Source organism: Cupressus sempervirens, chromosome 8 (genome assembly GCF_028749045.1).
Source record: "Cupressus sempervirens isolate cs-2001-9-10 chromosome 8, ASM2874904v1, whole genome shotgun sequence".
In the NCBI taxonomy this organism is placed as follows: domain Eukaryota; kingdom Viridiplantae; phylum Streptophyta; class Pinopsida; order Cupressales; family Cupressaceae; genus Cupressus; species Cupressus sempervirens.
In genome coordinates, this window is record NC_143125.1 from 627,954,377 (window position 1) to 628,026,465 (window position 72,089).

Here is a 72,089-nt window from a genome sequence, read left to right on the forward strand (position 1 = left end):
TTTTGTAGAGAAACTAGAGGTTTTTGTTAAGGATATTCTTAACCTTGTTGATGTTGGGATGGACATTGGTTTTCATGATTAGTTGGTTGGGTTTGTCATGGAAATTACAAAGCACATGGTCATGGATGTTCTAGTTGTTATTGGTGACGAGTTGCATGTTGCAAAGCATCTTTTTATGAACAATGAGATGGGTGGTATTGAGAGTTTCACATGTGTTGATGGAGATCTACATGTTGCTACTGATGTGAAGTTTGTTGTTGCTAGTGTGGATTCCCTAATTGCTGATATAGATGAGGATTTGTTGATGAAGCATTATGTTTAGTTTGTTCCTAGGTGTGAGCATGTTGATTAGGTTGCTCATATGCATTTTATTTTGATGTTTCAATGGATGAAGCATAGATGATTGATTTTCAAATTTTTTCTATTGATTTTGATGAAGTGGAAGCCTTTGGTAAAGATGAAGTTGATTGAAAATCTTTCTTTGGGTATAAAAGTATGAGACATACTTTACTATTTACCTGGGGAGTCTGATGTAGGAGAATCAAGCTTAGATTTTGGTGGAGTTGTGATTTTCATGGTTAGGGATGTGTTGGAGACACACTGGATAACCTTTCCTCATGATTGCATAGAGATTTGATGGATTGAGTTGAAGTTTGAGTTGTTTGTACTTTGCTATTATTATTGAGTTTTTTGGTTTCTAGGTGCCTATTGTAGGCTATGTAAATAAATTTTCACAATGATTGAGAGGATGAAAAAATTTAGGATTGAAGATGGCCTAGAATATTTCCTTTTAGCAAAGGTTCAAGTCCTAATTTGTAATAATTTGAGAGATATGGAAATTCTCTTGGAGTATCAATTTTTGGCAATTTGAGTGATAGGTTTCTGTGCATGACTTTTGTGATGGATACATAGATATCCTTAATGAATCAGCCTTTTCACATTTTATGGGTTGTAGAGGGCCTAAATTAATACCTTTAGTTTTAAGTACAAGTTCTAATTCATTTAGGGCTAAGATATATCATGATTTTTCTTGGGTATCAATTTTTAGACATTTAATTACTGTTGGAGGTTGACTTGTGGAGGAGTGTTGAATGTAAACTGGGGAGGTCTATCCCATTCACAAGTTAGCCTACCTCAAATTAATTTAGAGGAGGAGGAGTGAGTGTGGGAGTAGGTAAAGGGTGATTTTTCCTGATTTCGTGCATAGAGTGTTGAATGTGAGGTAGCTTACAATAGGATTTTGATGAAGCTGTGAGTGTGTGGGTAGAACACAAAATGTGAGGCAGTTTACACTTAGATCATTGATAAAGTTGGAGTAGAGCTAGGGCTAGGGCTTGGAAAACAAGGAGATTTCTTGGTTGGTTTGTAAGAAAAAGTTTAGATCTTCCTTGGAGGTTTTTACTAGAGTGTGGATCTGGACTAGCTAGGGTTTGGATTGGATCTTGAGGGATCTTGTAGAACTATTACTTGCTTTGTATTTGGCCACAACCGAGAAGGCCTTATAGCCTAGCACATTATATGTAACAATTATTTTATGAATAAATTATTGTAATTTGGTATCAGATCTTGCATTATTATTGTGTTTCTGATGTGTGGTTGTTTGCTAGGAGCTAGGACATCTCCTTTGGGGATACTCCTGCCTTGCACTACATCAATTGCCTATCTTCATCCTGATATTTGTATCAATTTCAAAAAGATAATTTTGAATTAGAAATAGATGATCTCTTAATAAGAGTGAAAAATATCCATAATTCATGTGAGGCTAACAAGTTATTAATGGATATGTGTGAAAGAGGGGAGCTAAACAAATAATGACGGCATTGGTGTCCTTCTTGGAGGATTAAAAAATTTAATGTACCAAAAGCTTAGAACCATAGGCCTCTCATTAGTGTTTAAAATAATGACACATTATGGGTGCTTTATTCAAAAGGGGGATCCATGAATGGCTCAATCAAATCATAAATTAGGAAAAAAGGGAACTTGGGTGATGTAACATTGTGATAAATCTAAGGGGATTTAAATGTCATCTATACCATTTTTAGCAAGAGAATATGTTAGGATGTTACCTTCTTTCTCTATATATATGAGTAATTTTATATAGTAACAAATGATTAATAAGATAAATGACTCTATCCAATATAGGATTTAAAATTCAATTTGGGGAGAATTTGTTTCTAAGGGCATTTAAAATAATATGGAAATCCCCCTTAACAATAAGATTATCAATATTAAGCTTTCTTGCCTAGTAATAATTATTCTACTAATACCTCCATTTATGTTATGTTTTTACAATTCAAACCAATAGGATTATCTATCTACCCAAAAACATTCACATTTTTGTCATTCCAACTTGACCCAAAATTTCTCTTGATGGTCTCATCAAAGATACACTTGTGCCATGAGGGTGGAGGTGGAGAGGTTGGTTATAGGTCCATACACAATCTTATGAATTTTTTTAGATTTATCTCCTCCATGCCCTACAAATTGAGGATTAATTAGGATAAACCATTCCTTCTTCATAGAGGAATCCCAATCAGTAAAGAAGCCTTCAAGATGGGTGTTAGAGTGCAACTTACTATTTATGTTCTCCATAATGCTAGCTTCTATTTTTTTGCATAAAGAGTCATGAGGTATTTCCAAATTCCATAAGATTCTATGGTTGTGTTCCTTCCATAATTCCCATATGAGGATATTCTTGGGTGGAGTCCAAAGGGATTTGAATGTGCTCTTAGGGCCTTTGGATGGCGATGCTTGAAGATTGCCAAGGAGAGAGTTTAGAAAGGCCAAAAAAAGTGAAGATTCTTGTAGAGCCAAGACAAACAATGATGGTCATAGGGAAAATAAAGGAGAAGGTGATCCATGGTTTCCTATTTCTCTTTACATAGATAGCACCAATATGGGCTTGAGAACCCAATCTTCTTAAGCCATTTTGTTGTAAAGATTATCTTCTGGGTGGCTACCCAAAGGAACATTTCTACTTTAGGTAGGTCAATTTTATTCCAACAAAGATTAAGGGGGAAAGAGGAGAAGATCCAATTACTTTGTAGCACTAGATAGTTATATCCTTATTTGACACTAAATTGTTCTAATTGAGCCTTTGTCCAAACTAAGGAATCTTCTTTAAGCTTTGGAAATAGTTTTCAATCTTTCAAAATATTTCTTAGTTCAAATTTTGCATATGTGGATAAGGGGAAATCTTATAAGGATCTCCACTCCCATCCTAAATGGGGAGATTTTTTAGTAAAAGAGATATAATTGATAAGGGAGTCACCCTAGTGGGCCTTCAAAGTATTAAAAATATTAGGAGAGAAATTTTTTATTGAAGGGGGGTAGTGTGTTAGAAAGTAAAGTCCACCAAGATGATTGAGAGGGAGGAGGGTGAATCAGTTATGCAATTAAAAAACCTCTTACTAACCTTATTAACTAATTAGAAAATACAACAACATTAACAAGATAATCATGCATAATAATACCAAATTTCTTAACTAGGTAAATGCTTGATTAGAGGCAAAACCCCAATGGGGATGGTACCCAAAAAGTGATTTACTAATATATAAATTCCTTCCAAGAGGATGAAACTTGTTAGGAGTTAATGAAATACATTCAATACATATCAGTCCCTATTAGGACACTTTGAATCTTTGTGAGGAGATTCCAACCCTATTAAGAGTTGTGTCAACTCTATTAGAAGTTATGGAAAGGAGAAGTACCCACTATCCAAGTAGCTTTAGTAGATTGAACACCAAACTTACCATCCAACTATCCTTAGAAGCATTCCTTTCAAAATAATACCAAATGATAAACTATCGACTAGCACTCTCTACCAAATACAATCACTTCTCTCTCACTATGCCTCTACTACACCAATAACTTCTATGATCTCACTATCAAATTCACATAATTACATCATACAAAAATCCCTTAGATCAATTACTCACTTATAATTCACAATTGACAATTGTGATTCATAATTACTTTCCAAATGTTCATGTTTAACCACAAGGAAAAAAACTTTCATATATACCAAGTCCTTAGATTAATTATTCAATTTTTCTTGAGGCTTTCTCAATTTACAATTACAATAATACCTCAAGATAATACAATACACACTACATTACTTCTTTTCATAATTGCATAACACTATCAGCTCATAATCTTCACAAATCTTCACATGTACAACCCTAGACTTTGAGTGATAAACCATGCCATCATCATCATGTCTTCTTCATTTGTCTAAATTTGCTTCACCAAATTTTATCTCTATTAGGAGATATAATCCAATTACTATAAACTAATTCTTAGGAACTTTGTGTGTATACTTTTTTCAATAAATCTCAAATAACTATCACCAATATTTGACTTTTTGCATGGGCACCTAACCACATCAACTATGCATAATCTCATTTGCAATCATCAAACTTCATGACCTCAATCTTTATTTTATGCTTTGTTATTCTTCACATAATAACTAATATGCTACCATTAATGCAAAATATAATCATACTAACAACCTCCCAAGTGATCTAGCAATGCTAGGATACTCCCACATAGGAATATCATCAACATTCATTCTAACAATCTCCCCTTTTGGTATTGATGGAAACATAGATGAAAAAATCTAATTTCCATGAATACTAAATGTATATCTCTACTATTGTACTCTTTATTTTCAAATCATCATCATCAACCAAATCTAAATCTCATGAACAACTCTCCATTGGTGTTTCTTCCGCATAGATATACTTCTCACATTGACATCAATTTTCTCCATTTAATGTTTTTCATGAATCTTAGAAACAACTCTCCATTAGTGCTACTCTCCATTGATGTACTTCTCCCATTGACATCAACTTTCTCCATTAGATTTTTTTGATGTAAAACTCTCCCCCATTGACATAAATGACAAAGGCATCATTAAGTCAAGTATGCTACAAATGAATCTTTAACAAGATCAAGTGTCCAAAGACATTGTTAAATATCACCTACTAAGAGTCCTTCATGACTCATCTTAAACAAAAATACTCCCTCATAGAGGAAGCATCCAACATCTAGTCTAGATAAATAATAGTGCTTTGTACTACCAGACTAATGCAATATCTACATCAACTACTTAGAATTAGGTAAAGTCATTACCCAAAAAATATCTATCAAATACTCAAACGTTTCCTTCAAAAAAAGTTTTGTAAATATGTCTTCTATATGCTCCTTTGCACTAATGTACACTAATCTATTCTCTTTCTCTAAAACTTTCTCTCTCAAAATGTAATACTTGATAGATATGTGCTTTGTCTTATAATGTAACATAGGATTCTAAGACATACTCACTATACTATTGTTATCACAATGTATGATAATATGTTGTATAAACCTAGCCCCAATTTCCTTAAACATCTTCTTCATGTGCATGATCTGATTGCAATTATTGATGTTGCTACATACTCTTTTTTTGTTGTGCTCTATGATATGCTTATCCAAAATACCTATCTAAACCTCCTGAGAAAAATGTTCTACCACTTGTACTCTTTATTTCATCCATACTTCCTACCCAATCCATATTGGTATATGTGCATAAGGTAAATTCATTTAACCTATCATACCATAGCCAAAAATCAAGTATACCCTTCAAATATCTGAAAATCTTTTTTACTATTGCATAATGTGATCCCTTGGGATGACCTTAAAATCTCACAATATTAGTAACTGTATTAGTTTTTGATAGAAAACTACCATCACTATTATGCACAATCTGCAAACCCAAGAAATACTTCATCTCACATATCATGCTCATCTCAAATTCCTTCTTCATTTCACTAGAAAATTCCTCACCTTCTTCATCATCACCTTCAAATATTATGTCATCCACAAATACTTCAACAATCAATGGATAATTCTCAATTTTCTTTAGATACAAGTTACTATCTATAGTACCCTTAGTAAATCCCATTTTTTCCAAATATTTATCCAACCTCACATACTAGGCTCTAGGTGCTTGTTGTAATCGATACAGTGTTTTCTTCAACTTACAAACCATGTCTTTTTCTTTTGTCAAAAGAAATCTTTTAGGCTTCTCAATGTAAACTTCTTCAATTTCACCATTCAGAAATGTTGAGTTTACATCCATCTGATGCATTTTGAATTTCTTGTTAGCCGCATATACTAGAAACATTCTAACTAATTCTATTCTAGCAAATGGTGCAAAAGTTTCCTCATAATTACTATATTTTTTCTATGAATATCCTTTACATAATAGTCTTGCTTGATTTCTCACTACCTCACCTTGTTTGTACATCTTATTTCTGAAAACCCACTTAGTTCCTATAACATTCTTGTCCTTAGGTCTAGGAACCAACTCCCATGTCTCATTCTTCTCAATCTGATCTAATTCTTCTCTAATAGCTTGAATCTAAAATTCATCTTTACTAGCTTCATCTACACTTTTATGACCTACTTGAGAAATCAAATATATTTCATATCTTTGTACCATATTCCTTGTCATCACTCTTTTTTCTTCACAACCAATAATTTGATCAATGAGATGATTCTTTATCAAGTTCTTATCAGGTGTCACTATCTCAAATCTTACTTCTGCTCTAGATTCACTACTTGGTTTTGTTGGTATTTTTTCAACTACTAAACAACAAAAGCTCAATACCAAGATAATAAGACTCACAAATCTAGGGACTAGCTACTTCCAATTAACAATTATGTATGCATATTATTTGGATCCAACTTCAACAAACCAAAATTGGTTTTCTACTCTTTAGGCTCTGTAGAACCAAGATGGGTATACCTAAGGGATGATTCAAATGAATACTATTGTATGAGAATCCTTTTAGTTTCATTATGATTCTCATCTCCTATCTTTGACATATACATAGTTTATCCATTCATTGGTAGTTTAAGATGATATACATCCCTTATAAGTAGATTTGGTCACAATTTTCCTTAGGTTTACTAATATTTCTAAAAATAGTAGCTATCTAAGATTTAGAAATTAGATGTAAATGAGGGTTGACCCTCCTTGAAACTCTTTAGATGCTAAAATAAAATTGAATTGGATTTCAAAATTGGTGCTTATTCATGATCTCTCTATATACAAATTGGATTAACTAGATTAGTGCTTTATCCATTGGGATTCAAAGTCTACTTCAATTTATAGATCTAAATGATTGCATTGCAACCAATATTATCAGCAATTCTTATTGGAATTCATTCTTATATACATCCATCCTATTACCTTAGCAACCCTATCAAATTCACTAGAGCATTTACTTAATTCATTAAATCAATAGCAATAATGAATTGACATACAATCTAAGTTAATTGCATTCAATTGGACAAGCTTTGCTCACACAACATCAGAATGACTAGGTAATAACAATGGAGATAAAATCTAGTAAGAACAGATACAGGGGCAACCCAACTTTGTATTAATCTTCTTTGAAAATTGTATACAATTGTAGTAAAACTCAGAATGACTCTAGAAAAAACATTAGACCCCTATAACATCAATATATTCCCAAGTATTTGCAAAGAAGATACATCATAAGTTTTGCACTAATAAACTGGACCAAACCATATTAAGTATAGAAAAAAATTACCAATGAAATTAGACCCTTCTCTAGGCTTGGAATCTCACTTAAATAAAGTGAGATGAAACAAGCTTTAGGCATAGAGAAATAATAGATTTCAACTAGGAAAAAGATATTTAGATTTAGCTATCACAAAAAGACAAAAAGTTGTGTAACAGAAAAACTTATATATCATATTATTCCTTTGGTATGCCCTTCCTCTGTTACATTTTCAAATACTAAAAATCCCATAATTGGCTTTTAGTTATTCTAAGTCCTCGGCATATGTAGCTATCAAGTTTGCCAATGATGTGTCAACATCTGATTCCTACAAATTCACCTCTACTCTGACATTTCCACTTGCATCATCATGTATGACCAAGGTGATAGTTATATTTGGTTTCATTTCTACCACATCATCCATCTGGCCGAAGGTACTTTCCACATGAGATGATTGCCCTTATTTGTGTTCTTCTCTCCTCTAATCCTCTAAAGGTGTATCAATGATCTATTCTTCATTTGGATTCATCTCATCATCATCACTCTCAACCTCTTCTAACTACTCATCAAAAGCAACATTAGCCATCCACTTGTCAAAGAGGGTGTCATTTGGCTAGTTAAATTGTAGAATATCACTTTGCTTTTTGATCACGTATTATGCCTCTTTATCAATACTAAAAAAATCTTGCTTTAAAGAATCAAAGAATAATTGGGCCTTCACTATTTCTTTTATTTTGGCTGCCCACCATGCATGTTCTTTTTCATTTATGACTTCATTCATTCTTAAACAAAATAGATCATCTAATTCTTTAGCTCATTCATCTTTATTTTTCAATTTATTTTTCTTATCCAAAGTAAGTGGGAATAAATCAAATTTCTTACTCTTTTACTTATCCAAATAGGTAAAAATTCTTCTTTGTAGCTCAACTCTCTTATCATCAAATTCTAGGAGGTCATGAGCAAGATCATGAGTTATTTCAATGTGATCATGTGAAGACCTTATGATAGAGTAGCACAAGAACATGATTTCCTTTCTCCTCTTACTCCACTTATTAACAATAGGTTTCAAGGCCTCATCACTTTCTTTTATTTCATCCCACATGTTTATTACTTTTGCTAATTGATCATAAACAATGGTCAATCAATATTATCAACCAGACACATGAGAGCCTTTCTTAGTTTGTCTTCATATTGCACATTCAACTCTACATGTAGTGCTTCTTCTTCAAAATCTTCAGCTATGTAATATTGTGGCTTTTGTGGAGTATTTGGAATTTCTATGAGAGGAGTGGATTTAAAAGGTTTCATTGGTGGGTGAAGGTATGTGATCCTAGGCCTAGTAGACTGTCCAATACCTTAGTCTCAAGTTCAATTCTCTTTTGAACTTCTTTATTATAGGCTTCAAAAACCTTTTCATATTTACTCTGTAGTTCAGACATTGCCTTCTCTTCTTTCTTTGTAGTAGCCAAAACTAAGCGAGATGTTCCAACATTCATATGTGTAGCCTCTACATGGGTGGTATTTGCTACTCTTTTTACAATTATATTCCCTAGTAATCCAAAGTCATTTGGTTGTGATGAAATAGCCCTTGATCCTTTCCTTAATGACCAAATAACTAAGGTAGCCTGGTCCTCACTGAATGTAGTACCTTTAAATTGTTTATTTTTTTGATCCTATAGGTCTAATTTATTTGAAACAAAATTAAAAACTAGAGCATCTGTTGTATCCCAATTGGGTAGCACTAAAATATTTGATGCTTTCACCATCTGCCTCCCCTCTTCAGGGGTTATACTTTTGAATTCCTACATCATCTCTTCTTTTACTTGATTCTGCAAGGTTGTCTCCTCTAGTTCTAGATGCTCTGTTCTTAACTTATTACATTTTTCCTCATATTTTTCTATGTTTGTTCTCCATACAAACTGGTGGAAGGCTCTAGACTTAACAAAACTATCATCTAACAAAAATTGATAATTAGCTTGCTCTATCATAGTGTCTAGTTCCTTTCCTTTATAAATTGTTAGTGTCAAATATAGGCTTGGCATAGGAGGCTCCTAGGAGTTTCCATTATCTAATTTTGCCTAGGTAATAAAAACTCCTCCTTGGGACCCCAACTATTCAATTTTCTCTCTAGTAAGTTGTTCCTCTTCAATCCAAAAGGAGGATTGTGAAGGTGAATATTCCTCAATGTGAGGACCTTGATCTTTTATTATTTTTTGCCTCTTAGGGGAGGGCTCATCAGGTGTCTCTTCCAAGATAACACTAGTAGATCCTATTATTTATTTACCCTTATCCAAAGTGGCCTTCTCATTTTGTATCAGAGTATAACCTGACCTATTTTGGATAATCAAATGTCCTGCCCCTACATTGGGAGTAAATGCCAATCTCCTCATTGTATATGAGCAATGTTAGTATGCTAATAGAAACCAAATTTAAATAAAGCTTCTACAAACTAAAAAAAATTCATAAACTTCAAGATAGACTAAGATGAGCTCTCAATTGAGAATATGAGCCATTAATGGGCTCTCTCAATAAGAAGCTCTCTTGTTGAGTAGCTTTGTCTAAATAGATAGGATGTGTGCTCAAGCTTATGCTTCAAAAAGGGCTTCAAATGGAGTTGGAATTTGGGTGTGAGTGTATGGTTTTGATGTAAAATGGCTTCTCAAAATGGCATTATGACTTTACTTCATGGATTGTGTTATTTTGCAAAGGGGAAGGATCCAATTTATAGGCAAGAGGCTTGAGGGATTGAGGGCTAAGATGCAAGGATGGGAAAAAGCTCATGGAGGGCTTAGATTGCATGAGAGGAGAGCACATGGATTGTGCTTCCTTACAACCAATCAAGGAGTGACACATGTCACATGGTGAGAGGATGGAAGAAAGGGGAAGGATGAGTCAACAAAGGAGGCTCAAAGGATAAAATCTTCATAAAGACCCTTCATAAGTGCTTTGTAAGAACATTTACAACTTTGTGGGCTTTATAAAGTTTTGTGGTTGAAGATATTTGTGAGAGATACCATGAAATTCGAATTTGAGGGTTTAGGGAGGTTTTAAGCTTGCTTAGGGTTGTAAAAATGATTAGAGGAAGGGTTAGAGATGGCTTAGGACTAGACAAGTGGATGGCAAGTGGATTGCAATTAATGAGGGTGGGTGAAGGAGGAGATATTTGTTAACTTTGGCTTGAGTTAGCAAGTCTTAACCCATGTTTAGGGAATGTGACAAGGTTAGGAGGGGATTAGGATTAGGGTTAAAGACATCTTCTAGAAGAGTCTAGGCTTTGGATGAGGATGAAGACTTTCTAGAAGAGTCTAGAACTTCCTAGGATAAGATTTTATGAAATAAATAAAGTTTTATTTATTTCAAAGGTTTGGGTTGAGGAGATATTTATTAAAATATTTTTAATAAACATGAGGATTAATATTTAATCTTGATTAAATATTTTGAGTTGGGATTAGGGGTAGGAAATGATGAGATTAGCCTTTAATCAAAATTAAAGAAGGATTAGAAGATTTTGGAAGAGGTTATTGGTCTTAAGGAAATTGGCCAACTTTTGGGAAAAAAATAAATTTTTTATTTATTTTGGGATTTTTGGTCAATTTATTAATTAAATAATTAATAAATAAGGAAATAATGTTTAAATAAGATTTAAACATTTTTGGGAGGGATTTCTTAATTAAATATTTTTAATTAAGATAAAGGGATTTAATGGCATAAAAATTAATTAATTAATTAATTAATAATTAATTAATAAATGATGATGTCATCAGGACTTTTTTCAAAAAATAAAAATACTTTATTTTCTAAAGGATTTTTAGGTGTCTACACTCATAACCTCTTTGGCCTTATCTAGATAAACATTGATAAAAATTTGATTTTTTCTCATTCATAGTTTCCATTATTTCAAGAAAAGTAATCATGAGTTTTTTTATTCTATTTGCCTCTATGCTGACATTATCCAAAGGACTATAATCTCTATAAAAATAATGAATAAACTCCAAAACCATTGAAAAAACCCTCCATTTTTCTTTCTTGGTTTCTTGCTCCTACAAGAAGAACTCATTTCTTATTATATCCTTAGGGTAATATGACTCATATTTTATTTTACCAAACTTAGCTCTATGCCTAAAAGCCAAGTCATAGAAATTCCCAGTGTTACAAAAATGGGAATTTGACACAACCATCTTATATTGGTCTAGTATTTTATAGAGGGATAGCCAACCACCTTTTATAATCACAAATTGGTGAGCTTTAGTGCAAGTTGGGAAAATTGACCCTCTTCCCCTTTTCACCAAATAATTTTCCTCCAATCCTCCTAGCTTCCACAAAAACTCAGCTACCCCTACCTTTAATGACACCTAGTAGGGTAATACATGAGGAGTTCCTTTGAAACTATAAATCCTAAAAAAGAGTTGAAATAGAGTATGGGATAATGTCTCCCCAATTATGTGATACTTTCAAATTAGTACGATTATCCCGAGGGTTAATAAGATTTACCAGTGCCTTAGGCACTCTAGGATTGTTACTTAATAAAAGACAACTCAATTTTGAAGCAAAGTACCTATCAAATCTAACAAAACTAGCTTTTTTCACATCCCATGTCATATCTGCACTCCATAACTAGACTAGTAGTGTTTCTCCATCCCATTATCTATTCAACTCCATTTCCTTACCAAAATATGCTACTCCTTTGAACAAAAACATATGCATCAGCAAAGAATAGTGACCAAAAGTTTTATCTACCTTGCCTTTTGCAATCCCCACCAGGCCTGTGTAAATTTCTTCTGCTAAATAGGATTACATTGTTTTGCATCTAGCTATTGCAAATCTATGTTATTGTATGAGTCTTTAGGAGAAATAAGGGTTAAATCTACTATAATAGATTCAAGAATATGTTTAGCACTAGTACCATATAAATTGAATTTGAGGTCCACACACCTAGGTTTTGCAGAGCCTAAAGTAGAAGAAGGATCTAGCCTTATAGTTGGCCTAATGTCTGAAAAGATATGTTAAGGATGGGAGTTAGATACCCCTAGATGTGTCTTGTTCTCATTGGGGTGATTTGGAAATGATAGCATTTCAAAACACCAATAGGTTATTCTCTCTATTCCATGATTTGTATGTCATTATACAAATTTGTGCCAGTCTCATGAAACAACTCAACATTTTCTTGGTTAGTCTTTGGATTAGTCTCTTCATTAGAATCGTAATCAATTATCCTTTCCTAAATGCCAAACCTCTCATCAACTCTAAAATTTTCACTTTCAACAATAGTCTTAGATCTTTGATTAAAATATATGTATTTTTTACTTTTTAATGAATAAATAAGAAAATACCTTCATCACTTCTCGCGTCAAACTTACCAATGTCATATTATCTCTTAATATAACATCTACTTCCAAAAATTATGAAATACTTTACTAAGGGTGCGTGTCCCAACTAGAGCTCATAAGGGGTCTTACCAGTACTTTGTCTGATATGTATTATTTTCATTATCTATACTATTGTGTTAATTGCTTCTCTCCAAAATATCTTTGAGACATTATTCTAAAACATCATAGCTCTTGATACCTTGTTAGAGACATGTCTCTCCTTTCTCCTATGCCATTATGCTAAGGTATCTTAAGGGTTTAAAGCTATCTCTTAATTCCATTTACTTCACAAAAATTATTAAACTCATTTGAAGTAAACTCTCCACCTCTATTAGATCTTAAACACTTAATCTTTAATCTAGATTCATTTTCAACTCTATCCTTAAACACATTAAACTTTTCAAATACTTCAAACTTCTCTCTAAGAATTTCTACCCACATTACGCTATTAAATTATCAATAATAATCATGAAGTACCTTTCACCATAGAATGTTCTTGTCTTTGTAGGACCACTCAAGTCTGTGTGTACTATCTCCAAATTGATTGATGTAGTAATATTCTTCCTTGTAAAAGAATTTTTCTTCTTCTTTTCCATAACACATTCCTTATATATTGTGTTAGTAGGCTTTATAATTTTAGGGAAATCCCTAACAATAAGTATAGTGATCACTTTCATAATGTTATCAAAATTTATATGAAAAAACCTCTTTTGTCATAACCAACCACTACCAACTTTAGAAACCAAGCATATCATCTTTATATGATTCAACTAAAAAATATTATCTCTTGATATTGTGCTAGTACCAATCATCTTACCTTCTTTATCCTCGATAATATGTGTCTTCTCCATGAAATACAACTGATATCCCTTGTCAACTAACTATCCAACACTCAAAAGATTATGTTTCAGACCATCAACAAAATAAAAATCACCACTATTAGTTTTACCATCAAGATTAATAGATTCTATTCACTTTATATTACAAGCTACATTGTTTCCAACTCTGACAATTCCTCCATCACAATTGTCAAGACTTAGCAAGTTTATTCACATCACAACTCATATGATGTGAATAACCATTGTCTACAATCTAGTTAATTTCTTCTCTTCAACTTGAGACACTAATTCCTTTTCTTCTCTAATTTCTTCTCTTTCAAAGCTTTCTTCTTTAATTGGAACAAATCCTATTTCATCACTCTTGATGGCTAAATAATTCACCCAACAAAAAAATTTGTGATATCCTATGAAAATCAAGAAGAAAGTTTTTTTTAGTTGCTTAAGGTTTTTGAAAGCATGTTTTTCCTCATAAAAAAACCATAGGGAAATAGTCATGTCTCATCTTTTGTTGAATTGTTTGTAAATTGACATGCAAGTATAAATAGGGATATGTAAAAAATTTGGTTATACATTGATTCTTTATATCCATAGGTTTGTTGAATTATTTTCATCTAATTAAGTCATGTCTCTAAAGTGATTTTACCTTGAGATGTTGTGATATCTCTTTGGTTGCAATATCGCTCCTTTATGATCACTAACTATTTTGAAGGATGTGAAGATGTGAAGTAGTCAAGATAAAGGCCATCGTAGTGTCACAACAATTAAAGTTAACTTTCATGTTTGCATTGAGAAGAGGTGATAAAATGTCAATTGCAAGGTCTTTATTTGAGTTAAGCCTTAGACATTTCATGTTGCGATGATGTAGAGGATAACCACTACAGTTTAAGTAAAGGCTATCGTAGCTTTGCAAGAAGTTAAGGTTACTCCATGGTTGAGGTAGTGAAGTAGAGAAAGCATGTAAGTGCAACTTCGTAGGGTTAAATGATGAGTTAGAGCTTTAAGTTTTGAAGAGGAAACAAAAAAACATACAGTTAAAATTTAAACCATCACATTGTCACAAGAAGTTAAATTTGACTCAAGGTCAAAGTGGCAAAAGGTAACAACAACAATTAAATTTAGGGTTATCGCTTCATCACATTTAGTTAAAAATGATCTAGAGTTAAGGATGCCAAGTAGTGATATATGGTCATTTCACCATCACGAGGTTTGATTATGAGTTAGAATCTTAAGTTGTGAGGTTGCAAGAAAGGTAACGGTTAACTTCAAAGTGATTACCATAACATCACAGGTGATAAAGAAGATAAGATTTTTTAAGATGTGAGGGTGTAGAAATTAATTACAATAGTTAAAGTTAAAGACTATTGCATCATCACAAGGTTTTAGTGGCAATTAAGTTCTTTGGTTGTGAAGCTGCAAAACAAGGTAGTAGTTAATTCAGACAATGATCACAACATTGCATGATTAAAACAAACTTTGTGTCTAGAACAGAGTAAACTTTAAGAAACCCCCCTCTAGAAAAAGATATAAATTACTGGTGAATCTTTCATTATTTTGAAAAACCAAATTATTTTTATTGGTGAATCTCTCAATTTTTTATTTTAAATATTATTTGCATTGTGATTATTTTGGAACCATAATTTTTGAGTAGAAAGTATTGGCAAATCTCAATAATAATAGCAAGTTCACTAATTGTGATGGAATATTACAAATTGAAATTGAACATGTTTTATCTCATGGAAATTATGAGGATAATTACATTATATTTTAAATCAAAAGTGAAAACTAAATATTGGTAATATATCCCTAAAATAACTAATAATTATGATAATTATTGGCGAATTAATTTGAATTTCTTCAATAATATGTAATATTTAGGTGTATCAAATCTAATCATGTATCAAATATTACGGAGAATCTTTGAGTTTAATTTTTTGAATAAAATAAATTATTGAGAGATTTTAAATATTTTAGAATTAAATTTAATAAAAATGTGGCAATTTAGGTTGCACTAAATCTTAAATTATTAGCCAAATTTCTAGGAAAAAATTTCTAAAATTCACAAAATTATGAATATTCACCACCAAAAAACACCCTAATCTAGAAGTTTTGAAGAGGGAACAAGGTCAATGTTTGAGTCATCGCAACATCACAAGTGAAATAGATGTTAAGTCCTAGACCGTGGAGAAGTTGTAAAAAGCTTAGTCTAAAGATTTTCACTAGTTCTCAAGGGTTGAGTCACAGTTTGATTTTGAAGTAGCGATGATGCAAAGAGATATTAAGTAACAATTTTGCTTGATTGCCAGAGCTAATGAAGTAAGGAATTAAAGGGTGGCAAAGATGCAAGATAGTTAGTTTGTGTTGAGATAATGGGTGTTGCACACATTGCATAATATTATTATATTATATTATTTTATTTTATTATGTAATATTGCACCTAGATGGGCATGCAACATGTAAAGATTCCCATGGGATATACTTGATGATTTTTACTGTAACATCGTGATAATATTTCATATAATTTTAATATTGGGGAAAATAATTAAATGTCCAATATTAAATGTGGGGTCAAAGGGTTAGGTAGCACATGGTTTGTGTAATACCACTTAGTGGTTTTGTGGAACTTGCTACTATATAAGCAACCACAAGGGTAGTTGTTGGTATGAGAAGATAGAAGGAAAAAAGGCAAGAGTCGAGTGGGACAACGCTTGACAGGTTAGCCAAGGGAACATTTGTAAAGGTTGGAAGCATGGCATGGGATGTGTGGATTCGTGTTGGTTCACATGGATTGCTTGGTAGTTGCTATGTCTTTGAAGGCTTCCATGGTTGTATTGCAATGATATTTTTGTTGAATAATACATCCAATGATGTATGCTTTTGGAGGCTAGGTTTTTTTCCCTCAATGAGGGTTTCCCAGGGTATGTCTTGTGTCACAATGTTTGTGGGTATGTTGTCTATTCTCTTACATGTGGATTTCAATTGCATACTTATTTTAGATCTATTAATGGGTTATGTGGAAATGGTTATATTCTTTATTGCAAGTTTCCTTATAGTTTCATGGTCATTGCTACTTCACAGTGGTTAATAAATTGAAGTAATGAATAGTAGTGAAGAAGTGATAAAGGTCAAAATGAAGAGATAGATGTTTCACATGCCTATGTAGTCAACAATGAAATAGAGTTGTGAATTGGTGAATAAAAGAAACTATAGCATCACAAGCTTAACATGACTATTTAAAGAAAAAAAAGGTAACAAAGTTGCAAAATAGAGAATAGTAGTGAAGAAGTGATAAAGGTCAAAATGAAGAGATCGATGTTTCACATGCCTATGTAGTCAACAGTGAAATAGAGTTGTGAATTGGTGAATAAAATAAATTATAGCGTCACAATCTTAACATGACTATTTAAAAAAAAAAAAGGTAACAAAGTTGCAAAATAGTTAAGATAGCCTTCTTCACATGGTTGCAACTAGAGATAAAGAAAGATATAAAGCAGTGGAAAAGTGGCAAATAAAGAAGAAATTGTAGCTTTGCAACCTCCAATGTTAAAAGCATAAAAAAAAATTAAATATCCATGTCCGAGATGGAAAAAAAAGATATGAGCTAGAAGTACGAATAATGAAAAAGTGAAGATATTGCCATCTTTTTGAGGATTGATAGGATTTAGAGCATGTTGGTTTTAAATTCCGTTAATGCCATGCTCCCTTTGCAAAAATAGATAAATTCCAAAAGAACAATGATTTAATTACTAGTTGCATAAGTGTTTGATATTTTAGAATAGAGTTTGAGTTGCAAAGTGAATTTGAGCAAGATTTTGGCATACAAGAGTTAGAATTGTTGAGATCATTTTGTAGAAATGACATAGAAAGAAGGTGAATCGAATGCAAGGGTACAGATTGAAGAGTCTACTTTGAAAACAAAGATCCCTAGCTCATTTTTTGAGGAATAGATGTAGATTCTACCTAGTTCTTCTAATGCATAGTCTGCAAATGATCATGCTTTCAAGGATCCTTACATATTTTGTAGAGATGTAGAGGTCCTTGATAGGAACGAAAGTGAATTATTTTGGTTTTTTTACAAGAAAAGAATAAAGAAGGTTCCAATTTCAAACCCTTGGACTAGAAACCTAGGAAAATTGATTATGCCTAAGGTCTTTGTAAATGTTGACCTAGTCAAGGTGTTGATAAAGTTCTACAATTCAGTTATCAATACCTTTCATAGGAAATATGGAAGCATCTTCTTGGCATTGGATAAAGAGATATTTATAGAAGCATTTGATTGGGAGGTCCAATGTTGTTTCCTATTGATATGGACAAATTAAATGAAAAATTTAAGAATTAGAAGAGATTCTACATGCATATAACAATGTCAAGGCACATCCCTATGTCTAGGGAAGAAAAAGGGGAAATTCCAAAGAAGAAGGAGATGGAAGACCTCATGCCCCTATAATTCTTCTAAAGATACATGCAGAACAATATTTTTGGTCTGAACAAAGCCCTAGGTTAATATGGAACCATGAATGCTCTTGGTGGACACTGTGTCATGGCTTTAAATATCTAGGACCCAAAGACAAATTTTGGGTATGATTTTGTGACTTATATCATCAACAAGATTCATGATGAAATTTTTATTTCATAGGACGGAAGAATGGGGAACTTTAGGTTCCATCATTACTACCTGATTATGCATTTGATCCTATTTAGAAATGTAGAATTCTCTGATCAGAGCTTCTTTGAGTGTACAAAGGAATGGGGAGAGAGACTACATGTGCAAAGAAGGTCAAGGGTATGACAAAGATTCTACCCATACTCTAATGTTATTTCTCTTTATAATTACTTTGTGTACCCTATATTAAAAATAATAGGAATAAATGAGAGGATACCTAGAAGTGTTAGGAAGGTGGTTAAGCCAAATATGTTTTTTGATGCGGGGAAACTATTAGGACATGATTGGGATTTATTTTTTCTATTTGAGGAGTATACTATTATTAAAATTTATGGGTTCCCTCATCCAACTCACATTCTTCCAAAGTATGTCCCAGAGAGTCTAGGGTTTGTAGAAGTTTTTTGGAAATTAATATCATTAAATAGAGAATATCTAGGCAAAACTATAAAAAAGGGAACATTTTTGTGTAGATTTACTAAGGTAGGAGATTTTGATATAGGGAATAATGCTATAGAAAAAAATGATTCTTTATTAAGGAGTTATAAATTTCCAACTAGGCCTACAAGAACATATGACCCCAATAATGTAGTTAGGAATGCTTTAAAGCAAATGAGGGGATATACTTTACCTCTAACAAAATGTTTATGGGAGGAGGATTTCATTGCTAATTGTCTAGATGAGAATGTGTGTAGGGAAAGAATGATCAAATACAAAGATGTTCTAAGTTTTGAGCAAGAGATGAAAAAAGAAGATCCATCCTTTAAGGGAATCTATCTTGAGGTAGACTACTAGTCTAGGTTTGACAATTGCATTCAAAACTTTGATGAGATATCAGCACATGTACTAGAAGAGATAAGAAGGAAGGTTGATCCTAAGTCTTTTGATGAAGACATTGCTGTAGAGGTCAATGATGATGAAGAGGATCAAGTGGAAAGTTTAGAGTGGGATTAGCAGAGAAGCAAGAAGTAGAAAATGGTGGAAATTCCACAAAAGGCCCACCAAAAATCCTTACACATATTACCAAGGAATAGCCAATATTTTAATAATGTGAGAAGAAATTATTTGATAGCTCAAGCCACTGAGGATGAGAAAAAGGCTAAAAAATTATAGTTGTAGGCTCAAATGATTAATGACAGAATCATTAAGGTCAATGAGTTTATAAGTGATGAAAACTTCATCAAAATTGAATAATTCAAAAGCTTCTTGTTTGAGCTAAAAAAAATTAGTTATCTCTATAGATGAAACTAGGTGACTCTGATGAGGTAGTTTCTCAATTGGTAAAAAAGATACAAGAGTATGATCCTGCTAGTGAAACCCTCACTATGGAAGAAGCTAGGGAGCTAATACAGAGAAGTGGAATGGTTGTTTTCCTAGGATGAGATATCAATTCCTTATTTTCATAGGATCAAATAAGGAGGTAGGACAAGACAATCTCATTTGAAGGTGAGAATTAGCAAGGGGAGTTACAAGGGTCTAGGTATAACATTGATGCCCAAACTATGGCAATATCAATTTTAGGTCTAGAACAACAAAAGCCCACTCTCATGGAGATAAAAGAGTCCCCTAAGGGGAATTTCATATTTTGGAATGTGCACTCTACTTCTAGTAGCCAAGTTTATGGATTGCAAACTTGAGCAGTGTTATTGGGAAAGAACAAGATTGATGTCCTAAAGGAACAGCTAGAAAAGGCCTATGTGAGGTATATCCAAGCTAGGAAGCACTATGATGAAGAAATGAAGATATATGTCTTGGAGTAGAAAAATCTCAAATTAGAAAATGAGATAGTAGCATTGAAAAATATTGTAAGATATACTACAAAGATTGAAGACAAGGGTATACAAATAGAAGGATATGCACCTAAAACAGAGGATGTCACAAGAAAAGATATGGGTGTTGATGAAGAAGAATTGGAGTTTGGAAAAGAGATAGAAATCAAGGCTATCAAGAATTTTCCAATTCACAAGATAAATTCATTGAAACTTGTTTCACAAAATGTGCATAGTAATTAGCTTGTTTTCCAAGGGGTAGAATACAAATATTTTGAGGCAATTGATTTATTGTCTCCTTTATTCACTACATGGGGCCATTACACCCAATTCTTTGATAATATAGTAACTATGCTAACATAGAAGAAGGACTTTCCAAAGGTAATGATCATCCCTGTCAGAAAAATGATTAATAGGGTAAAAGATTTAAATGGTTTCTTTGTGGGCAAGATGTAGTTGATTCAAAATAAGATGAAATTAATAGCCATTGGAACACCAAAATTTATGCCCACCATTTTGGGTAATAATGGAGTTAAGGAATGGATAGAGTGGTCATCCTCTTTTGATGATATTCTAAATCACTCTAGGTTTATGGCTTACTGCAATGGTAAAGAAGATGTTTTAGTATTTTATGATTTGATAAATGTATTGAATAACCTAGAGTTAGAGATGACAAAGATAACCACAGAGGTTAAGGCTATAATAGATGCAAAGTGGAACAAATTCCTTGAAGAATTAAATGGAATTAGGGATGCCACTTGCCTTGATGTGGACACAAATTTAGCTATTTGGGAAGTTATAGAAAAAATAAAGGCCCTACCATCTGGGGACAATAACTAGGTATTTAAAGTTATAATTAAATTTAGAAGGGACAAAGAGAAAAGGCAACGAAAGTGGCATGTTATCTAAGTACAAATGGATTTGTGTTAAATATGCTTAGAGAAAGTGTCACCTGCCAATTTTGCAATTGCTCCCCCACTTTTGTCTGAATGCAGAGAATATTTGTAATGTAACAATATAAAATTATCTTTGTATATGTTTTCAAATCATTTTTTGACATCTGTCCTCCCATCTAAAGCTTGTTGCAATCCTTCTATAAAAGAATTTCCATGATTTGGAGTGAGGGTCCAAAGTGTAGACACCTAAATCTAATTAAATCATTTAAGTAATCTTATTTAGTCATCTCCTAAAGCATCACTAATTAAGTATTTAATATTTAATTAATTTATTACCATCCCCTAGTTAATTAACTCATTTAATTAAATATAGTCCAATTGATAAATTTAAATGACAATCCAAAGTCTAAATATCAATTAAATCACCACTCTCCTATTAAATTAAATAATTGTACTATGCCAATTTAATTTAATCCTACATCCCATTTTATTGAATATTTCATTTAATAAATTAATCCCTAACCCCTAACTATTCCTAAATCCCCATCCTTAGCTTAATCCAACCCATTCACCCATGCTAATTCTATTTAACCAACTAATTAAACCTAATTGATTACTTAACCCACTTGCATCCTAATCCCCCCTCTAATCGAAACCTAATCCTCACCCTAATCATGTGCACAAATCTAATCCTAGATTAATTATTCCTAAGCTAAACTAAAGTCAAACCCCTCTTACACCCCCACCCACATGCATTAGATGCTCTTATAGAGAATTAATGACTCCTTACACATCCCTTACCTTCTCTTACATTCATCTTACACAAACCATCCCCTTCATAACTCCATTGTCCCCCCCCTTTCCCTCCATTTTTCCTATCTTCTCACATCCTCTCTCCTTATGAATCTTGTTACAAGGCTATGGATTTGAGAAAGCACAATCCACATGCTTCCCTCTTCTTGCATCCTATCCATCTCTCATCATTTCATCTTGACCCTCCATCCTCACATCCTTGGCCTATAAATTGAATGCTTCATCCTTCACAAAAGATCATCCACTTGCATGCTAATATTATCATGCTATTTTGAGAGCCTAAAAACTGCCAAAATACCATTATAATGACAAAATCCATCCACACCTACCCTTTGAGTCATCTCCTCCATTGAAGCTTGAGCAACATTTGAGCACACATCAACACAATCAAGGAGGCTTATTGGGTGCTCTTCCTTTTGGTTTTTACCTCTTTGGTCTAAACTATATGTGAGCATTATTTTGGTTTGTGAATGTTTTCAATTTTTTTAATGCTCTTTGCATACTAACTTCATAGCTCTACACAAAGTCTATAGAATTTTAGTGTTTTTTCTATTATAGTCAGTCCAAATTTTGTGTCAAATGTATGATGTATTCAATTTTGCAATTTTTTCATGTGTTGAGTTATATTTTGAATTTCATACTAGTAACATATTATTTTCAAGGATAATTAATACAAAGGAGAGTTCTATATATCTGTGTATCTGAGTTTTGTCTCCATTTTCATGTATCTGTTATTTTGAGATTGAAATGAGAAAGGTTTCTTTTCAATTTAATGCAGCTTGGATGAGTTGTATTTCTTTTCATTAATTAATTTTAATTAAAGTAGTTTAGTAAATGATTTCATGAATTAATAGGGTTTCTAGGTATATGGGAGGGATATCACACGAATGAAATTTTGGGTTAACAACTGATAAGTTTAATTGTAAGCCAATTAAATAGGCCTAGTTTTACTAGTTTGGCTTTGTATAACAATGTGTAAGGCACTAATCAGTAATTCATATGCAAGTTGATATAGTCATGTCATTGCACAGTTCACAAATAAATCAAAATAAATCATTTTTTAATAAAGAACTACATTTCTAGTCATTCCCATGTTGTAATATTATTCTCAAAGTTTATAGTTGGTTGTTGTAGCACATGAGTTAATTAAAATATCAAGAGGATTATTGACCATTTACATACTATAAGGGATAAATATAAATAAGATGAATATTAGTGAATAATTTTGAAGAGGAGAATCATAGAAGAAGCCAAATAAATCCCTAGGTGCACCTTCCTTGGCCCTGTAGGGCCTAAAGAGTAGAAAGCCCCTTCTGTATGCTTTGTTGAAGTTGGTCCAAATCTAAGATAATTTCTATTGAATATGAGATCTAGCTAGTCCTTAGGGTTTTATTTGTCTTCTGCATCCCAGTACAAGGTTTTAACAACCTATAGTTTCAAAACACCAACAACTCTCATTGTCACTTTCACTCAAAAATCTTTGCACTCTAGCTTTAGATCTTCATCATTTGCATAAAGATATTCTTTTGGTTTCCTAGGCTTGAAATTCCTCATATACTTCTTTACTATCTTAGGACACTTAGAAGCATAGTGACCATATTCATTACAAGTCTAATAATTAAATATTTTCTTACCTTCAGGTTCTCTTATGACATGTAGGGAAATTCCTTCCTGAATATTTCCATCTTCCTTCGATCTTCCTCTACTGCTACTAGCATAATCTCCACTAGTACTCATCATCATTGACAATGTAGGTTGAGCACTCAATGTATTGAATGTAGTTTAATCTCTAGGTAAGTCTTCACTTTGTCTAAAACTTATCTTAGTTAATTCCAATCTTCCAAGAAGAGTCTCTCTCATGAAATTTTGTGTGCAAGGTTTAACTTGTTCAATCATTTGTGTTACCTACTTAGATGTCGGTGTCAAAGTTATACAAGCCTTAATTCCTATAACAATATTTAATATTATACCAAATAAATTTCTTACATATTCATCTTCCATAATTTTAGCTTCTTGAATTAAACATATCCAATTCTACAATCTAACCTTCTTAGCATGCTTATCACCTTCATAAGTAGACTTGAAAGCTTTCCAAATTTCATTTTCCAAAACTAAAGAGTTCACTTGAGTGTATGCATTTTTAGGAAGGTTTGTCAAAAGCACTTCCCTCACAAACATATTATATTTGAATAGATCTCTTTGTGCTTCATAACATCCTTCAAGTTTATCTTTTTCAATTACTTATTTCACACTCTTAATAATCAGCCAATACATTGGATCCATGCACATAAAATGTTTCTTGATCTTCTCTTTCCAACTATCATAGTTGGTTCCATCAAACTTCAGATCATCCTTTTTGAAATGAATCGCCATAGATCTCCTTAAGTTGTTAAGATTTTCCTTTAATGACCCAATGCTCTGATACCAATTGTTAAAAAGTAAAGTCCACTAGGATAACTAACAGGAGGGTTGGGGTGAATCAATTATCCAATTAAAAAAAATCTTATTAAACTTATTAAATATGAAATATGTAATCAATAAGTATAAAAACCACAAGAAGATGACCATTCACAATAACACCATATTTGTTCACTAGGGAAACTATTGATCAAAGGGAAGACCTTGATGGGAATGGTACCAACAAAATGATGTACTAATATCTATATTCCTTGCAAGAGGATGGATCTTGTTAGGAGTCAATGAAATACATTTAGTGCATATTAATCCATGTGAGGAGATTCCAATCCTATTAGTAGTTGTAGAAGGTAAAAGGACCCGTTGTTTAAACAACTTCAGGGGAAAGACCGTCTAGCTCACTATCCAAGTTCAATTGGCCTTAGTAGTATTTCTTTCAAAATAATACCAAATAATAAATTTTCCACTATTACTCTCTACCAAATATAATCACTTCACTCCCTTAATGTGCTTTTTCTGAACCAATTACTTCTCTAATCTCACAATCAAATTTGCATGCTCGCATCACACAAAAATCCATTAGATCACTTACTCACTTATAATTCACAATCCACACTTATAATTCATAATCACTTGCCACATATTCATGCTTAACCATAAGGAAAACAACTTTCCCTTATACCAAGTCCTTTAGATTAATTATTGAGTTAGGCTTGAGGCTTTCTCACTTTAAAATTACAATAGGATCGCATTAAGATAATACATTACACATTATATTACATCTTTTCATAATTACATAACACTATTGGCTTAGAGTCTTCACAAATATTCACAGATGAAACCTTGAACTTCATGTGATCAACCACACCATCATCATGTATTATTCCTTTTTTTTGCTTCACTTCACCAGATTTTATCTCTGTTAAGAGATATAATCCAATCATCATAAACTAGTTCTTAAGAACTTTGCATGTATACTATCTTCAATAAATCTTGAAAAACTATCACCATCCTTTGACTTTCTACATACAGACTTAACCATTTCATTAGTGCTCAACTATGCATAATCTCATCTACAATCATGAAACCTTGTGACCTCAATCTCTATCTATTTTTTTGTTAGTCTTCACATAATAACCAATATATCAGAATCAATGGTAAACACTACCATGAATGCTACATTAATCATACTAACAACCTCCCAAGTGCTCCAAAAATCCTAAGATACTCTCTCATAGGAATATCATCAAAATTCATGCTAACATAACCACCCGAAGAATGTTCCCAAAACAATCTTGATTGCCCATTCCCTACATCCCAAGAAAGGTGATTTGCAATTAGGTGTATTTTTTTAAACATAAATTTCCATACTCTATAGTCCCTAGGGGAGAGACTATTCTAAAAATACTACTGGGATCAACTAGGGAGTATTTATAGAAAATAACTTTGGCCGATTTGTTGTGGAACTTTGTATGGAGTCTCCAAACACATTTTTCTCTGAAGGCTTTGCTTTGCCAAATTAGATTTACTATCCCTTAACTCCTATTCTTAATAGGTTTTCATATGTTGTTCGATTTGATGAGGGAAAATTATTTTTTTGAGAAGTGCCTTGCCAAAAGAAGGTTTTAAATTTCTTCTCTAGATCATCTTTTTCTTTGGAAGTGAGAGGGAGACAAGTCATTTAATAAGTTGGCAAAGAAAAAAGAACTAACTTGATCATAGTTAACCTTCCCACACTAGATAGCCACCTGGTTTTTCAATTGTCCATGTTCGAGTCTACTTTTTGTGAGATGTGTTCCCAAAGATTTTTGGATCTAGTTCCTTTGTCTAGAGGCATTCCTAAGTATTTTCAAGGAAAATTTCCTCTTTTGAACTTCATGATATTGCAAATCCTATATTCAAGGATTGGGTTTGAATTGATGAAGAAGACTTCTGATTTATCTGTATTGACAATCTAGCATGAGGCTTCCATATTTAAGTCAAGTTAGGCTTTTATCATTTTTGCTTCATTGATTGAGAATTGGCTAGCCAAGATAGTATCATCTACAAACTATTGATAGGTAATGTTGGGAATCCCTTCTATTACCATGATCCCTTGAATGTGCCCCTGATCTTGAGAAGCCTTGGTTAGCTCTCAAATGTTTATGTCATGATGAAAAAGAGGAAGGGGGATATGGGGTCTCCCTATCTGAGTCCCATAGTGATGTCAAAAAATCCCTTTGAGGTTCCATTAAGAAAAATGGATATTTTAGGAGAGGAGATGCAACTGAATATGAGGTTTATCCATTGTCTAGAGAAGAGAAAATCTTACATACATTTGCACAAGAATCTCAAGTCAACTTATCATAAGCCTTCTAGATGTCTAGGTTGACAAGCATCTAGGGGGTCTATTCTTTTAGACCAAGTGTATAAGTTTGGGAATGATTATTATACCATCCATTATTGATATTCCTAGGATAAATCATGATTGTTCATAGGATAAATCATGATTGTTAATGAGAGATGATGAGTGGGAGGAAAATTTTGAGATGATTGACTAGGGAATTGGTGAGGATTTTGTAAATAGTATTGCAAAGTGTTATGGGTATGAAATCCTCAACTTAAATTTTCTCAGACTTTTTTGGAATGAGGGTGCATAAGTTGTGATTTATTTCTTTGAGAAGGTTTTGGAGTTTCTACTACCCTCAAGAGATTTCCATGACTCATGACCTTGAAAGTGCTAACATTTTTGGAAGAAGTTATCCTGGAATCCATCTAACCCAAGGGTGTTTTTAGGCTACATTTGGAATAGAGAAGACTTGATTTCTTACATAGTGAATTTTTTGTTTAACATTGTGTTGTGCTCTCTAGTTATAAGTTTGGGTATGAGATCCAATAGATTATTTTAAGCTAAGAGATCAAATAATTCCCAATTACTGAGTGTCTTCTTGAAAATGGATACAAGTTCATCAGCCAATGTTATCAAGTCCTCTATCAGGTTGTCCTAGGAATTTCTTATTTTACTAATCCTATTGATATAGTTTCAGGCCTCAGAGCTATTGTGGAAACACTTGGAGTTCTTATCACTCACTTTCAACCAATATTCTTTGAACTTCTATTTCTAGAATATCTCTTCTATTGCTAGAAATTTGACTTTCTTATTGAGGATGTACTTTTCTTGGGAATAAGAATCATTGTCCATCCCATTTCATAGAACTTTCTCACTCAATTGTTTGATATCTATATCTATGTTGGATAATTATTCAAAGATATTATTGAAACATAGTTTATTTTGTGCCTTGATTCTTACTATAAAATTTTTAAGATTGGATACAAAAATAAACTTTTTTTACCCTTGAAATGTTTCTTCATTCCACCAGACTTCCACAAGGAATAGGAATTCCTTATCCTAGAACCACATGTTAGAATATTTAGAATAACAGAGAGAGGGGGGTGAATCATTTATCCAAGGCCCATATGTACTAATTGAACAAACAAACACTTAATCAACTTCAGATATTATCATTCCATTTCTAGGTATCTACTGTAAACTATTAGCAACATTAGCTAGTTGTCCACTACTCTAGAAATAATAGACTTGCAAAATGTAAACATTATTCACCCAAACATCATAATAACATCCACAAAAGTTTAACACTAGGATTTAACATGGAAACCCAATTTGGGAAAAACCCACTAGCAACATGTCACTAATTTTCACTCTTCTAAAGTGAGCTTTGTTAGGAGCTAACCTCATTAAAGGTTACAATACACATTGTTACATGTGACCTTGTTAAATTATTTAATTTCCCTATTAGGACTAGCCTTTTTAGAGGACTTTATAACATTCCATTAGAATGCCACCCTATTAAAGGATATACATAGATTGTTAGGTCATCATGGTTGTTAGGTCATCATGACTGTTAGGTCAACCTTGATTAGAGGATTTTAAATACTATTCATAATAGTGTGAAAGTAATGGTAGGTTTGATTTTTTAAGTACAACTCACTTTGCATTCAATGATCTCTACCTAGATCACATGCATTGATTCACTATCTAGCCTCCTTTGTCATCTCAATCTCTGATTCGCTCAAGAAATCACACTTCACTTCTTCTCAACTCAATTTAGCCTTCTAATAAAATTCACTAGTCAACAACATCAGTAACAACTCCAACTCTCTGGAGCTCCTTCACACACACACATAGCCTCTCTACACAATTGGAAAGTTCACCTTTGTATAGCCTTAAATAGGTAAATTTGATCTTTTGACTTAAATTCCACCATAGATCTTAGGCTTTACGATTTGATTCATCAAATTCAATGAATACGATCGCCATTCTATTTATCGATTCTTTCCTAGAAACTTCTCTTGGAATCCATATTTTAGTTTGTTTACCTAATACTTTCCTAGAATTAAATGATCCAACTCATCAATCCTTATCTTTAATGTGCTTTCCATATCCCAAGAAATCTACTTAGTTTACTAGAAATTATGATTTCACGTAAATGCTAAAATGTTGTTCCTCGGCCAACACTATGTTCTAACACTCGGTCATCAGTTAGTTACTCAAATGCTATATGATGGGGACACAACCCAAGCACAGAATGGACACAACAAGAAAGGGAAAATTTTATTCACTATATAAATATGCTAATAAATTCAGTACAAAGAAAATAGACTTTAAAACATGCCCTAAGGGCTTACAATATCATAAATCTAGGGATAAATTCTTCTCCCAATACCTTCTCTCAAACTCCACTCCGAACTGCCTTTTACAATGCCAAAAATGTTCTTAAATAGACCCCGGAGGGTTAAGGATTAGGAATACATTCTAGAAAGTGCTATTAGCCATCCACCAACCAAATAGAAGGCTCTAGAAGTTGCATTAGAAGTCAGTGCAAAATTAGAAGAATCCAGAAATGGTAATCAAACTTCTGGGAGGCATAACTTTTGAACCGTAGCTCCGATTGACGAACCGTTTACATTTTCGAAAAGCTCTCGAAGCGCTCTATAGCCCTATGGATGGCTTCACTTGTCCCCCATTTTTTGGCCCTTTTCAAGGTCATTTAATTCCCCTAACATGACTTTGAAGCATTCTTAGGATGTCTCCAGAAATCAAAAAACTGCAATAACTTTCAAGCCGTGAGGCCTTTTGACCTGATTCTTTTTTTGGAATGCTCTAAATTAAAATTACATTCATTTGGCCAATTTACACCTTCTTGTTCACCAAAATGATGTCTCAATTGCATACTCCTATTTTTTTGGCATTTACACGTATCCCAAGGTGTTCAAATACTCTATCCTAGAACACTGATAGTGGAACTGTGAGAGTTGGAACCTTTATTTGACCCAAATGGGTATCCATAAATGAAAACACATGAAATAAAAACTAAGTTTAAGTACATTTTTTTGGTTGACACAGGATTGCCCTTATACCTCTAGATGCTCCTGCATCACTATAAAACTTCTTACTTGGTACCAACACTATCATCAATAAAATTTTCAAATAACAATACCTTATTATTCTTTCTAGTGTTCAAGTATAGATTGTTGTTATCATTTTTTCTTAAAAAACCAATCTTCACCAAATAGTTATGTGGTCTTTCATACCATTCTCTAGGGGCTTGTTTCAAACCATATAAAGCTTTATGTAGATTATACACAATATTTTTCTTGTTGGGATCCACAAATCCTTGAGGTTGATCTATGTATAGTTCTTCTTCAAGTATCCCATTCCAAAATGTATATTTGACATCAATTTGATATACCTTAATTTATAAGACAAATATGCAAGCAGTGTTCTAACTCCTTCTAGTCTTACTATAGGTGAAAATGTTTCCCCATAGTAAACACCTTCCTATTGTGCATATCATTTGCATACTAGTCTTGCCTTGTTCCTTGTGAGTTCACCTTTCTCATTTAGCTTTTTCTTGAATACCCACTTGGTTCCAATAACATTTTTGTCTCTAGGTTAGGGTACTAGGGACCATGGTTTGTTCTTTTCAATCCAATAAATTTCTCCAATTGTAACTTGTATCCAAGATTCATTCTCTAAAGTATATTTCACATATTTGGGATCAAACTCACAAAGTAAGGATGTATCACTTATGAGTCTTTGTCTTGTCATAACACTAGACTCTTTATCTCCAAAAATTTATTTGGGTGCATGATGTCTTCTTACATATTTTTCTAACAGAGACTCTTTTCTTATTTGTTCTTCAATAGGTTCATCTTGAAAAATTATTTCAAGCTCACTATCTCTCTCTTTTCTAGGTTCTGGTTCATGTTCTACATTCTCAACATTGCCTTCTTGTTGTTTGGGTTCCTCTATTAATGACTCAACATTATTTACATGTTTCTTGGCACCCTAAATTAGTTTCTCGATAACTGGTTGTTGCAAATTAGTATTCCCAGTCTACTGGGGATCTGTAGCTTTGTTTTCTTTTTCAAGTGGAGTTCTTGGAGCACTATCATTCACATATATGAATGAACTATAATATTTAGGTTCTTTTTTACATTCAACTTCATTTTTCTTTGTATATTCATCAACTTTCATATTTGCACTTTCCACAACTTTGTTAATGTTAGATTTCAAACACTTATAAGCTTTTCTCTTAGTCAAATATCCTAGGAGTATACCTTCATCACTTTTATCATTAATTTTTCCACTCTAATTGTCTTTAAGTATGTAACATTTTCTTCCAAAACTTTTGAAATATTTCACATTAGCTGCTTATCCATACCACAATTCAAAAGATGTAGTATTTGTACATTTCTTGACTTTCACTCTATTCATAGTATAAATAGTTGTACTTGTAGCTTCCCTCTAGTATTTTTGTGACACATTATTTTCCATCATCAATGTTCTAGCACATTCCATTATTGAAATATTCCTTCTTTCAATGATTCCATTCTGAGGAGGGGTCCTAGGTGTAGAAATCTATCTTTTGATTCCTTTGTCATTAGAAAATATGATGAACTCATTGGATATGAGTTTACCACCTCTATCAGATCTCAAAAACTTTAGACTCTTCCTTGTCTCATTTTCAACTATGTCTAAATACCACTTGAACAATTGAAAAGCATTAGATTTGTTTTTAAGAACAATCACTATCATCATCCTAGAATATTCATCAACAAATAGAATGAAATATTTGTCTCCACAATGGGTCCACATAAGTCAATATGAATTAATTCCACAATATCATCACTTGAATCTATTTTTCTCTTTGAACTAGACTTTTTCATTTTTTCCAATTGGCATTGTCTACACATGGCATTGTCATGTTTCTTTAGTTTTGGAAAGCCTCTTACACTTTTCATTTTACTAAAACTTACCGAATTGTCAAAATATACATGACATAACCTCTTGTACCATAACCAAATATCTTCATGTTGTGCAAATGTACATGTCTCATTAGATAAATCTAAATAGAACAAGTTATGTATTGTTTGATCACCACTTCCAATTAGTTTACCATCAACATAAAATATTTTGGCCTTCTTGTGATGGAATTGAACTCTATAACCTACTTTTTTTAACTATGAAACATTCAACATATTATAGTTAAGTCCTTCAACCCAATAAACATTGTTAGAATTTATCTTATTAGTTAGTTGAATTAACCATTTTCCTTTCACAATACATGGAACATCATTACCAAATTTAACATAGCCACCCTTGTATGGTCCAATATCCTTAAATTTACTTCTATCACTAGTCTTGTTATTAGAGCAACCATCATCAATTATCTATACTTTAATTTACATAAGAGATTAAAGAAATTTTCTCACTTTTATTAGAATTTTCTTTCATAGCAACATAGACTACCTCTTCATCATTACTTTAAGATTCAATATTAGTTTCTACTTCAACAATATAATAAGATTTCTTACCTTTATCCTTGTACTCCTTGTTCTTCTTGAATTCTTGATTATCTCTTCTTCCTTTGTATTTGCTTTCATTCCTTTCATCCTTGGCTTCTCTATGAGGACACCTAGTAGCAATATGACCAACCTTTTTGCATGAAAAAATAGATTATGGGAAGTTTACCTTTGTATTTTCCTTTGCCTCTTCCATATCACCTAGCTATCACTATTTCAAGTTCATCAAGTTCATCATCAGAATCATCATTGTCACTTTTCACATGTTTTCCTTTTCCTTTGTTAATAAGAATCAATTGTGATTTAAAAAGACATTCAATAGTAGTAGGAGTGTAATTATTAAAATTATAAATCTCAAAAGTAGTAAGCCTTCCAATTACACCTTGTAAGGTTAGTGCATTACTTGGTGTACATCTTAGTTCTTGCATTGCAAAAACCCTAATAACATAAATAGGAAGTAGAGTTCTCAATACCTTGCTGATTATTGTTTCATTTTTAATGTTTCCTTTAGCTCCTTTGATAGCATCGACAACCCTTCTTATTCTTGTACAATATTGTACTATGTTCTCACCTTTTGTCATTCTCATTTCATTAAACTTACCTCTTAGACTTTATGATTTGGCTCTAAATACATTATCATATTCTCCATAGATGCTCTTCAGTTTATCCCACATTTACTTTGAATTCTTGCACTCTTTTAGGTCATCAAACTCAGCATAGCTTAGGGATGCAGCAATATCCAACATTGATTGATTATTTTCTTGATTCTGTTTTAGCTGTTGAGTAGTCAAAGGGATTGTTGTTATGTCCACATATACATTGTCCAAAAAATCCAATGCAACATCACTAATAATAGCTATATATAGCCTCATCAACTTTTTTTATGCAGGAAAATTTTCTTTGTTTAACTTTGGTACCTCTCTTTTGTATGTCATGATCTTTAGCTTCAAGTACCTTCAAACTTCTCTCTACAAGAACTAGGCTCTGATACCGATTGTTAGAATATTTAGAATATCTAAGAGGGGGTGAATCAATTATCCAAGGTTAAAATGTACCAATTAAACAAAAAAACACTTAATCAACTTTAGATCTTATCATTCCATTGCTCGGTCTCTACTATAAACTATTAGTAACATTAGGTTATAGTTGTCCACTACTCTAAAAATAATAGACTTGTATAATGTAAACATTAATCACCAAAACATCATAATAACATCCACATAAGTTTGACACTAGGATTTAACATGGAAACCCAATTTAGGAAAAATCACCAAAAATGTGTCACCAATTTTCACTCTTCTGAAGTGAGCTCTGTTAGGAGCCAACTTTTTTAAAGGCTATAGTACACACTGTTACATGTAACCTTGTTAAATGATTTAATCACCCTATTAGGAGTGGCCTTGTTAGAGGACTTTATAACATTCCATTAGAATGTCACCTTGTTAAAGGATTTGCATAGATGGTTATGTCATCATGACTATTAGGTCAACCTTGATTAAAAGATTTCAAATACTACTCACAATGGTTAGAAAGTAATAGTAGGTTTAATATGTTAAGGAAAACTCACTTTGCATGCATAGATCTATGTTCATCTCACATGTATTGATTCACTATATGGCCTTCTTTGTCATCTTAATCTCTAATTCGCTTGGCAACCCTTCAAGTAATTTCCCTTCACTTCTTCTCAATACAATCCAACCTTCTTCTTAGATTCACTAGTCAAAAACATCAGTAATAGTTGCAAGTCTCTTGAACTCCTTCATGCATGAATAGTCTCTCTGCAAACACAAAAAAAAATCCTCTCTATCTCCTTAAATATGTAATTCTAATATGTTACCACTTAAACACCATTGTAGATCTTAGGGTTTACAATTCAATTAATCAAATTTAATGAATCTGATCATCATTCTATTTATCTCTTCTTTCCTAGAAACTTCTCTTGGAATCCATCTCTTAGGTCATTTACCTAATTCCCTCCTAGAACTAAATGATCCAACTCATTAATCCTTATCTTCAACATGCTTTCCATTTCACAAGAAATCAATTTAGTCAGCTAGAAATTATGATTCCTTGCAAACATTAAAATGCTTTTTCTCATTCAATACTATGTTTTAACATTTAGTCATCACTTAGTTACTCAATTTCTATAAAAATTCTTGCTTGGAACCAACACTGTCACTTGGTCAATATTGCTACTTGGTCAACACTAACTTTTTGTTAGAGTAAATAATTAATATTTAATTATTTATTCTATTTCTTAAGTTTACTTAGGTCATGCATTTATTTAATATTTCATATTTAATGCATGTTGTGACAACACGGGAGTTTGTTCCCTTCTAGTTGTCACACTTATCTTCCAGCTTGTTCTACAAGCCTCCATGAGCTCTTTATATTCGAGCTCTCCTCATTGTATTTTCACGTTGTGAAAGCCATTTTCTTATTGTAAATATTTTTTCTTATTGTGTTTTCATTTTTGGCTCTCATGTCCGTTTAGGGTTTTTTCCCGTGCTCCATGCTCTCCCCTTCTATGGCTTCTCTTTGACAGGTTCGCATGCAGGTGATCTTGGCGTCTTCGGAGTTGGCTTTCCTCAACTCCAACATGGTATCAGAGCCTTCCTGCTGCTGCTTCGTTGAAGAAATTTTGAAGCCGTGATTTGAAGTCACAAACCCTAGTTTGTTTGTGCAATTTTTCTTCAAATCAGGGGATCAGCAATTTTTGGAGCACTTTCAGCCCAAACAGACATCACCATTGGATCCGGAAGGCCATTTGCAGTCAGGATTCATATAAAGCTTTTCGTTTTTGGAGATAGGGCAATTTTGGCAATTTTTTGAGGCTTCCAAGGTCGCTGCCGTACGGATCGTACGGACGCAGGGCGTAAAATTTTTTTTAAAATATATATATTTCGGCCGCCGCCGTCGTGCCACCGCGGGGCCACCACCGCGCCACCTGCGCAGCGGCCGCAGCAAGCAGCGCCGCCCGCGCTCCACCGCTGCCGGCCACCTCCTGGCCGTCGCCCTCCACCGGCGGCGCCTCTCCAGCCCGCCGCCCGTCCGCTGCCCTCCGCCGGCGGCTCCTCCCGGCTTCGCCACCTCTGCGGCCACCTCCGCCGGTTCCGCCACCCGACAGCTCCGCCTCCAATCAGCGCCAACTCTGCAGCAACGTCAGCCGAGTAGGCCATTGCGGGGGTGACACGTGGCGTGGGCGCTGTAGACACCTAAAAACCTTTAGAAAATAAAGTATTTTTATTTTCTGAAAAAGTCCTGATGACATCATCATTTATTAATTAATTAATTAATTAATTAATTAATTAATTTTTATGCCATTAAATTCCTTTATCTTAATTAAAAATATTTAATTAAGGAATCCCTCCCAAAAATGTTTAAATCTTATTTAAACATTATTTCCTTATTTATTAATTATTTAATTAATAAATTGACCAAAAATCCTAAAATAAATAAAAAATTTATTTTTTGCTCAAAAATTGGCCAATTTCCTTATGACCAATAACCTCTTCCAAAATCTTCTAATCCTTCTTTAATTTCGATTAAAGGCTAATCTCATCATTTCCTACCCCTAACCCCAACTCAAAATATTTAATTAAAATTAAATATTAATCCTCATGTTTATTAAAAAAGTTTTAATAAATATCTCCTCAACCCAAACCCTTGAAATAAATAAAACTTTATTTATTTCTTAAAAATCTAATTTATCCTCACCCTAAGAAGTTCTAGACTCTTCTAGAAAGTCTTCATCCTCATCCTAGGAAATTCTAGACTATTCTAGAAAGTCTTTATCCTCATCCAAAATCTAGACTCTTCTAGAAGATGTCTTTAAACCTAATCCTAATCCCCTCCTAACCTTGTCACATTCCCTAAACATGGGTTAAAACTTACTAACCCAAGCCAAAGTTAACAAATATCTCTTCCTTCACCCACCCTCATTAAATGCCATCCACTTGCCTATCCTTAAGCTAATCCTAAACCATCCTAATCCATCCTCTAATCATTTGCACAAGCCTAAACAAGCTTAAAACATTTCTAATCAAGTCCAAGTCGAATTTGCTCTCATCACCCTCAAAATATCTCAACCATAAAACTTTATGAAGTCCACTAGGTCATAAATGACTCTTACAAGCCCTTTTATTGCTCTTACAAGTCATTATGAGGGTCTTTATGAAGATTTTATCTCTTGAGCCTCCTTTGTTGACTCATCCTTGCCCTTTCCTCCATCCTCTCACCATGTGACATGTGTCACTCCTTGATTGGCTATAAGGAAGCACAATCCATGTGCTCTCCTCTCATGCAATCTGAGCCTTCCATAAGCTTTTTCCCATCCTTGCATCTTAGCCCTCAATCCCTCAAGCCTCTTGCCTATAAATTGGATCCTTCCCCTTTGCAAAATAACACAATCCATGAAGTAAAGTCATAATGCCATTTTGAGAAGCCATTTTACATCCAAACCATACACTCACATCCAAATTCCAACTCCATTTGAAGCCCTTTTTGAAGCATAAGCTTGAGCATATATCCTATCTATTTAGACAAAGCCACTCAACAAGAGAGCTTCTCATTGAGAGAGTCCATTAATGGCTCATATTCTCAATTGAGAGTTCATCTTAGTCTATCTTGAAGTTTATGAATTTTGTTTAGTTTGTAGAAGCTTTATTTAAATTTGGTTTCTATTAGCATACTAACATTGCTCATATACATTTTGGCACGCCCGGTGGGACCCCACATGGGTCATCTTCATTAGCTTTTTTAGTCAAGTTTTGTATGTCATTTGCTGATTTTGGCTAATTTTACTTGTTTTTGTGATTGGTAGGATTGTATAAATTGGTTTTGTAGGTCCACATGAGCATGAAGAAGACAAAGGAACTCATAATCTATCTCATAGTGTTTGCAGATTTTTCAAGCTTATAGGTGGACAAAGAACTTGAAATTCTTCTTCCTCTTCTTGTCTATATTCTTCTTATTCTATCTACTTCTTCTTCTTCTTCTTGTGGGAGATCTTGGCAATTTTTTTTAAGGATTCAAAATCATACACACTTCTTTTTAGTTCTTAAAATGAACTCCCAAATCATACTTAATTCCATTGAAAAATTAAAAATTTGCAAAAAAGAAAAAATCTTTTAACAAGTGAAACTAAACCAATCTAATCATTTGCATCCTTGCAACATCAAGGTTTTAGATGCATTCATGCAAAATTAGGAACACTTCATTTTTGGGAATTTAAAAAGAACTTCAAGTTTCCATTTCAAAAGGTTCAAAATCAACACTAAGTGCACACTAAAGTTCCTTTTAAAAAAAAATCTCATGAAAACTAAGAGTCCTAAAACTTTTGTTATTTGTTCCAAACAAATGTCTTGTTGCAAAATCTTGAATGTTTCTTAGGTTTTTCATGCATCAAAACAATCTAGGAATATCATTTTTGGGCTTAAAATATGCAAACTAGAACACAAAATCTTGAATGAAAACCAAAGTCCAAAGAGTCATTTTCACTTTTGAGTCCAAAACAATCTTGAATGATCTAAGGTTAAAACAAATCACTTCAAAGCTCTTAAAACAAGACACAAAATCTCAATCTCGAATGCTCAAAGGAAAAAACTTGAATGTTTAATCACTTGTCTTTGAATGCATGTTGCTAAAATCACTCTTGAGTGCCATGGATTAAAATCAAGTTTTTTTTTTATGAATGCATGATTAAAACAACAAAATCCAATCTTGAATGCCATAGATCAAATAATCATCTTTTGGGGCATAAAAAGAATCCACATTTTTGAAATCTTCTAAGTTATAAAAACTAATAAAGACGCTTTGAGTAAGTTTTTAGTTGGACTCACCCTCTTTAATCACCCATCAATTTAACCATTGGTTGCAATCTTAGCACCATCTATGGGGATGGGTCTACCTAAGAGGGTGTTAAGTGCTCCACAAAGATCAAAATCCACTCACTTGGGTCTTTAGTGGTTTTTCTAAGTTAGAAAATTCCTTGAATGTGCATTAATCTAGCTCACACTTCATTTGGGCATAAAAATTGGACAAATCTTGACGTGGAGGGCCTCCGGGCGCGCGCTTGGCAATCGAGTTTCACACATCTTTGTTTTGGGCTTAAAATAAACTCACACTCAATCTTGAATGCCTAAAAATCAATGAACATCCCATGGTTTTGACACATTTTCAATGGCGCTCGCATTTCTTATGTTGACAATCTCTCGACTTTCATTATGCTGACAATGCTGTCAAATTGGAATGAACATTGTATGTCATAATCAAAAGTGTCTTCAATCATAGCTTACAAAATCTAAATCATCAATTGGAATAAACGTGTGTCTTTTAAAGCCCAAGATCATGTATGTGGTCTTGTTTTACACTTTTTAGGAGGCCTGCTTGGGGATTTCATCACCCCTTGGGACGACCTCAACTCCAGTGTTCCGACGGAGTATAAAGATCGGGAGGTGAATCCAAAGACACCTCTCTTGGGATCAAAATTTTGTCACTCGGGCTAAGCCTCAAGGAACTTTATACCCTTGAGAAGTGAAAGAGGAGAAGTGGGTTACCGCTCCTCTCGGCTGTGTGACATCTTTTTGGTTTCATCTACGGATTTGGGCCTCACGTACCTTGTGTATATCGAGGACTCCCTAGCTAAACCAAATTTCATCCTTGTAGAAAGCTTCCTAGGATGTTGGTGTGTTTGACGTGCTTGCTGAAAACTTTTGTCTGCTTGTTTGTTCATAGCTTTTGAATGAATGTTTGCCAACTTTGGTCAAAATCCAAAAAAAAGCAAAAATCTCCCAGCTCAAGGCATACTTAGCGTAGTCACTGCCTCATCAGAAAATCATCCAAGCTCCCCCGCTGCAACCAAATCTATCTAGTTCTTTGCCTTAGAACAACCCCAAATTCAAAGTCCATCCAAATCATCCCCCCCTAGCCAGCTAGAAACCCAATCCAAAATCACACCCAAGCCTTTAAGAGAGTTGTTGTCATTCTGCTAGAATTTGTTATCCAATCAATCTGACCAATCCACCAGCCTCACCAAGGTTATCCCTTTGACAGAGCTTTGTCTAGGGTAATCTAGCTTTGTCACTTGTTATCCCTCATCACCTTGAGCTAAAGGTTGGGATCCACAAGTGGTCAATCTCATGTCATGCCCATAGGATCATTAGTCTATCCTTAAGTTGACACAATCTTCACCAATCCAGTGCATAGGAAAGCAAAACTCTCACTTTTTGATAGCATGCCCTTGAAGTCTTCCATCCACAGGAAAGCCAAAAATCTCCAGCCAATCCTCCTTAGGTCTATCATACAGCTTTGACTCTCCCTAGGAAATCTTTCATCAGCCAATCCAAAATCTGTGCTTAATCCAAATCCAACCATGAGCTTCCGTGTTCATCCATATGCAAGACCCCATCCCCATCAAACTCATCATCAAAGCATGAAGTACCAATCCTATCATGATGTGTTTGGTCGCATTGTCCTTGCTCCCGCCACCTCCTATTCCAATGATGATGAAAATCTTGTTGACTATGATGGGTATATTAAAAGCCTTAGAAACATTCCCCCAAGCATCCCCCAAAATCCAAGAGTTATTCCAAACTATCTAGTCATGCCATCTGATATCCCAGCTTCCCCTCCATCACCCCATCAACCAAGCTTCCAATCTTCCACCCCCATCACACTAGCTATTCCTGTCAATCTACCTCCACCTTTAACACACGAGTCTCCAAGGAATCTCCTAGAGAAAATACAAGAAAAGTTGCCTCCAAAAGTCGATAAGCCATGTCATTTAATCCAACCATGTGAAGTAGTCAGTGATGAAGCTCCCCCATCTATAATATCACCTCCATCTCCCATAGCTATCATCCCCATGCCATCCATCAAATTGCTTAAAATCCTTCCACTTCCCGCAAGCATCAAAATCCCACCACCTATCAAATCCCTCCAAATCCTATCCACATCGCCTCCAAGAATTTCCCAAATCTCTCATAATGACCCTTATGCATCCATCTTCTACTCACCCATCTCCACTATTGAATCTCCCATCTATCCATCTGCTGCCTTTGAAGAATCCATCCCTTCACCTCCTATTGCACCATCTACTCCAAACCAATCCTATCAAGATCTTGCCCAAAAGCATGTTGACATCCCCCAAAGAATAAATGAAGATATCATCGTACCATGTCTTCCATCCATAGTGCAGTCACCATCTCCTCCATCTCCAAAACCTCGAGCCATATCTCCTCCACTACAAGATATCTTGTCATCCCACCAGCTACATCAAGATCCTATCCTTCCATCTCCCCCACTCCATGCTTCCATCTTACCACCTATCCAAGCTATTCCACCATCTATAATCTACCCTCTTGGTTCACTTACATTCATCCACGGTGGCCCTCTCTCAGCAGAAGAATTAAGAACAGTATCTCCCCATTGCAATACACCTAATAAATCACTTCTACCATTTTTTGCAAGCAAAAAGTTTCCTCAGCTTGTTCAAATGCTCAATCAATGGCATTATCAAGGTCAAGGTTTAGGACCACAAGAGCAAGGAATCAGAGAGCCTATTATTGCACAAAAAAATTTAGGATATCATGGTCTTGGATATGTATCCAAAGGCTCACCATCTAAAGGTCTTGGTACACCACACCCCCAAACCAAGCCTATCTCTAAGCCCACCATGCCAACCTCCCATCACTCCTTCAAGAAATCTTATGTCATCCCCCCTCCACCATCTTTGCAACCCAAAACAACCTACCATATCCCCCCTTCATCCGCTAAATCCATTTTGGGTCCCTATGTCCCAAAATCTACCATCCTCCATCCTCCTATCAGCCATCATAAAAATCCTGTTCCATCCATTTCTATGCAAGATCAACAAAGGCACATATCAGGGCACATCATCCATCATCATCCCCCTACATGCTCTTTCATATCCTCTCCATCTCACAAAGCTTCTCCTAACCATCTTCCCAAAGCTTACCACAACAATGTAAATGCCAACTTCAAAATGCATAAAGCTAAAAATCCACATCCTAGGCAATCATATGTCTATTCTAAAAGACATACTCCAAAAAGGAAAAATCCAATCAAAGAATGCAAAACAATGGAAAAGCCAATGAAAATAAAATCCAAAACCATGTGGATCCCCAAGAAAAAAGTTGAAACCCAATGCATAATGGCATCCACCATTGCTAATCCCCCATCTAGTGACTCATGTCTCCCATCTCCTAACTCCATCTTGGGTGCCTATATCCCCAAGCACGCTTCCACAAATCCTCCATCACGCCCGCATCTACCATCTATCCCCCATATGCTCTTTTCACACCCATCCCAACATGTGCCAATGTTGCTCTTGCAAGCATCCCCATCTCATGTTCCTTTCCAACCCTTTCATCCCTCCATCTCCTACCATCAATCCCATCTAATCCAATCTATTGCATAAATCACACATCCGGTGTACCAATAGCTAGCAACAAAATTGAACATTCCAACAGCTAGTGAAAAATCCCAAAAAAGCCAAAATAGCTGAAGAAAGCCAAAATCATTCCAGCTAAGTCCAAAGTCAAAAAAAAAAAAGAAAAGAAAAGAAAAGAAAAGCGTCCACTGGTGAAAACTTGGCAATTCAAGCGCCTTGGACAAGTACCATGATGAAAACTTGGCAAACAAGCATCATGCGTAATCTAGCCATCCCCAGCTTAGCCTATCATCCTCATGCTTTTGGTCACATCTTGCCATCCAGCTCCATCTTCCAATTTATCCACCTATCTTTCATCCTCCAGCTTTTATCTATCACTATCCACCTATCCTCCATCCTCCAGCTTCCATCTCACACCATCCACTAATCTTATGCAGCTTCAACCAATCATCTCAGCTATCATCCATCTCCCTAGCCCCTTCAGCTTTTTTCATCCTAGCTTCAATCCTATCACATCCATCATAAGACCTCCTTCTGCATGTTATCTTCTAATTGGGGGCACTATATTCCTTGGAGATCTTGTCTTGTCCATCCTCCCTTATCATTGGTATCTAGCTCTAGGCTATCCTCATGAAAACCCAATGTCATCTCTTTATATCCATCATAATCCTAGCTATCTACCATCCTATCTAGCCATCTCATCCTGCTCCTCTAGCTATCCTTGGTCACAAAATCTCTCATCATCATTGGATGCATCCTGCCAAATCCATATCTTTCGCTATCACCTCATCCTTAGCTTCTGCCTCTTGCACCAACTTGAGCCATCCCGCTATCCTCTCATCCTGAGCTTTTTATCCATCTGTATCATACCTATCATTGGTCTGTTAGCTTGTACCATATCTTGATTAGCCTGCTTGTACATATCTTGGTCCATCAGCTTGTACATTCTCTTTAGCTTAGTACCATTGTATCTATCCAGCGTTCGTGTCAGTTCGTCCTTCATCAGCATCTTGCACCCATCGCATATCTTGGTTAGCTATTCCAATGCATCCTTTAGCTAGATTTCCTGTCACCAAAGTGTTATCTTTCTTAGTTCAACTTGCCAGACGCATCACTCATCCAAATCCACCAGCTTAGGTGCTCTCTGATAGGTCCTTGCAGGATATAGCTTTCCTCATGTTTGATCTTGGTCCGTTAGTACCTCGTCCTACCCATCTCGTTGGCAAACGGTTCTCTTTTGGATTTTCACTTTCTTTTGATTTGGGATCTTCCCTTTTGGGTCTTGAAGTATCTTTTCCAAGCAATCTCCTTGTTCCCTCCTCAAGGTTGCCACGATCTTCCATATCATGGTATGCTGCGAATGGGGCAATTAGAGCGTAAGGTCTTGATCAGGTCTTTCATTTGTTTTTCTTTTCTGCTTGTGGGTTCTCCAGTGTCGTTTCCACGCTGCTTCCTCTAGGATTCATGTGTGATGCTGGGGCAATCCTTGTGTGTTTGTTTTGAGTTAGTTTGTCAGTCCTTTGGACGGTTGGTGAAAAGGCCTTGATGTTCTTGGTAACCTTGGCAATTAACCAATAGTCCTATAGCAAATCTAGTGCTCAACTACATGGTGGTACTTCTTTTTGAAGTATCCCCCCGCTCAAAAAGCTTCAATGGTTTTCCTTCATCTCCATTATCCCCCACCCATATCCAGCATCTGTCTCTCCTACCCTAGCTGATGCATCAGTATCTCTTTGAATCACTCATCACTCTTAGCTTTCGGGATCCACAATCCTAGTCTTAGGGATCCACCAATCCAAATCAACCCACCAAGCCTCATCTTTTGAGATCCACAATCCTAGTCCTAGGGATCTCCGAAACCCATCTTCCACTAATCTAACTCTTTGAAATCCTGTTGCATCAGCTTTATAATCCCCTCATCCATCTCCCTATCCTGGATTCCTTTTTATAGCGCTCTGCTCCTTCATCCTCCACCTTCCCTAAGGTCTTAAGCTTGCTTCCTCTTGTGCATCTGATTCTCCTTTATCATTCTCCCATAGTGAGAGTTTGAGCTAATTCAGCCCCTTCTCTTTGCCAATCTAAGTCTCCTTGCTCATCCCATATTCTTGTACTTTTCAAGAAGCCATCGAGCCTCACTTTCTCTCCCCGCTGCCTTCTTGAGGGGGCATCTCACAGTCCATTCTCTCCTCTTCTGCTCTAGCCTTGGGCATCTTATTTTCTTATCTTTGATGTCATGCCACTTGCGGCATCACATCAAAGAGGGGCAAAATGTAGACACCTAAAAACCTTTAGAAAATAAAGTATTTTTATTTTCTGAAAAAGTCCTGATGACATCATCATTTATTAATTAATTAATTAATTAATTAATTAATTAATTAATTAATTAATTTTTATGCCATTAAATTCCTTTATCTTAATTAAAAATATTTAATTAAGGAATCCCTCCCAAAAATGTTTAAATCTTATTTAAACATTATTTCCTTATTTATTAATTATTTAATTAATAAATTGACCAAAAATCCTAAAATAAATAAAAAATTTATTTTTTGCTCAAAAATTGGCCAATTTCCTTATGACCAATAACCTCTTCCAAAATCTTCTAATCCTTCTTTAATTTCGATTAAAGGCTAATCTCATCATTTCCTACCCCTAACCCCAACTCAAAATATTTAATTAAAATTAAATATTAATCCTCATGTTTATTAAAAAAGTTTTAATAAATATCTCCTCAACCCAAACCCTTGAAATAAATAAAACTTTATTTATTTCCTAAAAATCTAATTTATCCTCACCCTAAGAAGTTTTAGACTCTTCTAGAAAGTCTTCATCCTCATCCTAGGAAATTCTAGACTATTCTAGAAAGTCTTTATCCTCATCCAAAATCTAGACTCTTCTAAAAGATGTCTTTAAACCTAATCCTAATCCCCTCCTAACCTTGTCACATTCCCTAAACATGGGTTAAAACTTACTAACCCAAGCCAAAGTTAACAAATATCTCTTCCTTCACCCACCCTCATTAAATGCCATCCACTTGCCTATCCTTAAGCTAATCCTAAACCATCCTAATCCATCCTCTAATCATTTGCACAAGCCTAAACAAGCTTAAAACATTTCTAATCAAGTCCAAGTCGAATTTGCTCTCATCACCCTCAAAATATCTCAACCATAAAACTTTATGAAGTCCACTAGGTCATAAATGACTCTTACAAGCCCTTTTATTGCTCTTACAAGTCATTATGAGGGTCTTTATGAAGATTTTATCTCTTGAGCCTCCTTTGTTGACTCATCCTTGCCCTTTCCTCCATCCTATCACCATGTGACATGTGTCACTCCTTGATTGGCTATAAGGAAGCACAATCCATGTGCTCTCCTCTCATGCAATCTGAGCCTTCCATAAGCTTTTTCCCATCCTTGCATCTTAGCCCTCAATCCCTCAAGCCTCTTGCCTATAAATTGGATCCTTCCCCTTTGCAAAATAACACAATCCATGAAGTAAAGTCATAATGCCATTTTGAGAAGCCATTTTACATCCAAACCATACACTCACATCCAAATTCCAACTCCATTTGAAGCCCTTTTTGAAGCATAAGCTTGAGCATATATCCTATCTATTTAGACAAAGCCACTCAACAAGAGAGCTTCTCATTGAGGGAGTCCATTAATGGCTCATATTCTCAATTGAGAGTTCATCTTAGTCTATCTTGAAGTTTATGAATTTTGTTTAGTTTGTAGAAGCTTTATTTAAATTTGGTTTCTATTAGCATACTAACATTGCTCATATACAGGCGCCACGTGGCACCTTGCCACATGGACCTGCCACGTCACCCCTGCCACGTCAGCTGCCACGTGGCTATGCCATGTGGCACTCTTTTTTTTGCTGCGACGGCCTCCAAGCCGTCAAATTTAATCGGCTGACTTGCTGACGTCAGCGCTGCATCATCATCCTTGCATGCACCTCTCCTGATTTGGTTTTGGACCTACTTGTGGTTTTTTGGCCATAACTCTTGCATACGGAGGTATTTTTCCGATCCGAAAGAAGCACCGGAAAGCTGGTTCTGAGACGGAGATTTTGGTGTAGGTATTTTTAGGTTTTGATGCATTTTTATTGCCTATTTTTTTGTTAAAGTCTGAAGTCCTATTTTTGACTCCGGCATCCATATCTTTTGCATCTCATGTCAGTTTTTTGAAAACTTTATATTTCTGGAAAGCTGGTTCTGTGTACTTTTCAGAACTGTCATCTTTTTTCCTCACTTTTGGCCTCTTCTCTTTCTATCATAGTTTTGGCATTTTTGCTCTATGGTGGATATTTTGAGTGTTTTAGGCCCGAGGATCGTTTTCTTGGCATGGTTTGCTTTATTTTAGGCTCTACTTTCTTTTGGTTTAGCTCTTTTTCAGTTCTGATCATTGTAGCTATCCTTTTGAAGCACTTTTCTATTTCACACTGAGATAAACTGTCACTTTTGTATTTCGGGAGTCATGAACGTTGTTTTGAGTCAGGTGTACTTGCACTATTTCATAAAGCACCATGGGGGGGATTATTTGTTTGCTGTTTTAGGCATTCTCCCTTTGTCAAGTGAGTGTCCCTTCCACGACATTAGCCCCATGTAGAGTCAGTTAGACCGTGTCTTTATCGGTGTCTGTACTTCTTTTCCTCTCTCCTCGTTCTTGGTTCGTTTGCAGAAGATTTTGGCTCACCTTCTCAGTTACCTGTTATCACACCCCGTCTGCATTAAGGGGGGATTATGCTGTGTTCTAATGCATCCATGGTTCGATGGTTCGATAGTGTGAACTATGTATTTAGTGGTTGATCCTACATACAAGGCGATTGCAGTGGCTGGCTACCTATGCATTTCGGTGAGATGGATCATCTACCATATAGACATGCTCGGTTTGTGCCTTCTTCTTCCATGGAGGTTTCTTCAGATCAGCAGTTTGACAGATTTGTGACTTCTTCATGCTTCAGTGATGCTGCTTCTTCATGATCACTTGTTCCTGTTTTAGGGGACAAATTCCCTAGTTGGAGACTTCTTCAGCTCTTCACTAGGTTCTTACCTCTTTTTGGGGGAGGGTTTTTCCCATGTGGTTTTCTCTCTTTCCTTGCTTACAGAGGTTTCATTTTTTTGCATTGTACTTGGGTACCTAACATGGCCTCGTTGCCGGGACCCATTATGCATTCATCTTAGCTTTGTGAGCTTAAGGCATTTCCCTAAGTTGCACTTAAGGGGGGGTGTTAGAGTAAATAATTAATATTTAATTATTTATTCTATTGCTTAAGTTTACTTAGGTCATGCATTTATTTAATATTTCATATTTAATGCATGTTGTGACAACACGGGAGTTTGTTCCCTTCTAGTTGTCACACTTATCTTCCAGCTTGTTCTACAAGCCTCCATGAGCTCTTTATATTCGAGCTCTCCTCATTGTATTTTCACGTTGTGAAAGCCATTTTCTTATTGTAAATATTTTTTCTTATTGTGTTTGCATTTTTGGCTCTCATGTCTGTTTAGGGTTTTTTCCCGTGCTCCATGCTCTCCCCTTCTATGGCTTCTCTTTGACAGGTTCGCATGCAGGTGATCTTGGCGTCTTCGGAGTTGGCTTTCCTCAACTCCAACACTTTTCTCAACACTTACTCTAGCTTTGTTGACACTAGCATCACTTGGCATTTACATCAAAATTATTTAGTCTTCTACTATGTTTCTTGGTCAAGCCTGTACATTTGGTCTATCTTTGTTCACACTTTCAAGACTTGAACATTACTGGCTTCTTCAATTTTAACATAATCTAAACAATCACTTTATCTTGTCAAAGTCTAACTAATCAAATGTTCATTTTTAGTTTCCTCTTCATAACTCAACCTATCCTCTAGATTCTTTTGTTATGAACAACTTCTCAAATCCTCTTCATCAATCAAATAGATATGACATTTAGATCAAACACAAAATTGTCTTATCAATATATTTGACATCAATGACAACATAATAATTATTCCAATTGTATATTCCAACACCACATATTTTTGAATTTGAAGGGGATTTTATTTGGCTTGGAAAATCCCCAATGTCTAGATAGATTATGAAGTGGTCTAATCTTGAGGTGGGGCTAATTCTTGATTAGAGGTTATAATGAAAGGAAGAAAAATTTCAAAAGAAATGAAACCTATCTATTTTTTCTTCTATAAGACTAGAACTTGACATCCTATTGATCCAAGTGTAAGAGTCATTGGAAGAAATGATATCTAATGAACTATTGGAGGATATCTAGTTCTTAAAATATCTATGATCTTGGTTGAGGGTTTTGATGCTTGATATATTCTCCTCAAGATATGTAATGGCATTGAAATCACCCCAAATTATAATATTACTAGAGTGATGTAAGGAGAGGAAACTTGATAGTTCTTCCCAAAGTTCACACTTCTAATATGTAGAGATTGGACCATATCCATTGATTAGAAAATTTAAGTATGGGTTAATACTTTTGATCTGAGTGCTAATCCAATGAGGGAAAGCAACATTTGGAGTAAACTAAATGAGTTTTGGATTCCATATGCAAGTAAGGCCTCTAGATGCAAGAATGACTAGATGACCCCAAAATTTCCAAATTCCTAATTTCCTACCTAAATAGATGGATTCATTAGGATACAACTTTGTTTCTTGCAGTACGATAAAGTCAAATTCAATGGACTTGAGACACTACTTTAAAATTCATTGTTTGATAGGGGCATTATAGCACCTAATGTTACATGAGTTAATCTTCATGGAATGTGTGGAAGGAAATTTCCCTTCCCATTGTTGAATATATAGGTGAGCTTGGCCTGATTACTTTCCTTACCATATTTTCTCCTTAAGTTGAATATTTATTTCCTACCTCTCTTCTTAGGTATTTTATACCACGATTGGGTGATTTATTACCTTGCGAATTTCTAGCAAGCCCAAGAATGTTAAGAGAAGTTTGACTCATTCTTTTTGAAGATTCTAGGAGGGGGGTTGAATCTAAGGATTGATCTTAGAACTCTTGACAAGCTTCCAAGTTTGGGTTTGAAGGTGAGTGGCAAGGGAGATCTCTTTCCTATTTAGACCCTTGATCGAGGCCAATCATATCATAAATCATTTCTAGTTCTAGCGGTATTTTCTCAGAGTCATCATTATCATTCTTGTTTTCTTTTGGGACAAAGTTTGAGGAAGATGGGAGGCTAACTTCCAACTCCTTCCATCTCAATACCTCTTTTTGAACTTCTCCATGGGTGAAAGTAATTTTTTCCATTAAGTCATTTATTTGGAGCAATCCAGTTTGAAGGGAATTAATAATTTCTACAACTTATTCTTTATTGACATAACATAAATTGTGTAATGGTTGGATCACCTCTTAAGGAGGATTGAATGGGGGAGGAGGATCACTACATCCACATCCATAAGAGATAATCCATGAGGAAGGATATCACATTAAATTTTGGTAGAAGTAGATATCTCATTGTAATCTAAATCTATGAAGGGGGGAGGGAGGATGAAAAGTTTTTGGGGTTTGAATTAGTGATGAAAACTACTAAACTATTGGAGCAAGAGAAGGAGGGGGAGGGGAGAGGGGAAGATGAGACTCTTTATGACAAGATAGGGTATGAGTGGGGATAATGATTAAAAATAAAGTCTCTTGTACTAAGGAAGTTGATTGTTGGAGCATGGGGTCATGGACATGCTACTAGAGGAATTAAATTCAAGGAGTGAATAATCTCTTATGGGGAAGAAAATTCTTCTAGCATGGTTACCTAGCTATCATTGATGACTCCATGATAGGGTTTTGGAAACAAGCGGAAGGAAGAGTTATCATTAGATATAGTCATCTTTGATAGTTTAAGGAAAAGATTAATGAGGAGAAGAATTTTACATCCCTCTTGATAAGAGTAAGGGTTTTTTAACTTGGGAAGGAACCCAACCAATCCCATTTTTGTTGAATAGTGTCCTAGTTTAGAAAAGATGATGAAAGGATTCCCAAATTAAACCAGGTAGTCATTCTTTATAGGAGACAAGAGTGGGGATTAAAATTATTATGAAGATCCATAAAAAGGAAAGAATAACTCACATTAAATATTTTTCCCTCTTCAACAAGGATTTTATAAATATTTTTAAAATAAAACTTAATACAATAGAAGTCACAATCAATATATGATATTCTTACCTCACTTGAGAACATTGAATCCCGGTAATTGATCATTTTTTATTGGTCTTTCCTACAATAATGAGCCAAGAGATTGAAAGATCTTAAGGATTCACCAACATACAGATAATTATTTAGTTCCACATCCACTTTTTTGGAAATATGGATAAGTAGGATGAGTAAGGGTTGTCATTTATGGCAACATATATCTCAGGATGAGATGACAAAATATACAATTAAAGAGATTGGAGATAGAAAATTGTTTAAGTGTTAGTTTTAATATTAGTACAAAGATAGTTTTTGATATTGCAAAGTCTATAGTTATAAAAGGCACGTGCATAGTTGAGGAGAGGTAGTACGGAGTACCTTGATGACATGGTTAAGAGCACATATTAGTATGGGGTGTATGGAATAAGTCATAGGTCAAATACTTGTAAGGGAAGTGAACACAAAAGAACAAAGGATAACATGAATGAGTTAATTGCAGGTTGATGAATTATTTTGGGAATAAAATAATTTCTTAACTTATTAGGGACAACATCCTACATGTTAACCCTATGTTAGAATGGCCTACTTTTGTATTTATCAAAGCATGTGGAAGCAACAAGCCAATTGGACAAAGTTTTGTAAAAGAGAAAGTTATAAGTAAGAAATCATTACTTGTGAGGTAGTGTGATGTAATGTGAAGTATATCATGTGAATGAAAATTTATATGAAGGACTTATGATGTTAATTCTAATGTAAGATCATAGATATGTGATGTCCAAAAATTAGTAGTAAAGAGGTTATTGTATCTATCTCATTTTGTTTAAGGTGTTGAATTGTATAATTGCATGTTAGGGCACTGGGCCCTTCTTGCATACATATGTTATTCTATTACCAACTCCTAATGGGGTTGAAGAAACTCCTAACAAGGTTGAGGCCTTTAATAGGGCCTATTCCTCATATATGTACTTCATAGACTCCTAACAGTGTCAATATCCTTAACAAAATTCTTTTGTTTAGAGGATCATTTTTGTCGATACCATCCCCACCAGGGTTATCTTGAAAATGTTTCCCTAGTTAAAAAATATGGTGTTGATTTCTCTTTGTGTATGGATTTATTTATTGTTTAGTATTATTGGTTTAATTTCTTATGCATGTTGTAAAGTAATGAATAATATCCAATTGTGGGAAAACATATGTATAATATTGATTCATTCCCCCTCTCCTTTGTATTATATATTTCTAACAATTGGTATCAAATCCTACTTACTCAGAAGAGGCTTAATAGCTTGAGTAATATCCTTATGGATATGGAATAATTAAAGAGGAACCTTGAATAAGCTCTTGAACAAATTGATCTTCTTGCAAAAGAAAGGACAATGTAAAAGAGAGGTATGAATATGCTAAAGATTACATTGGGAAACTAAAAGATAAGATTGATCATCTCAAATATAGAAAAGATCCTAGAGAGCTTACTAGTGATAATGATGAGGTAGTGACCCTTAAGAAATAAAATGAGATTTTGAAACATGAGTTGAAGATTATTGAACTAAAATTAAGCTTAAAGAAAGATGATAGAAAAATTGAACTAGATCTAAAGTTTGAGAATGCATATTTAAGATCTCATTTGAATAAAGTGACATCTACACTAGATTCTATAAGAAAATAGCATATTGAATTAAAGAAGTAAAATATCATTATGAAAGGAGAATTGACCCAGGATAAGAAATAATTAGAGAAGATATATTCTAGTAGTGAGAAAATTGATGAACACCTATTTTAGTTAGAGATCTTCTTATGATAAGAAAATTCTTGGATGTATTATTGAAGAAAAATTAGCAAATAACACTAAAGTTAGGAAGGAACCTAACCCAATTGTTGAAACCTCTGAACCTAAGGAGAATGATCAAAATAGGATTGAACCAAGTAAGTCTACAGAATACCTACAGAAGTTAAGAAAGTAAATAAACCTAAGAAATATGATGAACACAAACAAATAGAGAAATTTGAACCACTTATGGAAGTAAGACATGAATTGAGAGGTAGATGCTTAACATGCAATGAAGTTGGTCATATGAAGAGAGATTGTACATGTATGTCAAACCTATTACTAATTTATATTATTATAGTTGTCATGGTTTTGGACACAAAGAAATAGATTGTAAGAAACCTAAGTTTGATAGTAATAGTGGAAATAGTAGAATGTTTAGGGATAGTAACCCTATAGGTAATTAAAGAAGGAGATCCTCAAGTAGATCTAATGATGGAGAAGGAAGTAGTGGATCAAGAAAAAGTATTGTGTGTTATAAGTGTAAAAACTTTAGACACATTGCAAGGAATTGCATAGCACCAACTAATGTGGATGAACCTAACCAGAGAAGTACACCTAAATGTCAATTATGCAATAAATTTGGTCACATAGAGAGGTTCTGCACAATGGATAGAAGGACCTTCAACAAGAACCCAATCTACTAAAGGAACAACAACAAAAATGACAAAAGGAATAAAAATACCAATAATAGTCAGAAAGAGGCATTTAAAGAGCATGTTGAATAATTTAAGGAAGTATTTGTAAAGGCAGACGATCCATCAATTTCGCATGTGATCTTAGAAGAACAATTTTTTGATGCACCTAATGAGAGATTGAAATCATTCATAGTGTGTGATTCATCTTACTTGACTTAGATATTTTTCTATTAAAGGCAGAGCATTAGAAAGATGGAATAGAAGTTAGAGGTCAAGTTAGAAATTGTGAAGTTAATAGAAGTTTAAGCAGATTACAAGGAAGCTTTGGTTAAGAGTGCAACTCATTTGGAGATTTTATGAAGTCATAATAATAAAAACAAGTTTATTGGTTCACAAAGAATAACTTTTACAAAATTAGGTAGATGCACAATCAATGCGAAGTTCAATTTGAAAAGATTTAAGGGATGTAAACAAGATTTTGAGTACCATTTGATCATGTTAAGAATTGAGGGGCAATTGAGAGTGATTTGACAATAAAAGACAAGAGAATTTGAAGCATTCATAGTGCAAAATAAGAAAAATCCCTAGTTATGTGAATTTCAAGTATTTTACAAAGTTTTTGAAATATTTGAATCAATTGAAATAGAGAATCCTATTGTGTGTGATGTAAGTGAGAGGCTGAGGTACATGTTTAAGAAACATTCATTCATATCTCAAGTGGATGATCCCCTAGGAGCATTTTCACAAGTTTTAGAAAATGTATTGCATGTAGAAGATATCATGTCATATATACATTGTAAAATTTGAGAGGATTGGAGGCAATAACATTCATAAGGATTTAGACCTAGTTTTCAATGGAGACTTATCCTTGAAACAAGAATTTGCACACTTGAAGGAGTTGAACATAGTGAGCTTTATGTTTCATATGGATTTTAACAATCATGAGTGGAGCAAAATCATTATCAAGTGAATCCATGAAGGAATTTTATGGGTTGGAGACATCCCTATCATAATTGACAATGACATGATACATAAACTAATAGGATTAAGAAATGAAGGTACTAATCTAATTAATGAGAGGAATGTGAAGAAAATGTAGAAACAAATTTGAAAACTAAATTGGATGGAAGGAATATGAGGATTGACCTCATAAGTGAAATTGATGTAAGGGTAATTAATAAGATCATTGGCTATAAAATAAACCATAGTTCTAGCTTAAACTCAGTACCTGCTAGATTTATCCATGCAACATACCTTATGGTAGTAGAGAGAGAGAAAGTTAACATGTGTGATATAGTAAGGAAAAAAATCTTAGATAACATAGAGAAATTAAAGAAAATAGGAGTGTGGTGTTCAGGTTTGAAGGACTACTGACATGCATATTCTTCTAGGTAGTTAGGTAGTTCCCTGGTATGTCTGATAGAAAGTGGGATAATAATTGATGCACCATGAAATTGGTGGCTTACTACTATAGAAAGAAATCAGACGAGAGGATGGTAGCTTATATAAATAGAATGATGAAATGTTTCCAAGCAATAATGAAACAAAGATTCATGATCCCTCCATCACTAGTGGAGAAGTACAAAAATGACATGTGTTTCATGGTTGAAGATGATGCCATATGTATGGAGGCACTTGAGTCGACAGTCAAATTTATAGACCCTATGGGTTATGAAATGAGTGAAGATGTAATTAAAGGGTATGCAAAAATTATACTTGAATCAAAGAAGGACAAGGACAATCCTAAATAGGGAACATGTAAGGAAAAGATGACTAGAGAAGTTCATAATGAGCTCTATAGCAAGGATATTAAGAAGAAGGTAGACAAGAAGATAGAAGCTATCTTAAAGGAATCTGGTATGACTAGAGAAGAATTTAGTGATGTCAAAGGGATTTCCTTAGAAATGAAGGCAAGTGGACAAATAGAGATACTATCAGCCACACCCCTTGTAGTAGAAAGACCTTCTAAAGGAGTTACTATATCAAAGTCATCTTCACTAGATACTTGGTGTACCATATGCTATAGTTTCTCAAATGTAACCTTCCATAGTTCAAAGCTAGAAAAATAATGAAAAGTGTAGATTATTGAGGATAAATCTATCACTTCTTTGATAAAAAGGAAGTCTAAGAGACTTACCAAGGTTAAAATTGAACCTATAGAGTTCGATAGAAGAAAGAGAATCAACAAGAAAAAAAGTGGACCAGGAAAGAGAAGAAAACCTCTGAATATTATTGAATTAGAATCTAATAAATTAGAGGGTGAAGAAGAAATTGAGGATATACCTACAAAGAAGGTAGTAGGAGAAGCAATGACCCCAGCTGGAAAGAAGCCTTGGAAGCCAAAGGTAGAAAATCTAAATATGCAAATCATTAATTATAATAATTTTGTTCAATTAAATAAATATTATAGTTTGTACAACATTGATAGAATTCAACTAGAATATGTAGTGGTAAGAAACATGGTTCTAACAAACAAAAGATTTGAAAATATATAGAATAGTATTGCATAGGATTTGTATAATAGATTGGTCAATAGAACGAGAAGAGACATAGAAGAAGATAAGAAAATTAGAGAAAAGTTGATAAATAAACTTTGTGAAGTTAATACTGATGGTGACATGAATGAAATAATGAAGAGTATTGAGCCCTTGTTCAGAAACAAAAGAATAGCTATTATTTTGATAGGAGGAAACTATGAAGAAGTTAACAAAGAGATAGAGGAAGCCATTGTCAAGTACATAACCTCTATGCCTAAGGTCAAATAGTAGAGCATGAAGTTAGGGGTGTTGGAAATACAAGAGGAGTAACTGGGGGAGGGGTGTAAATCCTAGATCCCTTAGATGTCAACTATAAAATTTAGACTGATAAAACTAGTTACTATTGATACTCAATAAACACACAAAAAAATGTTGTAACTCGATAAATGAAGAGTATGAATTACTTTACTAAATCTTAAGATGTTATTAGTAATTACTTGTAAGAATGAAAGAAATAACATGAACACATGAGACACAAGGATTTAACACGAAAACCCAATTTGGGAAAAACAACTAATGTAACTAGTTACTATTTTTCACTCTTCTAAAGTGAGCCTATTAGGAGCCAACCCTATTAAAGGTTACAAAACACATGATTACGTGTGACTCTGTTAAAGAATTTAATCACCCTATTAGGAGTGGCCTTGTGAAAGGTCTTGAAACAATTCAATGGAATTGCCAATTTGTTAGAGGATTTATAAATGGATGTTAAATCAACTCTATTAAGAGATTTTAGTTAACTACTACAATGGTTAGAAAGTAACAATGAAATGACCTAATTGTGATGAAACTAAATTGTTGATTATAGATCTCTGCACTGGTTCATACTTGATCCTTCTTGATCAAATAATACTCTTCTGCACCACAAGGATATCTCCTTATTTTTCAAGTTCACTCCTCTTCTTATCTCTTTCAACTTATTCAACTTTTCATCACACACATACCTTGAAATCACAACTTGACCTTTTACTTATACCTTTTAGATTGTCAAGTTGGCTCAAATACAAATTAGAATAACCAATATTAATTACCTTAGTCAACTAGAATCAATAGCTAAATTAATTGAGCTTTAAAAGCCAAAACAAGAAAATCCTTTGATAGCCAACCAAGCTTGATAGAAACTAATTCTGAAGTGATTTCCTATGTTAACCAATAGAAGCTCAGTTAACACTGCGAACTTATAGAATTCCTTTGGTGACTGAGTGAACTTGGTTAACACTAACTCTACTCAACTTTCCCTTTGTTAACCAAGTTAGCTTAGTTAACACTCATTTTTTCTTAACTTCTTTCGACACCTGAGTGAGCTTGGTAAATACTACCTTTTGTACAAAGTAAACTTAGGAACGCTCGATAGCTAGGAAAACTATCTTCACTAACCAAGTGAACTTGGCATGCACTAATTGTCAATTGATATGACATTTGTGTAACATCAAAGACAATAGACAATTAATCAATTATATCCAAGAATCTCCCTCTTTGGCATTGATGGAAACACAACATGTCATAGCACAATGAAATTTTGAGAACAAGACTCCCTCTGTAAATGAACTACTTAACCTCTACAAAATTTTAGAGAGATATGATAGTAAAATTCTCCCTCTTTGACAACACATGCCAAAGATAATTATAATTAGGATCAGTGTACCTTGAGTACAGATTATCTACAATATGTCCTTGTCAATATTGCATCAACTAATTGATAGTCAACTTAGTTCATGTTGATGCATCACTAAACTTTATTTAGTGAGCTTTAGATGGGGGAATGACCCCTAGCTTACCTCTTAGATACAAAAATGCATCCTTAGGTAATGGCTTGGTGAATATATGTATAATTTGTTCTTTTGTATGCACATATTCCAATCTGATTTCTTTGTCCTAAACTAATTCTCTTACAAAGTGATATTTGATAGCAATGTGCTTTGTTTTGGAGTGCATTACTGGATTCTTTGATATGTTGATTGCACTTGTCTTATCACAATACATCACTATTGGCTATTTGATTTCAATCTTCATTCCTTCCAATAGTTGTTTGAAACAAACAATGTTGGAGCAATTCATTGTTGCTGCTATATATGTTGTTGCTGAACTTGCGTGTCCAAGATACTAGCCTTTTACTAATAATGAATGTTAAACCACTGGTTCTCTTTCTGTCATCAAGATTTCCTACCCAGTCAGCATCAGTAAATACTTTTAGGTCAAGGTTGCCTCCAAGTTTGTACCATAAGACATAGTCTTCAATACCTTTTAGATATCTTAAGATTCTTTTTATTGCCATCATGTGGTTTTCTCTAGGTTTAGCTAAGAATCTTGCCACTATCCCAACTACTAAGGCAATATCAAGCCTTGTATATGCCACATACTATAATTTCCTAATCATTGATTTGTATAAGGTTTGATCTACTTCTTTGGAGTCATCATCTTTTGTAAGCTTAAGTCCAGTACACATGGGGGTTCCAACTAGTTTTGAATCTTCCATTCCAAATTTCTTGAGTATCTCTTTGATATACTTAGATTGATTGATATAGATACCATTTATATTCTATTGTATCTACAATCCAATAAAGAATGTTATTTCACCAAACATGGACATTTCAAATTCTTTATTCATTTGTTCTAAATATTCTTTGCATAAGTCATTATTTCCTATAAATAGAGTATCATCCACAAATATTTCTACCAACACAATCTTCTTATCTGGTCCTTCCTTGATGTATAGGTTGTTGTTTTCATTTTTTCTTTGAAAACCAATCTGTATCAAATAGTTATGTAGTCTTTCATACTAGGCTCTAGGAGCTTGTTTAAGACCATATAGAGCTTTGTGTAATTTGTAGACTATGTCCCTTTTGTCTCGATCAACAAAACCTTCTGGTTGTTCAATGTAGACTTCCTCATCAAGAATTCCATTTAAGAATGTAGATTTAACATCCAGCTGATATACTTTGAATCCTTTGTGAGCTACATAAGCAAGTAAAGTCTTGACACCTTCTAATCTTGCAACTGGGGCAAAAGTTTCACCATAATCAATACCTTCTTCTTGAGAATAGCCTTTACATACCAACCTTACTTAGTTTCTTGACAATTTTCCATCTTCATTCAACTTATTTTTGAATACCCATTCTGTACCAATTACATTTTTATCTTTGGGTGTAGGTACAATAGTCCAAGATTTATTCTTTTTTATCTGTTCTATTTCTTCATTCATATCCTCAATCTAGCTTTCATTTTCTAATGCATCTTTAACACTTCTAGGTTCAAATTCAGCAAGTAAACATGGACCTTTTTAGTTTGCTTGTTGTCATTGTTCCATCTAATTTGTCTCCAATTATCTGATCAAGCGCATGATGCCTTTTGATATATTTAGACAATACTAGTTCTTTGACTTTTGAATGAACTATACTATCTTCATTTTGAATTTCAACTTCTAGCTTGGGTCCTTCTATTTGTGGCTTGGGTTCTTTAGACTTAGTATACACTAACTTGGTAGCCTCTGAATGTGACTCAAGTCCTTGTGACTTGGTTTGAACTTCATACAACTTGGTAGTTGATGGAGATTTGGAGAGCTCAGAAGATGAAGTCTCCTTTTTGTCAAATGTGTTTGGCAATGTATTAGGTTTGTAGTAGATAAATCTTCTATAATCTTCTAGTTCTTTTTAACTTTCTTCTTCAGTCTTTTATACAAACTCATCAATTCTCACATGTGCACTTTCTATGATTTTGTGAGTGGATAAATTTAGACATTTGTATGCTTTACTTCTATAGGAATATCCTAGAAATATACCTTCATCACCTTTTACATCAAATTTTCCTTTTCTAGATTCTTTCAAAATATAAAATTTTTTGCCAAATACTTTCAAGTAATTTACATTGGGTTTATAGCCATACCATAGTTAATAGGGAGTTTTGTTTGAGTCCTTCTTCAATTGAACTTGGTTCAAAGTATGAACTGCAGTGTTGATAGCTTCCTTGTAGTATTTGATAGCACTATTCTTCTCAATCATTAGTGTCCTTGCACAATCCATGATGGATCTATTTCTTCTTTTAGCTATTTCATTCTGCTTAGGAGCATTTTTTGATTCCTCTTTCAGTGCAAAAATTGTTGAATTTATTTGAGATGAATTCACCACCTCTATCTGATCTTAAGCATTTCAATCTTTTTCTAGTTTCCTTTTCTACTCTAGCAAGATACCATTTGAATTTCTCAAAAGCTTTTGATTTTCCTCTGAGATACATAACAGTCATTATTCTAGAATAATCATCAACAAAATGAATGAAAAATGTTCCTCCACTATAAGTCTCTATTCCAATGGGTCCACATAAATTAGTATGCACAACTTCTAAGACATCTTCTAACTGATAGTTTTTTCTTTTAAAACTAGTCTTTCCCATTTTACCAATTAGGAATTCTTGCATAATCCAACATTAGTTTTCTTCATATTAGGAAGACCTCTTACTCTTCTAAGTTTGCTAATCTTGACCATATTATCAAAGTTTACATGACATAGTCTTCTGTGCTATAGCCAACTTTCTTCTACTTGAGCAATGAAACATAAACAATCACCAAGATCAAGATAAAATATGTTCCCTTTTGTTTGCCTCACTAATCCAATCAGATTTCTTTGGTTATCCGAAAGTCTTGCCTTGCCATTCATGAATTCTACCTTGAATCCAATGTTGTTCAGTTTTGCCACACTTAGTAAATTATGTTTTAGTCCTTCAACCCAATAGGCATTGTCACATATAAGTTCATTGGTTAATGAGATTCATCCTTTCCCTTTTATGCAACAAGGTTCATTGTTTCCAAACCTTACACTAACTCCATCATAGTGTTCAAAATGTTCAAACTTAGTTTTGTCTCCAATCATATGATGAGAACATCCACTATCTATGATCCATGTGTCATTCTTGCTAATATGAGAGACAAGTGCCATCTTATCTCCTTCATCATTAGACTCATCTTTTACAGCAATATATACTATTTCATCTTCAATTTTATCATAATCTTTAGCCATAAAATAAGTTTTCTTACCTTTTTCTTTGTAGGATTTATGACCTTTGAATTCCTTCTTGCCTTTGTACTTGAGGCTTTTCTTTTATTCCTTGCCTTCTTTGTTTGGGCACCTAGCAGCAATATGACCAATCTCTTCCCAAGAAAAACATATTAGAGGGATTTTACCTTTGTACTTTCCTCTGCTCCGAGAATATTTCTTCGTAAGTAAAGCTTCAACAATTTCAAGATCACTATCTCAAATTTTTTTAGTTTCTTCTTCACTTTCTACTTGATTATCTATTATTTTCTTACCTTTTTCTTTGAGTGAGAGTTTAGCTTCAAATGTAGATTCAATATTCTTGGAAGCAGGAACATAGTTGTCAAAGTTTTCTAGTTCAAAAGTTGTCAATCTTCCTACTAGGGCATCAAAACTTAACTTGTGATTTGGATCACATCTCTTTTCTTGAATAGCAGATACTCTAATTGCATAGATAGGAAGGAAAGTTTTGAGTACTTTACTTAAGACAATTTCTTCTTTGTTTTCTCCTTTAGATGCTTTTATTGCACTAACACTGGCCTTGCTTCTTTCCATGTATTTTGCAACATTTTCATCTTCTCTCATCCTCATTTGATCAAATTGTCCTCTAAGGCTTTCTACTTTGGCTCTTCTTACATTTTCATCACCTCCATAGATTTCTTTCAACTTGTTCCACATATCAAAAGTAGTTTTACAATCTTTGACTTCATCAAATTTAACATAACTGAGAGTAGATGCAATGTCAATCATCATGATTTTATGGTAATTGAGAGCAGATGCAATGTCAATCATCATGATGTTATGGTTCTTCTTCTCAGCAATATCATCAACTGATAATGTTCCTGTGGGAGTTTTATATTCTTCATCAAGATATTTGCATCCTAAATCACTGATGGTAGCCAGATGAAGCCTCATAAGTCCTTACCATGCTGCAAAGTTATCTCTCTTCAGTTTTGGAATCTCTCTTTTTCTAAGACATCCTAATCTTTAGCTTAGGTCCTTGAAACCTTCTCTACAATCACCAAATCTCTGATACCAATTGTTGGAAATATAAGAGGAGTAACTGAAGGGGGGGGGGGGGGGGGGGGTGTGAATTATTTACCACTAAAATAAATCCTAGATCCCTTAGATGTCAACTATAAAATTAAGACTGATAAAATTGATTACTGTTAATACTCAATAAACACACACAAAATTGATGTAACTTGGTAAATAAAGAGTGCAAATTATTTACTAAATCTTAAGGTGTTATCAATAATTACTTGCAAGCATGAAAGAAATAACATGAACACATGAGACACTAGGATTTAACATGGAAACCCAATTTGGGAAAAACCACCAATGTAACTAGTTACTATTTTTTACTCTTCGAAAGTGAGCCCTATTAGGAGCCAACCCTGTTAAAGGTTAAAAAATACACTATTAGGTGTGACCTTGTTAAAGGATTTAATCACCCTGTTAGGAGTGGCCTTGTGAAAGATCTTGAAACAATTCAATGGAATTGCCACCTTGTTATAGGATATATAAATGGTTGTTAAACCAAATCTATTAAGAGTTTTTAGTTCACTGATACAATGGTTAGAAAGTAACAATGAAATGAAATCATTGTGATGCAACTGAATTGCTGATTATAGATCTCTACTCTAGTTCATACTTGATCCTTCTTGATCAAAAACTACTCTTCTTCACCACAAGGATATCTCCTTATCCTTCAAGTTCACTTCCTCTTCTTATCTCTTTCAACTTATTCAACTTTTCATCACACACACACTCTCACACACACACACACACACACACACACACACACACACACACACACCTTGAAATCACAACTTGACCTTTTACTTATAACTTTTAGATTGTCAAGTTAGCTCAAATACAAATTATAATAACCAATATTCATTATCTTGGTTGGTTAGATCAATAGGTAAATTAATTAAGCTTTACATACCAAAACAAGAAAATCCTTTAGTAGCCTACCCAGCTCGGTAGAAACTGATTCTAAAGTGATTTCCTATGTTAACCAATAGAAACTTGATTAACACTGCGAACCTACAGAATTCCTCTAGTAACTGAGTGAACTCGGTTAACACTGAATCTTCTCAACTTTCCCTTTGTTAACTAAGTGAGCTCAATTAACACTCATTTCTACTTAACTTCCTTCAATGCTTGAGTGAGCTCGGTAAATACTACCTTTTGTATAGAGTAAACTCAAGAACACTCTGTAGACTAGAAAAATTGTCTTCACTAAGCAAGTGAGCTTGGCATGCACTAACTATCAATTGATATGACATTTGTGTAACATCAAAGACAACACACAATTAATCAATTGTATCCAACAAGGGGGAGTAATTTCTATGTCTATTGAGTACAATGTACTAGCAACAGATGTAATAGGAGTATAGGATACTTAAATGACATATTTGTCTTCATAGATCTCTATTAGGATTGACATCATGCAAGTTTCTTCTACTAAGGTGATAATAGACATCACAGAAGATCCTTTCAAGGATCTTGGGCAAAACTTTGTTGGCAATACTCTTGCTTACTCCAGTTTTGATGAAGAAGAGGAGAAAAGAAAGAGTAAAGAAGACGAGAAGAAGAAAAAGGAAAGTGAAAGAAAAGCATAAAGAAGAAGAAAGAAAGAAAAGGCAAGAAGAAGAAAAGAAAAAGAAGAAAAAAGAAGAGGAATAAAAGAAAAGAAAGGAGGAAGGAAAAGGAAGAAGAATAGTGAAAAGAATGAAGAAAGAAGAAGAGAATAAGAGAAAGATGGAAGTAGAGAAGAGGAGAGGAGAAAAAGAAAAGAGAAAATGAAGCAAAGTTAGAAGCAAAGTTAGAAGGTTGTGATGCAATAAACCTCATTTGAACCATAGCTCAAACATGGCAAGACATAGGTTAACAAAGTAATCTTTCAGCACGAGGCAGATGAACTATTTGTCACACCTATGACAAGTAAATTACCATTGATTCCCACACTCCCAGCAACATCAAATGATGATGATGACCAGAAGGGTCTCATATCTTCTTTAATTAAGTTGTTGGAAAAGAACAAGATAGTAAAATCATTGGAAAGAATTTTGGGAGAAGTCTTAGACAAATTATAAAATGCAATGACATCCAAGGTGACAAAACCTAATTTATAGAAAAAGGAAAAGGATCTAGTGAAGGTATTTGATGAAGAATTCACCACACTGTCAAACATTGCATTGGTACAGGCATAGATAAGGATGATCCACACTTGTCCAATATAGTTTGCACGAATGTGTGTAATGATTTACAAACATTGGATGTTTGTGTGAAGGAATTGAGAAATTAACTCTTAGAAGGAAATAAGTTGTATGGACAATGCATTATGTCCTATAAATACTTGAAAATTTTTGATAGTAAGATCTCATTTGTGATAAGTGAGCTTAAAACACTCACTGATAGATTGCAACAATCGGATGAGAATATTGAAGACATTGAAAATGAGTTGAAAATTTTTCATGATGCCATCAGGATTAGTGAACTGGAAAAGGAAATGGTAATCAAATAATTCTTTATACTTAGAGATCATCTATCCCTAAAGATCAGTATTCTACAGAGGCAGTTAGAAGAATGTCTTGCTAGTAAGACATCTTATGAGAAGTTTGCATGTACTAATTTAAATGCAATAGAAGTAGTGTGATATGCACTTTGTTCACTATTGAGTACTACAAAAGTATTGAGAGACACATTGAAGAAATAGCTGAAGGGGTTAAAGATGGTTTTTGAAAATTGTATCTCTAGAATATCAAGTTAGGCTACATGAGGTAACCCAAATTTTGACATTTTTTTTTACACCTTTTCCATTGATGTCAAAGGGGGAGAAGTATGTAGAAAAATTGTATAGAATAAATGTAAGTAACAATCATATACTAAGGGGCAGTAATATTATTAGGAGATATAAGGAAAAGATGGTTAAATGTGTAATGATCCACAAATTTTGTAATTTTATAATTTTGAAAAGTTTTGTAAAGGCACAATTTTGATGAAGTTTTGAAGTAACATTTTAGGACATAGCTAATTTTCACATATGTTTCCATCAATTCCAAAGGGGAAAATTTTGAAAAATGGCTAAGTAGGATGAGTAAGGATTGTCATTTATGGAAACATATATGTTAAGATGAGATGACAGAATATACAATTGAAGATCCCTTGATCAAACATAGAAAATTGTCTAAGCGTTAGACAGTTTTTATATCAGTGGATAGATATTTTTTGATATTAAAAAGTCTATAGTGATAATTGGAATGTTCATAGTTGAGGATAGGTAGTATAGAGTGTCTTGATGATGTGGTCAAGAGCACATATTAGTATGGATACTACAGTACAAGTTATAGGGAAAATACTAAGGGTAGTGAATAGAGAAGAACAAAGTATAATAGTGAAAGAGTTAATTATGGATTGAAGAATTATTTTGGGAACAAAATAATTCTTGAACTTATTAGGGATGACATTGTAGATCTTAATTCTAAGTTAGCATGTTATCCAAATTTGTGGAAGCATCAAGTCGACTGGACAAAGTTTTGTAAAAGAGAAAGATATAAGTAAGAAATCATTACTTGTGAAGTAGTGTGGTGCAATATGAAGTATATCGTGTGAATGTAAACTTATGTGAAGGACTTATGATGCAAATTTTGATGTAAGATCAGAGATATGTGAAGTACAATAGTCAACAATAAAGAGGTTATTATATATATCTCATTTTGTTTAAGGCATTGAATTGTATAATTGCATGTCAAGGCATTGGACTCTTCTTGCATACATTTGTAAGTGTATTACCAACTCCTAACAGGGTTGAGGCTTTTAATAGAGCCTAGTCCTCTAACAAGGACTGAGACACTATATGTACTTCATAGACTCCTAATAGGGTCAATATCCTTAATAGGATTCTTTTTGTTTAGTGGATCATTTTTGTGGGTATCATCCCCAATGGGGTTTTCCCTTGGTTAGGGTTTCCCTAGTTAACAAAATATGGCATGATGAGTTCTCTATGTGTATGAATTTATTTACTATTTAGCATTATTGGTTTGCTTCCTTATGCATGTTATGTAGTAATTAATAATATCCAATTGTGGGAAAAAGTTTGTAGAATACTAATTCACACCCACCCCCCTGAAAGTTTGTGAACTAATAGAGCCTATTGATCTATTGATGGCAATTAGAGGCCTACTAAGAGGAATTGTGTTTTCTCCAGATGCAAAGGAGGGAGCTGAAGAAGATAAAGGGATATCCTAAATGGTCCTCACTCTGTGTGGGAAGGCTTGGTTGAGAGGTATGGAGGGACTTGTGGGGGATTTACTATGCATACTTGATTGAACATTCCTCTCCTTCTTGTCATTTTCAAATGGTTATGCTTCTTGTGGCATTGATAAGATCTTGATAGAGCACCTCTGGCAATTTTTAGCAGGAGCCTTTTATGATTTTTTCCAATTACCTAAAAGTAAGGATTTGCACAATGAGATGGATTACAAATTGGGGGAAACATGGTTATGTCCATACTCCATATATGAGAGTCACAGGTTAAGGGGAGGGGGACAAAAGGATGGAAGCAAACACCGCTAAGAGACACAAAAAATTTGCAATCAAAATTCACTAGAAATTGCTTACGCATTATTGTTTTATACTATAAAACTCTACATTTCTCCATCCTATTCCAAACTTTTACCTCTTGACATCACAAAAAATACATTTTTTAGTAATTAACAAAAAAAGGTAGACCTTCTCTTCCTTGAACATCTCATATTTATTTTCCCAAGTAGGTCAATATTGAAGTTCTTTAGTCTAAACTTTTCTATCCATCCACTTTTCTCTCTCTCCCATCTTTTGCAACTACTAATTTTCCACTACCATATTTCAAATAATATTTCAAAAAGAGGAGTGGCCATGACAATCTAGTAGCTTGATAGACTATTGATATACTTATACGTTTACAATGAATGCTAACAATACAAGACATCTATTCTAGTGAGAAACTTTGTTAGATGACATCTTTTCAATGTGTATAATAAGCACCCCATATTCTTAATTATAATTTATATTATAATCTATCTATATATTTGCAAACTCTTTATGCTTTAAGAAATATCATACACAAATAAGAACTTAAGTATTATATTGATCATAAAATAATATCTTTGTTTTTTATTTGAATATATAAGATAGCTTACCTAATCTAACCTCTCTTTTCCTATCCCAACTTTACATGTAATTAACCTCTCTTTTATATATTTTTAAATATCTATTTTTTAAATTTAAATTTTGAATTTAGACTAAGCTATTTAAAACCAACATAATTGATTTAGTGAACTACCTAGAGACATTCCTACATAACTATTTTTAAAGAGTTCCTAATTGTCCTACGCAATGAAACTTTTGTATTAAAGAAATACCTCAATATGATTGTGATAGATTTGCTTGTGCATATCAAACTTTTACAATCTCATATATAAGGTATTATTGTACTTGTTGTAGGCAATACTATTGCATTCAGTTGCACCAATTAGTCAATTAATTCTCATGAGTCAAGTCACTTTATTTTTTAAGTTTTTTAAAAAAAAATAGTTTTTGCAAAGTTTATAATTTTATTTTTATTTTTTTCCAATAGAAGTGTCATTTGTTTGAAAGCTCATTGGTTGAAAAAAAAAATTGTGTTATAGGACCCCTTTTTTTGGGTCTTCCTCCCTATCCAATTCTTTCACCTTTTTTCATGAGCATGATGTTATTTTCATATTTAAAAAATATTTTCAATTATAAAAAATAATGTGTGTCAATATTTGTTCTTTACTTTGATACACCTTTTTTTGCCAAATTTTTTTTGCAAAAACTAAATATTTTTTATATTTCATAAAAAAATTGACCTATTTAAAACAAAAACTAAATTAACTTACAATGCATGTGCAATATATTTATATTGTTATTTTAATAATAAATATATTAAAACAATAAAAAGAGTGATTATATTTCTCATTATATTTTCTATGAATGAAATTCATCTTATTATTTTTTAATATGTATAATTAAAGCTATTTTTATAATGTTGAAGATTTTATTCATATTTTAATTATTACCATTGATTGTAGAAAAAAATATTGTAATATTTCATATTATATTTTCTCACTATTGAATTGTATATCTATTATATTATTTTGATTACTATATAATTATAATTAATTACTAAATTTAAATTTAAATGGCAAGTTACTTTCATTCAATTAATTTGAACCAACAGAGACACTTTATTTTTTCATTTCTATAGTTTACATAATGTTCAAATTTATATTTCTATTTAGTTTTAAATAAAAGCATAATATATTTGCACTCTCATTGGTTCAAACAAATTTGTGTTATAGGGGTGCTTTCTCCCAAATCACTTCATCCACATTCCATGATTTTTGCCAAAAAAAAAAAAAAATTTGTTTCCCTTTTCAATCTTTAACATATATATAAAACATGGTTTTAACTATGTTATTGAGAATAATTAGATTTTTTATATTTTCTATATTCTATTGCACAAATACCAAACTTGGGAATAATTTTTTATTTACACATTATATTATTATACCATTTTTTATAAATAAGTTTTAAAATTAATCTCCAATATAATAACCATTTTAAAGAAACATGTATTTTTAATTTACTTTCTAAATTCATTACATCATTAAAGATGATAAAGAAATTTAAAGGAATAGCGAGATCACAATTTTATTTTTATAAATGCACTCCCCACTTAATATTGGTTGAAATAAATAGTAAGATAACAACATGTTTTACACAATTTTAAATTATGTGATTGAAGAATAATTAGGGTTTCTAACATTTCTATATTCTACTAACAAATGTTAAATTAAGGTATTATTTTTTAATATATTTTAAAATTGTAATATCTAATAGGATTATTTTAAGAAAAATTATATTTTTAATTTACTCATAAATACATTACTTCTTTAAAGATGATAAAGAAAATGAATAGTTAGATTAAATTTTTTTTTTTTCAAAGTCCACTAAAATTTAATATTGTTTTTAAAAATAAAAAAAAATTATGATACAATATTATGTTTTAGTAACATATATGTTGACTTTTGATTAATTTGAATTAAAAAATAATAATCAAATTAATTTTAAATTAATAAACACCAAAAAAAGTTATAATTTGATATTGGATTAATATCTACTTCCATGAATTTTTTTTAAAATAATTTATTTATACTATAGTAAATGTCATAAATTATTTGAATCATAACAAAAGCATAACAAATTTTAACTATTTATATTTTTATGTTATACTTACAATTTATTATATATTAGCTTCTTTCTATTTCAATTTTTATAATAATTATTTAATATTTTTAAATAATAAATATACCATGAATCATATTAAAAATATTGATATAAAATTTTAGTGGTTGTGATTTTTAAAGTCAATAGTTGTAGTTGTTCGTTTCACAATGTCCAAGTATTTTATGTAATATTTTTCTATTTATATGTTCAACTTATGAAGAAATAATATATTAGTATTTATGAACACATGAATTATATTACAAATACAATTAACTATAAGACAAATACAAGCCACTACGGGAAACACTTGTTTATCAACTTGTAAACCTAACCCACATGCATTTAGTGGGCAATAGAACATCTTGACAAAAAGGACAAATGCCCAGCCTCCAATGAACAAGTATAAGTAAGACTGACTGCAAAGACACAATTTAATACTAAAATAAGGCTTTAAAAAATTGTGTATACACGGATACAAATTTTTTTTATTGTTTTTCTCATCTACGTAGCTATTATTTTTCTCCATGAAAGAATTTTGTGTAGAAATTATCCATTGAAAGGCTTTGGAATATATGGATTGTGATAAGACAGAAAGAAGAATGAGAAAAAAATATATGAATTGTGTCCTTCATTCAGACAAAGCCATTATCATTGTTCTGCAAGCTAAATTTCTATACGTCAAAGAATCTTAAAAAAATATTGATAACTCAACCGTCTGTTTTATAAATATATCTATACGTGAAAGAATTTTAAAAAGTATTTATAAATTATGAATCAACGTCTATTTTTCTAAACTGTCTACATTGTCTGAACGTAATATATACTTTGGAAGTAAGATTACTGAGACATACTTTGACATGACTAACCAACTCTCAAGACTTTTTAAAATAAAATACATATTATTCTAAGAAAAGTTGAGAGCACCATCCAATGTTTCCTATCATTTTGAATATTTTAATTAGTTTACATTCTGGATAAGTTTCCGGGATTCAATGTTTCATCTTTTTATATATTTTAATGTCTAGAGAGAGACCACCACCTGAAGCAATGTAGACTTTTGTTGGATTGTTCCTTTCTTCTCAAATATTTTAACAGTTCAGGTTTAGTTCAAGTCATGTTCAATGCAGATGCTTCATTTTAGGGTATTGTAATGGAAAACTTGTCCATTTGTATTCTTCTACCTTGAGTTGGTTCTACAATGTGTGGTAGTTGTAATGTATAATATGGATGTCACTTTTCTTTTCTTTTTTAATTGGAGATGGTTTGGTATGTTAAATTTTGATATTTAAAGTCATTTATTTAAGCACATTAAGGAATTATTGAACCACATATCTATTAGTCAAAATGTAGAATATTAAAGAAACATAGAACACCAACATTTTGATTTGGTACACTTAAAAAATAGTAATTACATCAGAATTTATATTTTTTAAAATAGCATATTAAAGATGACCCTTTTTTGGAGTCTCAATGTTCCACATGATATCAAATATATTGCTCTTCATAGTTCCAAGAATTACTAGTATATGTCCGACTCACCTAATTCTACCCAACTCACCTACTTAGGCCAATTGTTAATTTTTTTAACATGCATTTTATTACTTAATCTAGAAAAGAGTTTTTTTAATAAATTTCTTTAATGTTTAGTGAATCTATCGAATCATACACATAATTGGATCATGTGCTTTGGTATTTAAAGACATGTCTTGTTACATTTAATGTTCTAGATCTATATTTTCTAATTGTTACATTATTTTCATAACTTTCTAAGGTTATGTGTTTGTTTATTACTAGTTTAAAGTTACTTTTTTATTCCTTAGCCTTTATTCTTTATTGAAACCTTCATTTTGGATACCTCTACAAGGGTTCCATTTTTCAAATGCAATGTACTACTTACTTTATAGATTTTAAAGATGTACATTAATATATTGTTCTTTGGTTTTCCATCTATCCTTGTAATAGTTTGAACTATATAAGTTCCTACTCTTCCTTTGAGAAAGAGTGTTCATTTAAGCTCTACCATGGTTTCCCACTCCAAAGATACTAAACTTTTCACTATTACCCATTTTGAGAACAATATGGATAGTCATATCCTTGGAAACAAGGATAAACATAGACTAACTTTTATTTTTTGTTGAGAAATACATAATTGCATGTGTACAACAATCAAAGGATTGCAACAAAAGACATAACCAACCATAGATCACCAAGTTTTCACTACTACCAATGTATACTTTCTATCTAGATGAATTAACCAAACAATGTTCATTACATTAATCATATCAGCATTAGACACAATATTTGTTTGAAAGTGCAAATAGAAGTTCCTAAATGATTAAGTCATACAAGTTCATTTACCAGTCTAAAATGCACCAACAATGAGATGTTAAATAATAATTAAATCCAAAAATGTCCATTAGGCGATCTATTCCAAAATGGGGAGATGCAACTCCCAAGAAGAGTATTTGAAACCACTAATTGCATCATCTGAACAAGTTGAGAAATGTTCATTGTTTGATGTATGATAATTGTTTATCAGCACTACAAGATAAAACTATAGAAGGCATGCAATAAATTGGCAAACAACATGTGATATTTCACCTTTTGTCATATGCTAGAACTTTGATAGTGGGTCTGATGAACTCTAGTATCACACAATAAAATCTTGTACTACATGTGACAAAACTCCTAACTACAAGAAATAAAACATAACCATCATTTCACCATATGACTTGTTTCTCTTAAGGGGTACAACCAACCACCCAAATTAAAAACAAGATGCTAATCTAAACTATAACACATATCAAACCTCCCCACTGGAGAGAACCAAAAACACGCATCTTGAGGAAATAGGCACTTGATAGCATAAATACATCAAAATACTATGATGAATACATCTGACATACTATTCTATCAAATACAACTCTTGTTGTTTGGAAAATCTCAAAATGATTATTGATGAAGACTTTTAACCACATATGTCATTGTTGGCAAACCAATAAAGAGATAATTGAGATGTTACATCAATAGGTAAATAGGAAAATAAAATGGGTAAATAGATATACATTGTCAATATAAAGAAATAAATAAGTAAACTAAGAACTATCGATAAAAGGGATGAATAGGTAAAGTGAAATAGGCATAATATTATCAGTATACTATAATAAAAGATCAATAGATACAAAGGAGAACATTTTAGTATAGGTGAACTATGACTATCGTGAAATAAAGATTGAAGTAAATAGGTAAAAGTAATAATAGTTTTGATGAAAATATTGTGTGATCACAAAGGAACAAGATTCATTAAATCTAGACAAAAGATTAGATGTGTTACATAAATAGAGGAATCAATGGAAATGGTTTATAGAGATTTGTGAAAATATCTAAGTGATAAATTTGAGGAAACTATAGAAAATGCAAATAAAATTACTTACCACCTCAGGAATGATAGAATAGACTAGACAATTGACATGGTAAAATATTTAGGAAATTTTGAGGATGAGGAATATTTTAGGGGAAGTTACAAGAGTTTCCAAAACCCTAATTAGATTCACTAATCTAATGCAAGATTAGAACAAAAGAAGAATAAGTTAATGAAGAACAGTTCGATGGAATGCTAATGATAAAAATAAGAATTAATTTTAGAATCAATGAGCAATCACAGAGTGAATAACAAAAAGATTATTTGGGTAGAAAAAAGCATAAAGGATTTGACAAACTTTTGAAGAAATAATTATAGGCCATACTCTTGTTTTTTTACTTAATGATTTGTAACAAGGTTGTAAAATCCTTTTATCGGGTAGTTCTTAATTATTGGAATTCTTTAGAACAACTAAGACAGGGGTGAATAAGTTATACAAGGTCTAGATGTACAAATAAAATATTTCATGGCTTAGTGAACCCATATCCATAAAATATATTGATCATGTATGCATCCATTAGATCATACAATCACTTAAACTTTGTAGGTTACTGTCAAATCAACTTTGCAAAAATGTAAGTATGAAACATAATAGATTCAATT